We start from the raw sequence: 70,763 nt of genomic DNA on the forward strand, positions 1-70,763 counted from the left end.
ACTGAAATTATTGGAACTGTTGTGTTTAATTAAAGATTGTGTGGAAAGTATTAGTAGGGCAACCTGACCAGTGAGATAAAGAGAGCTGTGGCTGCCTGGGCCTACTTTCTTTCTGCAATGTAGGGTTGCCAGGTCACCCTTCTATGCCTTTTACAGGGCCATAGCCACAAAGGAGGATGTTAGGCTGCTTCTCTCCCAGTCCTATTGCCCACCTTCCGCCAGCTCCTGCTGTGGGAGAAAATGAGAGTCCTATAGGTCATGGGTATAATAGGAAAAGCTGGGTTATGTCGTTTGTAATTGTAGAACTGTGAAACAGGCAGTTTCTCTATGTAACAATCTCCCCACCCTTCCAGTACCTAGGGAATTTCACTGTGCACAGGGATCAGTTCTGCTGGTTTGTTTATGTCTGTAAGGCCTTTCCTTTTGATTGTTCAAACAAAAGTGGGGTAACTTCAGTGGTGTCTTCAAGCAATGTCTTCACTAAGTTGATTCAAGTTAAAACTTTTCTTCAGGGACAGCTGTGATTTATCTCTTATAAGTAGAAACCAAAATAATCTTGTATTCCACACCATCTCCAAATATTATAATATTGTAATGAAATGGTATGGGTGATGAGACCGTTTTGGTTTCTCCATATAAGAACTGCCCAAACCTGTCCACACTTTCCTGGGAGTAAGCCTCATTGACTCTAATGGGACTTACTTCTGAATTGACAGTGCATAGAATTGGGCTGTGAATCAGTCATCCTTGAAGAAGGGTTTTTAAAGACTGGCAACAATTTGTCAGTGTGCTTTGGAAATTTTCTTCCCTTTTGTTCCTGAATTGGGTGCCTTCTCTACTTTTCACCTTTTGGCTGTAAGCACCTCTGGGAGCAGGGACTTGTCTTTCTGCTTGTATGCAAAAACAGTTTCTGAATTACCTTTGTTGTGCCAGGAGTTTTGTCATCCTGAATGTCTGTAGCTGCTCGACATTCCATTGTGGAAATTCTTGTACACAGGCAGCTGATTTCTTCAACATATTCACAGGGTGGTTCTCAATTCTTCATGAATTGCATTCCAAACTTTATTCATTAAAAGTGTAAACTAGAAGATGATCAGTGATTGTTGAGGTGTATTTACATTTTAGTATTTGCTGATTCTTGGAGAACTAAAGGAGAGCACAAGAGAACTTCCCTTCTCCAACAGCAAAGCTATAATTGTGCATGTTACCGGTGTATCAAGACGAGTGTTTAGGTTCTTGTTCATGAGATAAACATTAATGGCTTTCCAGGAGCTAAATCTTTAAAATATTGTGAGACTCAAAAACTACAGCTAGGCTTTGTGAGAGTTTGCATGTCAGCCATGCAACTTGGGTTTTAAGAGGCAATTCTGCAATCAAAGAAGTAACCACTTGCCCCTCCTAGCCATATCAGCATAATTCCATGACCAGAGTGGGCCAGGTGAAGGAAAATCCTGAGCATCTGAGGTGACAGAGGCTGGAAATGCTGCAGAGGCCCTGGGAAACGGACTGCTTCTTTCCGTCTTCTCTCTTCTTCTTCTTCTTGTTTTCCTTTTTTCCTCTTCTGCTACTTCCCTTCCCCAGGTTGGTACCTAGAACAACATCTGAGGCAAATATCAGGCACCATCCTCATCATTCCCTAAGATTTGTCATTGTACATTAGACAAGATTGATACCAGCTTGGATTCTTTTGTCCAGCAAGCCCTTTTTAATTGTAGAATGAGAGACATAGAATTTGTCTTGCTCTCCACCTCAAAACGCACACATACCCCATACATAGGGGCATTAACACTAGTTCATTTTTGGAAGTTCTTTTAACAAATACAAAAAGCAAAGCAAGCCATTTGATCACTGGCCCTATGCCTTATTGAAAGTGCATGGGATTTACTTAGGAAGATGGCCTTGGTTGTCATCTTGAAAAACATTACTCTGCTGACTTTTCACATGAAAATCAGCCCTAAACCAACTGCCCTTGGACTTTCGTCTCTTTCTCTAAGCCCTGGTATCGTTGAAGGGCAAAAAGATACATTGTCGAGAGACACACTTCCTCATTCTCCTCCTCTCCATTTCATCCATAAAACCTTCATTCAGTCCCTTTCTGCATTATGACTCCACTTTATGGGAGGGTTGTTCTCATTCTCTGTTTCTTAGACCTTGTCCTGTAGACGGGAACGGGGGAAGCAGCCCAGACGTGGCAACACATTCCCAGGCCCCTGCAGGACCGCCATGGCTTATGATGACTCCAGGAAAAAAGAAGGTAGGATTGTTTCATCATCTGAGGGGTGTTGCAAAGAGAGTACCATCCCCAACCCTTGGAGTGAGAGACTAGGGAAGAAAGCCAGTGTCCTGCATGGATTGGGTTTCTGCAGCATTCCAGATCCCTCCCTTATCCTCAGAGATTGGAGAAAACCAGGATTGGAACATGAGTCTCACAATGGTAATTCAAAAGTGCTGATTAAATTCATGATTGGGCTTGGCCATAAGCAGTGCTTCCTCACCCTTTTGCCTCCAAGGAATAGGAATTCTGGATCCATATCTTCTACACAGAACAGTGTCGATCTTTAGACCCATGTGTGGTTGAGCACCCTTTTCAGTTCTTGCCATCCCTGGAAGAGATGCTAAAGCTGCAATCCTATTCACACTCAAGTTCAATGGGATTTACTTCTGAGTAGTCATGTATAGGATTGCACTGTAAGAGCTGAAATAAAACATCAGTATTCTACATGGCAGCATGAAGCACAGTGCTTTCCTCTAGATTCTTGGAGTGCTGTTGTACTGGGCTGTACTGTTTAGATTCCACTGTTCTGTTGTCTGTATACATCCGTGCTTGCTTCCTGTTGTGCCTCATCCTATACCTTTAACCACAGTGACTGTTGTGTTAGTGTGCCATGAGTTTACTCCTTTAACATAAATCTGTTTCCTCCCTCAGATTGTCTAGAGAGTGACCAAATTGATGGTGTGGGGTTGGTAGCAGGCAGAACTCAACGAGAGAAAAAACGGTCCTACAAAGATTTCCTTCGGGAAGAGGAGGAGATAGCTGCTCAGGTCAGGAAGACTTCCAAGAAGAGACTGAAAGTGAGAGCCTGTGAGATCAGAGTGGGGAAAGCTGACCACTCTTCTTTTGTAAAAGTGGTGATAGCTGAAACACGAATGCATTGGACGACATTTAGAAAACCTGTTTTATTATTCGATAAACTTCAGATGTTTGAGAGCTGCAAGACATGAACAAATATTACACACACATTTTTATTGTTGCATACACATTTAGTCCTGGTAAATAATTATAAGGTCATTAGATATATACTAGAGCTAATTCATGCCAACTAGCACTGAACTTCAGTGATGCATGCATTTATCAGACCCAAATCAACCCAGGGCTCTAAACTAAAATATCTACGAGGGTAACTCATTAACTTCCACAGCACAGTCCATGTAACTCCCCATGCAGCGGTGCCAATGTGGTTTCCATTGGATCCCATAGGGGAGTTTTGAGATATTGAGGTTTCCTCTGAGTAAGTGAACTTTTATTCCCTTGCCCCAGGTAAGCCCCAGCAGCTCTAAAGCAAGTCTGTGTTGACTGGTGAAGGTGGATCAGGCCTGGGAGCAGAGTTAGGATTTGGCAGGTGCAATTGTCGCTAAACCCATCCTCTTCCCAGGCCCGATACACCATCTCCCCACCCGTTGCATCTCCGTTCCACCCTCCCTTCTTCCCAACACTTACGCAAAGTTACTAGTGGCAGTGGGCATCCATTTCCTGCCGTTGTATGGAACAGGCTGCTTGCGGCAATGGCCAGGCCGCATTTGTGGTCACATTTGGTTCAGCCATAAAGATGTTTAAGCTGTTGGACACTTGTTCTGGCAGTGTAAATGGCCCTTAGGATTGGGTGGGAACTTAGTACTATTGCCTGACTTCCGTTTGGCAAATCCGTCCAGTAGCAGACACTCCAGCCACAGGCAGAGTATTTAATTGACTGGTCCAACTTTAATAGGAACATTCTTTTCTCACTTTCTTTGACTAATTCTTCCCAAGCACATTGATTGTGGGTTACCCTTGCTAGAAACAGGAAAGGAAACCAGTAGGTTGATAGGTAGTGTGGGCAGAAGTGCTAGATCTATGCTACTGCAGCAATAAGGGGTTGGATTTATCTACGGCTCAAAGAGATGAGGAGGATTTTATTGGAACAAGCAAATCTTTATTTTAAAAAAAAAATTGTGGCCATGCTATCTGTTAATAGACATTCTGAAATTTTAAACTGTTTACTGCATTCCAATGCAAGAACAACTATTTGCAAAAGCTCACAAAGTAAGTGCCATGTCCCTGAGTAACACCATTTAATTTCAGCCACAGCTGTTTGCAAATGCACAAAGTACAAGTTCTGGCCAATAAGTCAACAAAAAGGGGGAGTTATACAGCTCCTCAGTGATGCAACCTCCAGTGAGTTTTCTCCCTGCCCCCCCCACTCCCTCCCCTGTGGTGCCCTCCACCACCTATGGAGGTTATGCCTGTGTAGGTAAGCTTCCATCACAGCAGTCTGCCTCTCCATGAAAGCACTGCCTTAAATAGTCCCAACCAGCATCTTAATGTTCTGGGGCTTTTGTTCCACCAGTGCCTCAAGTCTGGTAGTTGTATTGTTCGAGGTTCACTCCTGGCTGGCCATTGTCCTCTCCTAGCTCCCTTCCCATATGGCAAAGTCTTCATCCTGGAAGCATCTGAGGATCTACTATGAGCTTGCTGCTCATTTCCTGCTTTACCTACAAGAGCTCCTGGGACAAATCGAGACATTACTGCTTCTGCCTGTTATATTGTCTCCGGTGCTTGATTTCTGCAAAGGAGAGTCTAATTTTAACTAGCATAGTACTTATCTGATCCTTATCTTAGTCAGTGCCAACGGTGGGAAGGACATCACCCTCAATATCTTCCTCAGCTCCCCCCAACTTCCAAGAGTATTGGCATCTGCATGGCACCATACTTGTCTTTCTCACCTCCTGCCGCAGCAAGGCTGGCTGCATGGCACCATACTTGTCTTTCTCACTGGCCACAGCAAGGATTCATTACCCCTCCCGCTCTTCCACCTCCTGCCAACTCCTCCTATCCAAGGATAAGTCATCCAGTGCTGAGTATCCTGGCTGCTGGGAGAGAGCAGCCTCTTTTAGATTGACATGATCTAGGCTCAAGACCACTTCTTCGCTCTGCATCCCACAGCATACCTCCTCTGCTGCACCACCCCTGAGCTACTGATGTGGGATGTGACCACCCCACAATCCACACAGAGAAACTGGTCAAGGATGTCGGAGAATAAAAAGTGGAAAGGATACGTGGATATCAAAATAATCGAGGATAAGGAAACCCATGTGGGTTTTGCATCCAAACATGCATGTATTCTCTGGCAAATGCCCACTTCCATGTAGGTTTTTGCATGTTTGTCCTGTGCCCAGAGTATGATTTGCATCACTTAACTCTTTGGGGATAGCTATTCATCAAAACATTCCTCTCTGAGCTGAAATTTCTCCTATCAAGTCAATAGATAGTATTTGTATTGTGTTTTCCCCTGCTGGGAAATTTATTTTCTGAGGTAAGATTATGCTGACTCTTGACAGGATAGTTTTCCAAAAGTCAGTTGGCTTAGCAGACCACATAAGTTTTCAAAGCACATAGAGATGTCATAAAGCAGTAAGTGTGCATGCAAGCGTGGCTTCCAGAATCATCATATAAAGCAAGTATGACCAAGCTTCAATTACTTCGTGCTTTTTTTTAAATGTTCTTATTGTAGGAGACTGACCTCTTCTTGCTGGGGACAGAGGCTCACAAAAAGAGAAAGCACTCCTCCAATGCATACTATTATAGAGGTAAGTGTAGAAGTAAAATGGGCAGTGCAACCCTAACTAGCATTGGAACAGGCAGGCCAGTGGGCCTGCATTGTACCCAGCACAAGTTTGGGGCTGACTGAGGCTTGGCCTGAGCCAAGGGGAAAAATTTCCCCTTACCCTGGGTAGAGCTGCAAAGGTCCCATTGTGTCTACTCAGATCTGCACCATAAATTGGTGGCAAAGATCCGAACAGAATGGAACAACCTGGAGCCGCTGCCTGGGAACGGGGCTAGGATCTGGCATAACTGTTGGGTCCTGGCCCTGCCCATGGTCCTGTTCACCACCCATCCTCCACCCACCCTGAAATGTCTCCTCCCCACACTCCTGAGACTCCTCTACCAGAATTGGACAGCCAGGTGAAACAAGCACGAAGTCTCTCCATGGCAAGGGTTTGAGTCCATGTGGGGGGCATTCACAAGGTGGTAGGGACCCTTAGCCCAGGGAAGAATTGACTTGTTCCAAGTAACAAGGGGAGACTCAACAAGGGGATTCTGTTACTTGCAGATCCGCACCCCCCCCCCCCATATCCATTCATGTTGTTTAGAGCCTTACTGGGCCAAAACTGTTCTTACTTTTACAGGTTACTATAAACATTCAAGCAGGAAGTTAACTGTTTCCTAGTTTTTCAAGTATTTAGGCTGCCAGCAGCGTACCTGCACATCACTATAGGCTTGAATGTTCATAGCAACCTGTAAAAGCAAGAATATTTTTGCCCTGGTAAGGCTCTAGACAATGTTAATGGGTGTGCGGGGCCACAGAGACAGGGTTCCCACAGTATCTGTGGGGTGTCCCTGTATCCACAGTATCTGTGGGGTGTCCCTGGAATGGATTTCCTGTGGATATGAGGCTACATCTGTACAACCCAAATATATTCCATGAATACCCAGTAGTGTCCTTATCTTTCAGCCTCTTCAATTAATCAACTAAAATTGACGTGGCAGGATAAGAATTAGAAACTAATAGCCATGAGATCAAGTCCCTCTCAAGGATCACTCTTTGAAGCCTCCCAGCGGGGTCCACTGGCATGGAACCCTGAAGTTATAAGTGAAAGTGTTATAGATGTTTTATAATTGTTTTAAAACTTATATAATCAGTGTGTTTAGTATTGTTTTATTTGTAAGCCACCTTGAGTGCCCTTTGCAGGATATAAATTCTGTCAGTAAATAAAAATTGAGTGTGCATGTCCCTCCTTTCTTCCTCTGAATTTTCCCAGATCTCTCTCCTCTTGAACTACCCCTATCTTTGGAGTCCTCTTCAAAGAAGAGGAAAAAAGTAGTGTCGAGTCCATCTTCCGTTGACACTGCCATGGATCTACTTAAAGCCATCACCTCACCTTTGGCCACAGGCTCCAAGCCTTCTAAAAGGACATCTGAAAAATCCCACGTGTCATTCACTGCCTCGGGCTATTCAGAGGCCAAGAAGGAGCACCACAAGAAGAAGCTGAGCGGGAGCATCAGCGACCTGTCTTTGGATGATGGCACTTTCCACAAGTCCAAAAAAATGAAGCCCCCCTATGGGAACACTGAAACACTGACCTTGCGGGAGCCTGATGGCTTAAAGATGAAACTGATTCTCTCACCCAAGGAGAAAGGGACAAGCACAGCAGATGAGCCCTTTCCACATTCGGCATCACCTGCAACAAAAAAGTCCTCGAAAAAGTCAACTCACGACGAACAAGGATCATCCCTCCCAGCTCATGATACACATGGCTTAAAATCATCCCGAAAGAAGCACAAGCCGCCTCCAGATCCACATCCCCCTCCAGCTGTTGAGAGCTTTAGCCCAGACACGTCCCTTTTCCCAGAAGGCCAAAACAGCGAGTTTGAGCTTTCAGGCCTAGAGCCACCTTTGGAATCTGGTTCATCCTCCGGTGGTGAGTTGGAAGCTGGAGAACTAGTGATTGACGACTCATATCGGGAAATAAAAAAGAAGAAGAAATCAAAGAAGAGCAAAAAGAAAAAGGACAAAGAGAAACACAAGGAGAAGAAGCATTCCAAGTCTAAAAAGAGTTTGGGGCTTTCTACTTCACTGGTGGCAGCAGAAGTAAGCACACCACTGCCAGTCTCTCCAACCAGCACACAGTTTACTGTCCCTGCCCCTCCTCTTCCTCCTCCTCCACCACCACCACCACTACCACCACCTCCAGTTTTCCACACAGATGGACAGAATGAGAAGGAGAAGAAGAAGAAGAAAGAAGAAAAAGAGCGAGCTGAGAAATCAGAAAAAGAAAAGGTAAACAAAATTTGCAGAACAAATGGGGGATAGAAATGTTAATGAGTAAGCGGGTGCATAACTAACAGCCCAATCCTATCCAGGATTAGACTGTCAGCCAGACAGTGTTGCAACAGTGAAACGCACTTCCACTGTTGCAGGAAGGCCACTCACAGTGAATGGAGCATTCTATTTGCAGCCATTTCTGGGAGCACTGCCACAAGAGATGGCAGCACTCACCAACCTTTGCTGGTTCCCACCGGAGCAGTGTCATGGTAGGGAGGGGTTGAAACTGGGATGGGTGAGGCAGTGGTGATGACATGTGCCAGATCTTATCCTTCATTTTGCAGCCTCCCCCCCCCCCCCCGCCTTTCTTCTTGGGCTTGTGCCAACCCATTGTGGAGTAGGAGGCTTACAGAGGGGTAAGGAGAAATGATACCCCTTCCCCCTCTGAAGCTTCCCAATCTGCTCCCCCCCCCCAATACAGCACACCTATTTTAGGCTGCATCAAGCTGGGATGGGGAGATGTGCCCTAAGTCTGAATCTTACCTGTGTATTTACCTGGAAGTAAGTTCTATTGAACACAGTGGGACTTACTTCTGAGTAAACATGTTTAGGATTGCACTGGTTCTAATAGGAGGTTAGTCTACCCTTTGCTGCCCCAGACCTAGAGGCCAAATTTACTTTTTATTCCAACCAATTTTCTCTGAAATTGTCATTTTAACTGAGATTTTAAAAAGTTCAGCACTTGAACCCAAAATAGCCTTTTTGAGTTTACAGGTGTCTAGAATGGCTGAATCTTAGAGAAATTTATCTTAAAAGGGGTCTGACACTGAAACAGACAGCTATTGCTATAGATGCTGTTGGTGAATATTTTGCAGAAGCTGCTAATTCACTATCATTCAGGGCCCAGAAGTGCCAGTCCATCCTTGTGCCCCTGCAAGTGATTTAAGGCCTTTGAATCAGGGGGTGTTGGGGGGAATTGAGTTGCCACTCATAGTCACCCTCCTCCATGTGCTCAGCTTTTCACCTCCTCAGCCAGACTGCAGATTATCTCTTCCTCAGCCCTCCCCTCTCCGCACCTAAACCAAATGCAATAAGCTCTCAACTCTCCCAAGGCAACTGGGCCTCTTGCAGGACAGTCAGCGAGAGCCACATTGTCCAGGTAACCAGGCTGCTTTTCTTTCTGTCTCTTCTGTCATGAGTGGTTGTTGGTGGGGCAACCAGAATCATGGCTTACACAGGCCCACAACTGTAGAATCTTTCCTTCCTATATGGAGGTGCTTTTTCTCCATGGTTTTGAATTGTCCGTAGCATGGAGGGCCCACCCATTCAATGTGATACAGAAAAGGGGGTTAAAAGCAACCCTTCGACAACCTGTAAAGGAGATATTTCTTTAGAGATTTACACAGGAGCTAGATTGTCTTATTCCAAGACTGATTGATTGATGTCTGCCTGTCTTTTAGCCAAAGAAGAAGAATATGTCTGCCTACCAAGTATTCTGTAAGGAATATCGTGTTAACATTGTGGCTGAGCATCCTGGAATAGGTAATAAGTGAACAACTTTGGAAGAGTGTGGTGTGTTTTTTTTTAACTGCCTTTAAACTTTCCTGGCACATTTTTATGGGTGTTAATCACTCAGTCCAAGCCCTTTCCACAATTTAACTGGTTGGCAAGGACCATTTCTCTGTAACTCCCATCACCAAAAATTTATGGCACTTAGGGCATCCCAACATAAAAACACATGTTATGAAGAGGTGCTTTAATGCTGAGGTAGTTCTGCTTGCCCCAGAGTAGGTTCTGGTTTTTCCTTGCAAATCTGGTCCTGAAAATTTTAAGAGGATTTTTGTGTAACCAACCTATCTAGCCAGTCTCTGTCATAAAGCTTTGACAATGCTGTTATAAAACATCTGTGCATGGGTTGCTGTTTGCTGGCTGGTGTTGTGAAGCAGACTTCACGGCTTAAGTCAATGATGGCAAACCTACGACATGCGTGTCAGAAGTAACACACCATGACATTTTGGGTGACATGCCAGCATTCATCAACACCCAGCAACCACTGAGTTTGTTTTACTTGTATTTCATTTTTACAATAATTTGATGTTTCTTCATATAATACATAGCACCCCATATGATTGAACTGTATTTAAAAATAAATAAATGACTATGTAAAGAATTTTCTCTTTTGTTTGGGGGAGGGGTGACATGCTAGCACAGTCAAGTTAGGCATTTTCCAAATTGTTGACATGCTGAGCCCAAAAAGTTCACCATCACTGTCCTAAATTCTGAGTGAGGTGGGAAGGAGAGTGGTAAAAATATCCTGTTGGAGTTACATGTATATAAAATTTCAGCTTTCTGTCTGTTGTAAAACTACTTAAGAATTTCAACATTCCTCTGTCAGAAACACCCGTCATAAAAATACATAGGCAGCTGGCAAGGGGTCACCAGTCAGTTGCCCAGCTGGTGGACCCTCTTAAACATACAGTTTGGGGTTAGTCCAGTGTTTCCCAAACTTTTTAGCACTGGTCCCCACTTTTTAAAATGACACTCCGTTGGGACCTGCCTAGCATTACAAGACTTTAAAAAAGTTTCACTTTACCAGCCACTCAAGCTTCTGTTTTTATCCTTTTTACTATGGTGGGTGGACCACCTTCTGGTTAATTTGTGGAACTCCACATTCATCAGATTAGGACCATTCTGTTGGCTCTCGATAAGAGCTGAGGCATGGCTGTCTACTCATGAGTAAACATGTATGTGTGGCTCACTTTCCATAGGGCTCAATACATTTACCTTGTCAACTATCAGCTTCTCAGTTTCATGACCCAACAGCAATCGGGTCTTGACCCACAGTTTGGGAAACACTAGGTCAGACAATTTCTTGGCTGCTAGCTCTGCCTATTTTTTGTCCACGCCCTGCCCATGTAGTGCTTTATCACATAGGAGTGACTGCAACAAAATCCACCTGTGCCTCACAGTGATAGTTTCGCATCTGTGTCATGGATAGGTTTTGCACTCAAGCAGATAGTCAGGTATTTGGGTGTCTTCTTTATCGTGAATTATGAATCTTAAGACCCACTCCTATAGAACATTCCACTACTGATGCAGCCCTGAGGTAAGCCAGCATTCCCTTAACTTGAAGAGGCCTCCATGTCTGCCCCCCCCCCACACTACAGGATGCAGCGAGCACACCCCATTGGCACAACTGCATCAGTGCTGGAAAGTTGGATAGGATTGGGCCCTTAGTAATGGTTCAGGCTATTACCTAAATATAAGTGGATAAACATGTAAGTTGGAAATCAGTTCTCTTCACTCTTGATCGTTTACCTTTTCTGATTTCCTGTTAGATTTTGGTGAGCTGAGTAAAAAGCTGGCAGAAGTTTGGAAACAGCTTCCAGAGAAGGATAAACTGGTAAATATCTGAGAAGACATTTTCATGAAAATATCTGTAATGTAATGAGGGGCCTTTATCTTGGCAGGTTGCCACTATGGTTCTTGCATTCGTATAACACTCTGCTCTTGATGGAGATTATGAAATACTCTGCACCCTCCCTCCAGATTATGAAATATTATAAAATCCACTCATGAAAAATTACTTGACCAGGTGTTCTCCCTGCAGCTGCCCCACCTCTTGAGTTTTTGGACAGCTGCTGCTCATAGTGTTTTTAACACTAATTTTATTTTCCTCTCTCTGCAGGTTTGGAAGCAGAAGGCCCAGTATTTGCAACATAAGCAGAATAAAGCAGAGGCTACAACCGTGAAAAGGAAAGCAACCTCATCAGAGGGAGCTCCAAAGTTGAAAGGTAGCATCCATACCCTACTGGCTTTTATGTCTCAACAGCCAGTATGCTGCCCGTGATCAGAGATGGGGGAGCACTGCTTTCTCCCAAGGTAATAAAGACGGGCTGTGTCAGAATGCCAGATGCAAGGGAGGGCACCAGGATGCAGGTCTCTTGTTATCTGGTGTGCTTCCTGGGGCATTTGGTGGGCCGCTGTGAGAGACCAGAAGCTGGACTAGATGGGCCTATGGCCTGATCGAGTGAGGCTGTGCTTAATAGCGTGTATATCTTATTGTGGCATCACATCAGAATATTGTGTGTCCCTTTTAATTGAACTGTTATAAATTGGGTTAAGTTGTTCATGGACCTTGGAGTTCAGATTCAAAGGTCTCAAAGCATTCTCCCTAAATTCTTAGCTGCTTCAGAACAAGAATGTCAAGTATTTTTAGGACAGTGCTTTTCAGTTTGTGGTACTGCAGAGTATGGCAGGTGGTACTTGATCCTACAGCCATGATGACCATGTGATGCCCCCCTTACCTGGAACAACCCCACTGAAAATAAAGATGGACTGGGGCAGTTGTGCACTAGTGGTCAAGATTTGGCTGTGCAGCTGCCTGGCCTTTCCAAAGAGGCACAGTTTGGAAAAGGAGGGGGTGCCAAGCAAAGACCCAACTGTGGAGCAAGCCTCTTGCTCCTGTACGGTCACTGGGGGCAGTGGTGGTACATGCCAGAGTTGTACTTGCAAAAGAAAACAGGTTGAAAACCTCTGCTTTGTGACTGCAGAGCTCATATCCTCATGGCAGCAACAGTGGCTGGAACAAAGCTATGTGGGCAGGCTACTGAAGCATCAGAGAATGTTAACCAGCAGGACAGAGTTCAGAGGTTGATGGCAAATGCTGTGATAATGATGTGGCCCATAGCTAGTTACTAATCCCTTTTTCAGATAGGGCAAACAGTATGGCCTGGGCAGACATTCTTCTGCAACCATAGCCATTGACTCTTCTGGCAAATGATTGGGATGGGGTCTACTGCAGTGGGAGAGCACATGCTTTGTATGAAGAAGGCCCCAGGGTCAATCCCTGGTATCTCCAGGTGGGGCTGGGAAGGATCCCTCCCCTCAAAGCCCAAATTGTTGCTGCCAGTCTGCATAGACAATATGTGACCTGGATGGACCAACGGTCTGACTTCTTGTAAGGCTGCTACTTATATTCACGGGAATGATTCAGCGCCTTTTTCGCTGTAGAATATTCACTCTAAAGGGAAGAGAGGGAATTGGTATAAAGTCATGTAAGTCTCTCCCCTAGTGCTTCAGATACATTGGGGAGGGGTTGGAATGTAAGCACTCTATCTGAGGTTTTTAAATCCAGCATGGCAAGCTGCAAGGCCTTATGATAGTTTTGCACTCTCTGGGGAACTAGATCAGGCATCCCTGTCACACTGGATACAGGTTTACATCCTGTATGGAAGTGAAAAATCTTGCATGAGATCCATATAACAGACAACTCCTACTGTGTTTCCCCCAAGACTCAACTTTCTGCTCCATTCTTGCACGGAGCATACAGTCAGGATGTTACCACTCGGCTGGAAATTCCTGACAGGTCTGATATTTCAGCTGGCAGAGAATGGCCATCACATCTTTTGTTAGAAGGTGGTATAACCTGGCTCTGTATGTCTCTGTGTGTATTTTGCTTATATGAGAAGATATGATTTCAGAATGTACATTCCCTTGTTGCAATGAAGTCTTTATTTTTTGTTTTTCAGCTTCTCTAACAGGTGTGCTGTCACCTCATAAGAAGTCTCCATCTAGTACTGTAGTATTGTCTTCGTCACCTGTCAAAGTTCCTGATACGGATCCCATTGATGTAGCCGCACATCTGCAGTTGCTGGGGGAATCCCTAAGTCTCATTGGCCACAGGCTACAGGAGACAGAGGTAGATATATTGACTAGGGCTGCAGTCCTATACACCCTTACATGGGTGTAAGTCCCATTGAGTTGAAATAGGACATCTGAGTCAACAGGTATAGGACTGTGCTGTAAGGCAGCCATTTCATTTATCAACTGAATAGCTGCTGCTGTGTACACAAAGTTCAGGTGACCAAGTGGCATGAGCTGAAATAGTCAGTGTTTGGGCCATTGTTCTGCATACTTGATTCATTAACCCAACAATGGGCAACGTCCAGCACTCAGCTGCACTTTCTCTTCCCAGAGCCTCTTGTTAACCTATAAAAGTTTCATTGTTTGAATTGGTTTTTAGCCTTCGTGGTTGCAGAATTGCCCTCTTTGTTAAAACATGTAAATGCACAAAAACACAGAAGCCAAGGAAAGGAGAGAAAAATCTCGTGATTTCTAATTCTATGTCAGGATTTCTGATAGATTGAACCAAGATTTCCATATAGGCATACAATGGAATAAACTTATTTTAAACCAACTGCAACACCAACTCTTGCTGAGCATCTGCCCTGTTTGAGAACATCAAATGAGAATTGTGTTTTTACTGTGAGCTTAAAATAACCTTGCTTGCTTTCCAGGGGATGGTGGCTGTATCAGGAAGCTTGTCAGTGCTCCTGGATTCGATTATTTGTGCCCTGGGCCCTTTAGCATGCCTGACTTCCCAGCTACCTGAACTAAACGGCTGCCCCAAAAGCGTGTTGGTGAGTTCTGTTATTATCTTTCAGTGTCACGTTCTGTCATTCAACTTGCTACAGCTTCTTTGTGTGCATTTTCCACATTGAAAACATGGGTTTTGTAATTATTGTAGGCATGCATCAGCGCCTCTTTGCTATCTCTCCACCTATTGAGAGTACACTGTTCCCGTTCATGTGATGCAATTCTGGAAAGGAAATTTGGATTGATTTTTGCTAGGAGGGAAAGAGCCTTTGCAGGGTTAACTGTGAAGATAAATTTACATTCTGCACCATCAGCAGTGTGTTGACTGGATGCTTCCATTTTTATCATTTATACCATATTTAGTTCTCTGTTCATCTTTCTTTCGTGTGCTTCTGTTCCACAGACATTTCCCCAAGATTCAGAGTGTTTTGTATTGCCCGTGCGAAAAGGCAATATTCTCTCCCTTGTAATATTGCATTCATTGCTATTGTTCAGTACAGAAAGAGCCACAGATAGATGCAGATTCCTGTTCATTATTTGTGATACAATTAAAAATGAGCAATTCTCCCCTAGCATGCCTAGTTTATTTTGCAAACTTTAAAAAAAACACAACAACACAGTACTTTAAAAACTACAAAGAAGCCCCAAACTACAAAGACTACACAAGTCTAATGCAGGGTAACTTTGTTCACCATGTTTGTTCTGCAGTCACAAACCGCTGTTCAGGTAATCCTCTGCAGCTCAGCCTTGCCATTTTGTGATCTGCTTATTTAGGTGCTCTTTTGAAACCCCCCCCCCCCCGCTACTGGAGTGCACATCAAACAAATTTTTTAAAAGAGGGGTAATAAGCAGCAGCACAGTTATTCCCCACAGCAAGTCTATCCTCCAGTCTACTATATATGTATGGACTGTTATATATATGCAAAATATGCAAGTATTTTGAATATATATATTCAAACAGTATGCAAAATACTGAGGGACTATATTGTGTGGAATGGTCATTTGCTAATCCCAAACTGTTTCTGTGTTTCTGTGATATTTTTTTTTCCCCAAGATGGAAGGAATTGTGACCCATTCACGACGCACTTCATATTTGCTAACAGCAGGTGGCCAGAAATAGGCTGCATCCCTCTAAATCCCCCCCCTTTTATCCACCCCCCAGTCCCTTTGAGACTCTGCTTCTTGGCCTGCCTCATCCCCTTTGTCCCTCTTGGAACCTCTCCCTGTTGCTTTGATCTCCTTTGCTTCCCCCCTGTTGTTTTCTTTTTCTCCAACTGCATTTTGGAACGGTGTTGTTGGGATAATTAAACTTATCATGGAGATGATGATGATGATGATGATGATGAACTCTTTCAAAGTCTATGATTTTAGAGATTTGATTTCCCTGGTTTCATTTATTCGATAATGTTGTAACACCAGAAGCATATTTGTTACATTAAATATATATATATCTTTTTTTCCCCTTCTAGTCAAACACATTAGACAACATTGCCTACATAATGCCTGGACTCTGATAGGCCAAGGTATCCTAGGAAATGACCTTCTACCATGTAACTGGGGTGTATACATGCGCGCAATACTGGCATTCTTCAAGGAGGTCAACATACAGAGTTTAGCTTTTTCTGTCTGAAATTGTACAATAGAATTGCAACCACTTTACATGATTTTATGAAAAGTTGGGAAGCTTGAGAGAAGCCATGTTTTCTGCAGTCTGAATTCTCCTGTATGACCAGAGTTGGGAAATCTTTTGATACATCAGCCTTAACATGGAAGTAAAAAAAAATGGAATGGATTTCACTTGGAAAAGTCAAACATGTTTGGACAGAACAAGTATCTTGGACACGTTACTGCTGTCTTTCAAACAATGTTTTAGGTACAAAATGCTATTTCTTTTAGAGAAGTCAATTAAGATGAAATGTTGGTCTGCATGTTAAAAGTGACGTTGGGTTGGTTTCTTTCCCAATAGCTTGTTCTAGCACCAGGAATCCAAATTGTTGTTAAATTTATAATCCTAGGTGTACAGTTAAATTCATGATTATATGTGGGAAATTAACAGTTCAGTCCTATGCATGTTCACTCAGAAGTACATCCCATTGTATTCAGTGGAGCTTACTCCCAAGAGTGTGCACATAGGATTGCAACCTAACAAAGGACTTCTTGATGTGAAATGGTAAATCCTGGTTGAAATATGCATTGCTTCTCCCCAGATTGTAATTATTCTGGGGACTGCAGTACTTAAATCACTTATCACCAGCAGTAAATGGACATGGTCCTCTTCTTGTGGTGCTGTTGTAGAGGCAGGGATTAAGGCAACATTTAAGGGCTTATTGCTGAGAGGGAGACACTGATTGGACAGATCTTGTATCCCAGGCACCGAGATTTTGAGTTCCTGATCCTCTTTGGGAAAGCACTTCATTCTCACTTAGGCTTGAGTGTGGCATCTTTATAATGTGTTATTTACTTTTTCATATATCTGTAGTAGATTAATTTATATTGTATATTTCTGTACATAGGCATACTTTTAAAAAATCCTTTCATCAACAGTGTGTGGAAAATGTGAGCTAGTAGATAGGTTCCGGAACTCAGTGCACTCTATATTGCCCTACATGGGTTCAGAAAGAGAGCAAATAGCAGCAACAGGTTTGGTCACCTACAGAAACAAAATGGAAAAACCTTTTCTCAAATCCCCTTGCCACTTGTAATTTGGATACTGTTGTCCTGAAATGATAGAATGCAGGGTAATTCTGCTACCTTTCTCCAGGAACATAGAGTTCAGCTGTTCCTTCTTGGCAGTTTTAGACTGACTGGGCTGAAAGCAACGTTCTAAACTGCTTCCACCAACTTTTTCCATACTATTTAACAGCATTTAGGGAATAGATGCACTATCTTTTCCTCCAACAAATCCAAGGCGGTTGGGCCTAGCCACTCTATAAATAATCCCATGTGCTGGTGGCTAATGTCTTGGGTTTTTATAGAACTTGTTTTATCTTATTTGTCTGAACAGTTTTTCAAGCAGCATTTGGGAGTGGGGCGATTCCTGGTCCATCTCTTTGAACTTGAACAAGAGTCAGAACCTTTGTTTCTCAAGGAGACATGTCATTCAAATTCAGATTTTAATTCAATTAAACAGTAGAAGGGGATCCACTTCAGTTTTGCCATCAGCACTGTAGCAAACTTGAAGTTTTTTAAATACACACACAAATCTATTCACAAGCTTATTTAAAATTTGTACACATTTGTATAATCTCTGTCTTGTAGATTTTGGTACTGGAAAGCTTTGGATTCGGGCCCTAGCAGCTTTTTTACATTTGTTATTCCCTGCTTCTTATTTCAAATGTCATTGTATAAATGTTTTGCAAATGTATATAAAAACCTTTTTTAAAGAACTAGAACTTGTCATAGTTTGTTTCGCACTGTATTTGCACCAGTATTTAATCTGCACCTAGTTCAGTATTAGCAAATTACTTCTCCTTTTGCATTCAGTCTGACAATATCCGTTTGCATTACCACTTTCTCTTGCTACAGTGTTTTGTTTAGTACTTTCCATATGCCTCAGTTGAAACACTGCTTTCATTAGTTCATAGCCACCCTTTGGTGTTCACTCATCACAGATTTCTTTAGATTGTAAGCATGGGATGTGATTCACCAGGAATGGTCATTATGTAAACCTATTAAATTGTAATTGGCTTTGTGAGGAATTAGTGCATAAATCTCATTGACTTGGAGGTTACTCAGTAGCCACTCCTAGGAGACTGAGCCCAATAGTGTCTCAGAAGCAGCCACACAATGCTTCCCAAGCATTTACATTCGAAGTCCTAAATTCTCTAGAAACTCAAGCTAATAAATACCACAAAACAGATGTTCAGTTTCTCAAGAGAACATGAGACTGCAAAACGCAATCCTTCAATGCCTTGGCTAGATACCTGCTTATAGTATTCTGACATAAGTCAGAGGAAGTGTTCTAAAACTCTGTTCCTGGGAAATTTCAGCTTACCAGGCAAATCGGCTATTTGGGTGAAATAGCTCTAGCAAAAGGAATTGTTCATTTTGGTAGAATGATTTAAATTCTGTAGACCGGGGTGCCCAAACCCCAGCCCGGGGGCCACTTGCGGCCTTTGGGGGCTCCCAATCAGGCACTCGGGGAGCCCCCAGTCTCCAATGAGCCTCTGGCCCTCCAGAGACTTGATGGAGCCCATGCTGGCCCAATGCAACTGCTCTCAGCGTGAGGACAACTGTTCGACTTCTTACCTGAGCTGAGGGACAAGGGCTCCCTCCACTATTTGCTGTTTCACATATGTGATGCAGCGGTGGCAGAGAAGGAAAGGCTAGCCTTACTTTGTGCAAGACCTTTTAGATGCCTTGAGCTACTGCAAGACCTTCATTCATTCAAATGAGTTCCATCTCTAATAAATTTTTATGTAAATTTAATCAAATTTTGAATGTAAATTAATTCTTTTTTTCTCTGGCCCCCGACATACTGTCAGAGAGATGATGTGGCCCTCCTGGCAAAATGTTTGGACACCCCTGCTGTAGACAATGAAATATTGAAAAAATACTGGTGCCTTGCCCTTGGAGTAAAATATTTCATTGAACAAAACAAAGCAACAATCTGATGTGGTGTTCTTGTGTCTATTAAATATGAAACCATTCTTACAGGTAAATTTCCTACTTCAGTTTCAGCTGCCTGTTATGCAAAAAGAAACTGCAGCAATACATTTCACTTTCATCTGATTAGAGACCAGAGCATGGATGCATGTCAAAGCTTAGCCTTATTTAGCTTGCAAATTTATTTGGGCTGGTGAAAAATATAATTATATAGAACATATGAATGTGTGCAAAACCTAAATTAAAAAATAAATAAATATAAGAACATTGATGAACGCCATGAAAGGTTGGATGGAATTGGACAAAAGAGGAAAGCATATAGACAGAATTTGAAATGTGGTTATAATTGAAAATGGCTAAAAGAGTAAAGCAATGAAAGTTGATATATTGCTGTATCTCCTTTATAGCCAAGGCATCCTGTGGTTCCTTTTGCTGTGCTAAGACCCACAGCCAAGATCTTTGGCTGAAGTATTTTCCAGCACTCAAGCTTTGAGCCTGGTAGTGAGAACAATAAAGTTATAGCAACAGAATGTCAAGAGTCCACCTGTGCCTTGTTAGAAGCAAGGGCCATATATCAGATGAACTAACATACCTGCTGTGCATTGCAGAATCTTTGGTTGGTGCTTCAAAAACCTGCAGAACAGTACTTGCAAAAAATACATTCAAACCATACTTATTTGATGGAAACTACTGAAGTATGTCGGCGAGAAATATAAGAACTAAACTCCCACTTGATCACACAAAATATAAACACACAAAAAACCCTATATATTTGCAATTTAACCTGCTTCCATATGGCTGCTTTCCAACCAATGTTAGTTCACAACAGCTCAGTAGCAATACTGCAGTTTTTGTTCTGTGCTTCTGTATTTTTATCTCTTGGGTCCAAGTAGCAGAGGCAAGAGAACAGTGCTGTTCCCCAGGTTGCTGGGGTCCCTGCATTGGATCCCCCAATACCTTTGATGGCATATTAGTGCTACCACTATAACCACTACTGAGGATTCAGGGTTCACTGTGATCAGGTGCATCCTTGGCTGGTGCCTTACCTCTGACAGAAGAAGCACCCCAGCAATGTTTGGCAGGCACCTCCAGCCTCCAAAACCCACTAGAGCTATAACTGTACAAGAACTGGAACTCGATGAGTAGTGGAGAACTCTTGAGAACAATGCTAGGCAGAGGGTCTCCTTAATGGTGAGTTTCAAGGTGGGAAATGTTTCTCAATTGAATATTCTCCAAAATTGTAGGTATCCATTAGAAAAAATATTAACTAAATAATTTTGTCTTGTGGGGTGTGTCAAAACATTCTAGGCCCCTGTGTCAACCTAGCTGTGCCACTGGATCCAAGTAGCAGAGGCACTGGGGAACAGTGCTGTGGGTCTTCAAATTGTGGGTCATGACCCCAGTGGGGTTGTGAAGCCTCACTTGGGGGGTCATGGCAACCTTTAAAGCCTAAAGAGAGGGCTTGGATCCAATCCAGTCATGGTAGTGCCTTATCAAAATGGAGTTCTTGTATATAATCCTGTACAGCCTCTTCTCACTGGCTTGCCCTGCAGTTCCCAAGGCCAGTCTTGCTCAGGCTGCTACAGGTTGTGAAGACCCAAGCAGAAGGGGGAAACGGGACAGATGGATCAGGTCCCAGGAGGGGGGCAGGATTGGCGGTGGTTCCCCAGTCTCATTATTTATTTAGGGCAGTGGTTCCCAAACTTGTTAGCAACAGGACCCACCTTAATTTAAAAAAAAAAATGCTTTACCAACCACTCAAGCCTCAGGCTATAAAGGTTACTTGGCCACAGCATGCCCCCAAGTAGCAGATTGTTTAACCTTGATGCACATAATGTAATGGTCCAGTCTGATCATAGTCTAGCCTAAGTGTCAGTTTTGTGACCCGCCAAAAAAGTGGGTCGGGACCTACAGTTTGGGAACCACTGATTTTGTGGGGGGGGGGGTGGTTTGTGGCACAAAAAAAGTTGAAGGCCACTAGAATTCAGAGATAAATCCCAAAGAGAGCAAGGCTTGTGTTGTGTTAGTTAACCTGCGGAACTCCCTGCCACAGGAAGTGGTGGTGGCGGCACCTGAAGGAGGTGGTGGACTAGGGTGTGCCAACTAGAGTGCCACATAGCAGTCCTCCATTCCCTGTTAAAGGCATCTAGGCCTTCAGGTGCCGCCACCACATCCTGTGGCAGGGAGTTCCACAGACCAATTAGTGGGTGGGTGTTCAAAGAAGGCCTTCCACTGAAGTGTAGATCAGCTCCCTCCCACCCCCCGCCCTTAGAGCCTTGCGGCTTAGCTCGCGCCCGGGGCCTACGTCACGGCTAAGAGCCCGTAGCCACGCCCCCTCCCGCCCACGTGACGCGCCCTCGCGGCCCTGTCAGCTGATCGCGGCTGAGCTGGTGGCAGTGGCGGCGATGGACTTTCTCCTGGGCAACCCCTTCAGCTCTCCCGTGGGACAGCGCATAGGTAAGCCGCTAGGCGCCCCCACCCCCCGCGCGCGGCCTTCCCCTCCCCCGGCCCGAGTTCCGTTAAACGGCTTCTTTACATTTAAATTTCTCACCCAGGTTGGGACTCCTGGGGTGGGCGGAGCCCTGCGCCCTGCCTAGGTGGGCTTCGCGGCGTTGCATCCAATCGGGATACGGGATGGCTTTGATCGGCGTGGCGCGTTAGCCAATGGGGAGTGGGAAAATAGGCAGGCCCTTGAGGCCGCTCTTCTGGCCAATCCCAGTGTGGCGAGGGGACCGGGGGGGGGTCTTGAGTAGAAGAGAAAGTTTGCTTATTTAAAGGGGCCGCACCCTCTTGGGCGAGAGTCACGCCCCCTTGGACGGACTGGTGGTAATCCTCCTCCCAGAGAGGTGTCATTTTAGCCACCCTTACCTGGGAGTAAGCCCCATTGACTATCGTGGGACTGACTTCTGAGTAGACAGGCACAGGGTGGGCTCTGAGGTTGCACGTCTGCTACACTTACCTGGGAGTAAGCCCCATTGACTATCATGGGACTGACTTCTGAGTAGACAGGCATATTTTAGAGTTGGGCTCTAAAATAGTTGGCAGCAGCTCAGAGGCCTGGAAGGAGCAGCCCTGTTCCTCCATCAGCTGCCAGCCTAGATGCCAAGAGAGAAGCAGCAAGTGTGGCAGAAGAAGCCCCTGGAGAGGAGGGGGCTGAAGAGGTGGCTGTTGCCTGTCTCCAACTTGCTTCTTGGTGTGGCTTTGCTGAGCCTTAAGAGTCCAGTCCTCAAGAGTCGCTGGAAAGTGGTTGTTCCTGGCAGGGAGAAACTCTTTTCCATTATTATTACAATAATAACAATAATAACAATAACAACTATTTGTATACTGCTCATATGAACAGGACAGAGCAGTGTTTCTCAACAAAAACAGTGATAGGAGGCTCCAAAGCATGTTTTACCGCAGTCGAGAGCCCTCTTGTCCACTCTGAGCCTCTTCCTGGTGTTTGTCACCTCACATCTGGCCTCCCAACCCAGAAGCAACCAGCAATGATGTCATCGCCAGTGACTTCTAGTGGTACTTCAAACAGGTGGACCATGTGAAGTGGTACAGTGGAGGACATCCATAGAGAAACAGTGGTATAGAGGGGAATCTCAGAATCTTTCCATGTAATGGACCGGGAGGAGGAGTTGATCCCAGAGGCAATCCAGTGATATCTGTAGAGGATAAACTACATGTGCCTTTTTAAGGCAAGGGCATGAGAAGGATTATAGTTCACTGATCTGGATGCTTTTTCAGTGCCAAGTGTTGCACAGGAGGTGGTGAGATTACACGGTGGGTCCGAGCCAGTTTTCTTCCAGGGAGAGTGCTGCCTTTTATGTGTCTTTATAAACCTGCATTTCTTTATGGTATTATAGATAAAAGCATATCCTGGATGATTCACCTACTCCTTCTAGATTTCATCATGCCCCGACCTACTTCACAGAAGCCCTGCTCCCTTTTAGCTTTATAACACAAAACTCATGTAAATCCAAGGCATTTACTGGACATTCTGGACATAAAAACAGTCTTAAAAGCAGTGGTCTACATTACCCTGTTTTTTTTTACTCCAAGTTTGGGTAGTTCTGGATGCCTAAAATATGGAGAATTTCTAGTCCCTGTTCATTTGCTTCATCTTCTGGTAATCAATGACTCAGTTGTTCCTTCCCATACATTAATGGCAATTTTTTCCAATCCATATGCAGGCTCTGTTGGTGAGTCAGGATCAACTACATGGGGGATCATGTGGTTAAAAGATGAGGGTTGAGAGGAGATTATAAGCCCTGTTTTGCTGAAGGAGTGCATTTTCTGTTCAGTGTGGATGTATTTCCTTTAATTGGAGACCAGCCTTGGGGATAATGACTGATTAATGAAGGATGATTCAGAATTTGAAATTAGCGCAAGAGCTAGCATACTTTGTGACTTCTCTTCTGTCTGTAGCTGCCCTCATTATTTCAGTCACCTGAATTTGCTTCTCTGAAAATGCTGCTCAGAAATCGTAAGTTCATACAGGTGAAAAATTAGTAAATGATTTACAGGGACCTTTCTTCCTCTTAAAGATGAATTCTTAGAGCAGCCTAACCAGTTAAGACCAGCAGCAGGTCATTTTGGATTATTCATAAGTTGAATAAAAATGAAGCAGATGAAATGAAATATTGCCTGTATTGAAACAAGATAGCGTTTTTGAGATAAACCTCTCTGTGGTTTGGAAAATCAACTCTACAGCATTGCTAATTCAAGGAAGGCACATAAATTACTTACATCAGTGTCGTCTGCACTAGGTGCTTTTTTGCAGGTGATATTTATCTATCACCTTTTTATGCCGCCCTTCCTCCAAGGAGCGCTGGTGTAGTTTTGTGCTCACAACAACCCTGCCGGGTAGGTTAGACTGACCTAGGGCCACCCAGGAAGCTTGGTGACTGAGTGGGGAGTTGAACCTGGATCTTCCAGGTCTATTTAGAGTTAAAGAACAATTTAAAATCTGTATTTTAAAATTACAAAATTTGAGCCAACAGCAGTAGGTATTAATAGAATACTCTGGTCCTTGCTGTTCATTCCCAGACTCGAGATGCATATGATGTTAGCAGTGCTAAATGTCTTCAGCGAAACCTTGGTCCTATCACTTCCCTTTGAAAACAACAGGTAAACATCGGGATTTTAGAGCATATAGTACCCCTTGAAATCTGCAATAACCTGACTGGCCTATAAAACATAGCACTTCAGAGTTATGTGACAAGTTGCCAGTATCATCACCACACCCTGGAGACACATGAACGCCCTTCCCAGCCAACTTTTGAAGTTTGCCAGAGACACTCCACACATGTTGTCAGCTGGGAACGTTCAAGTTCCCAAACAGATTTAGTCTCTGGTCTGATAACCCTTCAATTTGGGATGTTTGTTTTCAAGTGAGATTTGTGCCCTTGTGTCTACCCTCTGGGCCACCCTTCTGTGCAGGAGCCTTGTTGACTTGGGTTTCAGGAGGTGCATGAATGGTTCTAATTATAGCTCCCAAAGCGGAACCCAACATTCAGATCATTCATGTGACCAATGAATAGTCCTTGTGTTTTGGAAAACTTCATCAAAGGAGTAAAGTCCAAAATGTCCTTAAAAAAAAAAAATGAACAATGAATACTGTACATACTAAACATCGCTAACTCAAAATCCGTTCCATGGTCTTAGGGAACTCAAAATCCGTTTTGTGGGCTAAGAGCATTATTTGGGAGGCCAGGAGAAGTTAAATTCCTCGCCCTTTGAAGCATTTAAATCTAGATATACATGAAAGGGGGGGGGAAAAGATGCTCTTTTAAAATGTTCTGTCACAGTAACCCCAAGTTCCTTTAGAATGACCTAATATCTGTTGTCGCACAGAATGGGATGCACTTTCCCAGGGAAGATTGCTAAGGTAAATATTCTATGCTGCTTAGACGAGGAAGCAGAATTCATCGTACCCAATCCATGCACTGCCAGCATCTGTGTGCCTGCTTCTTTTGTGGGTTGTCAATGAGGAGGACAGGGGGGAGGTCACTTACATAATTCTCTGTTTTTAGGGTCTCCACCAGGGGTTTTGTGTGGCAGTATGCTCTCTCCTGTTGGTCCTCAACTGTTTACCCCACACCCAAAGGAAGAAAAAGAACTGTGAGGTGGCCCATCTCTTTTTTTGCTGTACTTCTGTGCTGTACTTGAATAGGTGGGTTTTCTGTTTAGGCCCCCTATTGAACATTAAAAAGGCTTGAGCGTGCATTCAGATTATATTCTCAGCACATGGGGGGGAAATTATGGCCTGAGTGAGGCAAAAGTGTGTGTGGCTATGCACTTCTCCCATGAGATAGGGGAAGGCCAGTTTGAAGTATTATTTGAACCAGCACTGAGGTAGGCTTAGGGCGCAATCCTAACCCCTTATGTCAGTGGTTTCCAGCACTGACATAAGGGCAGTGCAGCTCTGAGGTAAGGGAACAAACATCATCTTGCTTTGAGGAGGCCTCCATGAGTGACACTCAACTGCAGGATGCAGCACATGTCCCATTGGCACTGCTATTCCAGTGCTGGAAAGCACTGACATAAGGGGTTAGGCTTGTGCCCTTAAATGAGCGAGGCTGCTGCTGTGCTGGCAATAGGATTAATAACTTCTAAAATGAGATGCCACATTGAATTGGTAACACTAAGAAGATGTGCTCTGGTTGGATCTGGAAGAGTTGAGATGTAACTTTTTTTAAAAAAAATAGTGATTTTAAAAAACTCCTTTTCACATGTTAGCTATTGTTGCAAGATAGCTCAAACAATAACCTGTATTTTCACTGTATTCAGTAAATTTAATCCAGTGCTTCCCAAAGTGTGGGCTGCGATCCTCTGGTGGGTCATGAGCCCAAGCACAGTGAGCTGCAATCTGGGCCCTTCCCCTCACCCTTGCACTGGGTTGGCTCCAAATAGGAGCCATTCTGGAAGCCCCATTACTCACTAGAGCTTCCATAGGCCTCTCCTGGCCAAGCAACCCACTTTACTGGCTTCTGCAAGACTTGGAATGACCCTCAGTAGTCTCCGTAAGCCACTTCTGGTTTGCTTCTGAAAATCAGCAGTGGCTCATGGAGGTTTCTGAAGGCTTGGAGAGACCTCCAGCACCATCAGGAGTATTGCGACCCACCAGAGGACAAGGTGGGTCGCCGAACTACAAAGTTTGGGAATCCCTGGTTTAATCCATTACAGCATAAAGGTTTTGTGGGATGGCAGACCCATTTCGTCCCGTGGGATACACGGCACCCTGTCTTGTCTTGTAAGAACAGCACTATGAAAGCATTAATAGTTACCATGCAGGAGTAAAAAGATCATAAGACTGAGGGCCCACTCCTAACAAACTTACCAGTCCTAATGCAGCCATGAACAAATGTGCACCAGCAACAAATGCTCCTTTACCTTGAGAAGGCCTCCACATCTGCCTTTCCATCACAGGATGCAGCATGTGCTCCATTGGCATGGCTGCATCGGCGCTGGAAAGTTGGATGGGATTTGGCCCTAAGTGCTTCATACTTAGCGCATATACAGCACACTGAGCACTGAATTCAGTGTCTTTTACCTATATTATCTTAGCAATCCTTATAACAACCCTGTAAAATAGACAAGTATCTTTCTTCCCCATTGCAGATGGGGGACTGAGGGTGAGCTCCATCAACTTGCCTAAGGCCGCCTAATGAGTTTGTGGCTGAGATGTGATTTGGAGTGGGGGGGGTGAGTTGGGTCTTAGCCTGTGGTTGTAGTACAGCACCTATACGCAGAGTTGTGAATCTTGGTGTTCATTAAAATTAAGAAAGAAAGAAAGAAAGAAAGAAAGAAAGAAAGAAAGAAAGAAAGAAAAATCTGGCAACCAGTTTGTTCTGAGAGCAGAATTTGGATCCTGGATCTTTCCTTATTTTTAGCCCTGCTTATATCCTGTCAGACCAGTATTTGCTTTGTCATGGGCCTTCTTTCCTAATCACACCTTTCCTCTTACCATGTGCTCGATGGGGTTGCTCCCTCCCTACCCTGAAGTCTGGGCATACCTTATGTGCGTTAAAGGACTGGAACCTTTGTCACCGTCCAGAGCTGCTGTTGCTGGCCAGGATGTTATGAAACTGGATCCCCTCTTGGCACCTGCCTGGTGCTGTAGCCGTTTGTCCAGTTCTTGGGCTCCTTTGGAATTTTCTTTGTCTTAGAAGTGACAGTCTCTTTCCAGGGCAGCCGGAGGACTACACACAGCTTGTTTGCATTCCATTTTGCAATGTGAATATTTTGGGATCTTGACAGAAACTCTTTGCACTGAGGCAAATATTAGCAAAGTTCCTGGAAAAACCCTGGCAGAGGAAAATGGAGCATGGGAGTACAAGAGAGACCTTACTCACATTTTGTGGGTTTTAATTTGAGCCAACGCTTTGCCCTCAAACCTACTCTTGGTTCCCAGGTTCATTCCTGTAAAGTAGAAGAGGGCACTTCTGGCTTGACTATGAATATCTTTCTGTTGGTTTTCCCCAATGACATGAAAGTCAGTGTGATGTAGTAGATGGTGTTGGAAAGATTTGAGGGAAGCGGAGTTCAAATCCCCACTCATTCACCAGCAAAGCTTAGTGGATGGCCTTCCCAATCTGCCAGTTGTTATGAAGATAAAATACGTGTGTCACTCTGAACTCCTTGGAGGCAGGGAGGATTAAAACATAAGCAAGGCACAACATGTTCTGACTTTAAAATGAATCATAAGAAAAATAAATTCATGTTAAATTTTAAATTTAATGTTACATTTAATTTTTAAATTTATTTTAAAATAAATAGAAGGAAGGAGTGAGAAGATGTCACCCCTAAGCAGTTACCTAAGAGGGAGAAAAGGCAGGAGATGGCAGAGGCAGGTTAGCCATCATGCATGTGGGCCACTGCTGGCTGGCTAGCAGCAGCCACCATGGTCTGCTGTCTCTGCACTGGGTGCTCCTCCCAGCCAGCTGCTATTCGGTGGTGATGGCACTTCATGTGCTGATCGTGTTCCCAGAGGCCAACTTCTGCCAACTGCCATCCTTTCCTTTAGAATGTGGTAGGAAGTGACTGTGCATCGTGTCAGAAGCTGTTTTCTGGCTTTTTCTCGAGGGAAAAATGGCAACCAGCTGGAACTGGAGGCAAGGAACAGTAGTAGAACTTGAAGTACAGTTGAAACCTCTGCTGCCTACGGAGATATGGTGAAGAGAGTTCTTAAACAAACAAACCCCACTGCTGCCACTCACCCATCAAAAATTCCAGGCTGTTAATGGTGACCAGACAAGTAGATAAATGCCTAACTGGCATGCAGCCTAGTCTCTGATAGGCAGCTGGTAGAATCTAGAGGTGGTACAAAGAACTGCTGGTGGAGGAGGTGCTTCTTTTTAATGGTCCCTTATATATATGTTTTTTTTTAATCCTCCCTGCAGCTAAGGAACTAGCACATCAGGAACTCAGAATCCAACCTACTGTTGTGCTAGTTTTCTGCTTTCAGGGATTCGTTTAACACAAGGGTTCTTTCAAAAGTGGCACCTTCCACCTGTAGCCCAAAGTGATATAATAGATTCTACAATGTTCTGTTGCACAGCTAGGCTTGTGTTACAGAATGCTGGCGCCAGTACAGCTTCTTGTCTCAGTTTCTTTTTAAACGATTTCTAGCCCTTGTTGCTGTCGGGGGGGGGGGGGGAAATGGTTTCAAGATTGTTGTTGTCTGAAAGAGAAGGAGACATTCGTCAGAGCTTTGGTGTATCTAATCTAGCTGCTGGTCCCTTTCTGCCACTGTAGTTTTTGCAGCTTTCTCTTCCACATCTGACTACACATTGCATTGCCATTTTGCTGTGGCTTTCCTAGCCCAGGTACGCCTAGTTCTGTAATAAGTCAATTTTGTTTCTCATCAGAAGATCTTGGAAATGGGAAATGAACACTCTTTGCTTCACATGCAAAAGTAAAGTCCCCTTCCACTGGGAATCAGGAGAGCATCTAAGGACGCAATTCTAATCAACTTTCCAGTGCTGGCATAGCTGTGCCAGTGGGGCATGTGCTGCATCCTGCAGTTGGGGAGCAGTCATGGAGGCCTCCTCAAGGTAAGGCAATGTTTGTTCCCTTACCTCAGAGGTTGCATTGCTCTTATGTCAGTGCTGGAAAGTTAGTTAGGATACAATCAGCCATTCTCATCTCATTGGAATTGGCTTCCTTTGACTTCTTGTAAACATCTGCAGGAAAGGGGGGTTTTAAGGAAAAGCAGAGGCGGGTCTACCTCTCCTATCCTATTAAGGCTGCAGAAATGTTACAGAATTACCTCCTATTAAGGTTACAGAAATGTAACTAGGAAAGATTTTCCTTGTGATGCGGTGATGGGAAGGGCTTGAACCCATTAAAACATCGTTCATGATGATCTGTTAAAGGCTGCAAGAGTACTGACAGGGCAAAAAGGGGTCAAGCCTAACCTATAATCCTAGAAGAGACTTTGCCTATTCCACTTAATCTGTAGGCTACTACGAGTCTTGCAAATGCCACCGTGGACAATGGGTTGGATTAGTCTCTTCCCTCCTGTCTGTTGTTTGGAGATTCCCAGTTGGCCCCACTGATGGCTTGTTGCACATTTTTCCTTTGCAACCTGAACTTGGCTCTGCTTTCTTTGCCACAGGGAGTTGAGGCTGAGCAGATTACAGGTTGGAGACACTGGTAATGCTGGTAATAGCAGGTTGTTGTTCAGCGTACTGCCCTGAGTAACTGCATGGCAGATGCAGGAAACACTAACCGAATGGGGACACTGTCAACACCGGCCTGGATTGGCCTTCGCCTGGTTCTGCTGCCCATCCCATTTGCTTAGATGTCTCTCCTCATTATTCCCTCTGAAGAACCTTCTAAGAATGAATCAGCTGCCACCATTTTTGGTAGGACCAAAGGCAGCTCAAGGCTCTTTGTTCCTTGCCTCCCCTCACCCCACACAGTGGCACTAAAATATAGATGATAATTTGCTACTCCTTCATAGGACCCATTTGACATGAGCCACTTTACTCCTCCACATGATTAGGCCCTCCCAGGGCAGGACCTCTCTAGAGTCAAGGGTCTGAATTCTCCTCTTCTAAGAAGTTTCCTTATACTGATTAGGACCATTCATCCATGTAGTTCAGTACTGACTGTACATCCTGGCAGTGGCTCTCCTGGATTTCAGTCAGGGTTGTTTCCAGAGACGGAATCTGGAACCTTTTCTGCATGCAAAGCCTGTGCTCTGCAACTAAGTAATAGCTCCATCCCCTCTTACTTATTCAGGTGTGCACATCTTTTGCTCCTGATTTGATATTCCTGATGGCACCTCCATGAGAGCAGTGGTCCTTAAGAGCATAAAATAATCAGTTAGTTCAGCTTTCTGTCCCTGGGACCAGCCCTATGTCCCTGGACGGCCAGAAACATGGTGCTGTGGAGGTACTTCCTTTCCTGTGGTTTGTCCCTGGCATCTGGTCTCTGAACATGGAGAGTCTGTTCCTAGCTGTTGTATCTGCTAACCATCTGCTGCTTTCCTCCAGTCTTCCTTTCAGCTCTGGAAAGGAAAAAAAAAGTCACTGACTACTTCCTGTGTCCTTGGTGCTACAAGAGCTTACCTTGTAGGACAGGCAGTAGCATGGAGACTAATTTGGAATGGGGCTGTCTGGCTGTAGTACTTGTGGCAACCCAATGCTGCTGCAACTAGCTAGAGGTTTCTGACCAGTAGTGGTTAGCTGGAAGCAGCTAGTGTCCTTCCTCCTGCATGGGGGAGAGGAGACTGGTGCCCTTTCTGGAGGGCGTTGTGAGGCAGAGCAGTAGGGGTTGTCTGCCCCATGCAGGCACATGGCTACTAAGCGGTTAGCAGCACATGACTCATATACCACTGATGTCATGTCTCATGAGCTGTTGCTGGTTCTGACTACATAGTGCTCTTTCAATACCTACTGTGCAGAACAGGCCTCAGCTTCTTAAACAGGAGGGGTCTGTTTGGAAATCTGCCTTTTCTACGAGCCTCGCTCCGCAAGGACAGGAGGGTTCCTCTGCCACATTCTTTCATGTTTTGAAAACAGATCTAGGGATGTTATCAACTTTGTGCATATGTTTTTTGTTCTCCTTACCTCCCCAGAGAAAGCTACAGATGGCTCCCTGCAGAGCGAAAACTGGGCTCTCAACATGGAGATCTGTGACATCATTAATGAGACAGAAGAAGGGTAAGGGAGCAGGTGCCTCTAGGCAATATCTGTTGACGTTATCTATGTGCTTGGGAAATTCATTGGCACTTGCTTACCCTGCTGTGCACAAGTCTTCTGAAATGCAGGCACATCCTGCACGGGGAAAGAAACTTCAAAGACCCAGCTTGTATCCCATGACACAAAAGAGAATACTGCCAAAGCAACATGCCCCTGGAAGCCTGTGTTTCCACCACAGGCACCTTTACCCACAGTTCCTAGCATGGGGGTAAAATCAGGCCACCACACCTTCCCTGGCATTTTTTTTGTTTTTGCTTCTTTCTCATACAAGCCAGCTTCTTGTGGTATATTCCTTCTTTCGTGCCCTTTCTTTTTCTCCGAATCCATCTTGCTCTCTCTTTCCCTGGGAGTTTAATACTCTTCAGAGTGGCAACTGATGAGACTGGAATGTCTCCGCGGGCCTATTCAGTGCTCTGATTTTATTCAGTCCCAGCTGGAGGTTTTTGCTTTCAGGTATAATGATGATGATAGTAAAATCAGAGTGTTGCAATGAAGAGGTGTGAAGTTCCAACCACCCACTCTTCTTATCCCAGGATCTTCTTCCTCTCCTACCCAGTGACATCCAGAAATCTGTGGAATGCCAAACACAACCATGCTAAATCCTATAAATAACTTGCAGTGGGTTTGCTGGTGACCTCAGTATGGGTAAGAACAGCATGTGATAGAAGTGGTGTCCCATGGAATGGAAAGCAGCAGTTATGTGGCTGCAGCTATTCCCCCCCTCCCAAAACTACGCACATGCACACACCCTTATTCAGTTCTCAGCCACATGCAGTTCAGCAATTCATCAGTTCAATTCTGTTTTCCTTGGACATCAGAGATGTTGGTTCTCATTCTAACTTAACTGTGGACTCGGTGAATCATCTGAGGCAACTCCCTGTCTTCCAACTAAAATTTGTTGTGAAGATGAATTAACTTTGCATATTTGAAAAGGCCGGAGAAGTTGTTATGACTAGACTTTGTGCAAGGTCAGTATTTCATTTATTCCCTTTTGATACAAGGCATGCAGGAGACATGCATTCAGACACATGTACTTGGTGCTAGATGCTGGACGGCACAGTGCCAGTTCAGTAGTGTGCCTGTTTACAGGGCTGATGGCAAGATGCCACAGAGCCAGAGGCCAGGAAGGCCACATTTTTCATTGAACAATGTAAACATCCCTCCCTTCCTTAATTGATGTTCAGCACACCAAAGCAGAACAGAGATTTATTTACCCTTACATTCAAATGGAATTTTCATGCCTTCAGAATGGAGATGAAGCTTTCCAGCTCCAAATCACGTTGTAACAGCATGTTTGGTGTTTTATGGCCACAATCTCCTCCCTAGACTCCTTCGTTTGGGAGAACAAAACAGTAAGGTGTCGCACCTCCAAAAGTCCTCACTCACCCCATGATTAAGCTCCATCCAGGAGCCAAGTTAACAAGCCAATGAATCAGCTAAAGTAGTTGTTGCACCTCAACCAAGTGGGAAAACAAAGGCAGAAGCAGTAATGGAGTATCCTCTAAGAATCCCCACCCCACCCAAGAATCCCAGAGAATTTTACAGGGCACAAATCTGGTAAAACCCTCTGCTTGAGATCCTTGTGTTCTTCATTTTCAATTGGTTCTTCTGTTTCTCACCTGTTCCCATGCTCTGCTGTTGTGCTTATGGGAAACCCACTGGTACTGCTGCAAGTTACCCCCGTTCCAGTCTCCAACAGAAAACTACCAGGCCAGGCAGCTCCCAGGATTGGTCACACCCCACAACCCCCTTCCTTTCTAGCTTTCTATCCTTCTATCTCTCTGAGCACTACTAAGCTGCTGAGCCAGCACAGGCTGGTCAGTCAACCTTGTGGGCTGATTTTTCCCTCTCCCCAAGGGTCGGTCCTTCCTTCCTCCCAAGAAAGGCATCTCAGCTCCCTTGCCCTGTTCCCTTTCAGACTATTGCCTGGTTGCATGTTAGGGCTGCTTCACAGCTTCCTTTTCTGTCTTTGAGGCCCCTGTTTGCCCAGGCAGAATCACTTGGTTGGCTCTTTGGTGCCACTACTTCACATTCTTACTTTGCAGATAGGTAGCCTTGGTGCAGCTTTGCTAAAGACCCACCAACCCCTCTCTATTTTCCTTATCTTTGTCCCATGTGAAGTCAAATTGACTCACATGCCAGTTGTGATCTCCCTTTGAAGTCTTGGGCTATCAGTTACATATTTGGTGTGAGATACCTGCCCCTCCCCCCAACACAAGTGGGTGAAATGCATTCACAGCCTGTTTCTGTGCTCTCTCCTTGCCTGTAGTTCTTGGTTTGGGCTATAGAACGTCACCTCCAACTGTGGCCTGAACCACCAGAACCCTCTTCCTTCTCTTCCATTTATGTCTCCACCTTTTGTCCCTTCTCCCCTGCACCCCTAAATGCTATTTTTTTGCCCTTGGGTTCCTCTGGGAGGCCCAGCTAATCTCCTTACAACCATCTCCACCCATGATTTTCCCCCTCTTTGCCCTGCCCCTTCTCCTTCTACAAAGTTTCTCCTCCCCTTTTTTTTATTCTCTCCTCCTTCTAACTGCTTTCTCCAGCTGCATTGTGTATACCTCTAAGCCAGTGCCTCCCAAACTTTTTAGCAACGAGACCCACTTTTTAAAATGACAATTGTGACCCATTAGCCAAGAACAAAAAATAAAAGACTGGATTCATATGTGATCTATGGAATTCCAATTACTAAAAAAATTGGAAAATGTGACACTTTAATTTCAGAGTATGGATACCACAGGTTAGCATTCCAGTTAATAATTTTCTTCAGCAAACCAGGCAAGAGTATTTGCAAAGTGTTTTTTTTTTTTTATGTTTAAAAAACTTTTTGTGAGCCACCAAAAATCAACTCGCAACCCAATGATGGGCCCTGACCCACACTTTGGTAACCACTGCTCTAAGCTGTAAAATTTCCCATCTAGATTAGGTGCATGTGAGCTAGTTTAGAGCACAATCCTACCCAGGTCTACTCAGAAGTAAGTCCTATTTTGTTCAATAGGGCTTACTCTCAGGAAAGTGTGGTTAGGATTGCAGCCTAACCTAATTAGTCTGCAAAGAGAGTTTAATTACTAAAGACTAGAATAGTGTCATAACTGTTATGCATAACATAACAGACAGACCCAGCTGGAATCCCCTTTTTTAGTTTTGAGCACTTTAATAAATTTTTGTGCAATTCCACCACTGAATTATATAGCTACACCATTAGCCATTACACTGTGTCCCTGCCCACAATTGCTTCCCCCCACCATGTGTGCATGTTACAAGTGTGTTAAAAAGCACTGTCAGCCGCAAAAGCTAGCCCAAGGTATTTTGGTGCCTGAGGGAACAGAAGTCAATGAAATGTCTCGTCCACTTTCTTCTTGCTTTCTCTAATTCAAATGAGACAAATGCACCACAAAGATCTCATTCACTGTACAGTGTACTTTCTTAGTATTCAGTGTACTGCTTATTGAAATGAATAGGCAGTGTACAAGGGAACTGCAGCACTCTTGTTCATTTCAGCCCCTGCACAGGAGAATACTCTGGCAGGCTCTGCCCCCATGGTTCATAAGTGTTTGTTACTCTGCTGTGCTGTATAATACCCCAAATTCATTGCCTCCTAGCAAAACCAGATCTAACTCCAGCGATCCCACTTCTGCTTCTCTGCCCGGAGGCGCATTTCATTCATCCCACCTTCCCCCAACACCACACACACACACTAAACAGTAGTGTAGAGGTGACACCCTTCATTGTGACCACAAGCTTTACAGACTTCCCATGCAGGCTGAGAAGTGGTCAAGTATTACACAAGACATACAAACATCTTGTCTGGTTTGCACCTTCCATATCATGGCTATAGGCACCGTGTATGCTGTAACACCTGCAGAGCTAGCAGGAGCCTAGCTCAAGATTGCAGCATGTGCTTTCTCTTTGAAAAAGGATCTTCTTTGGACATCTTTATATTGTGCTCTTTCTTTGTCCAGCTGCTGTCCCCTTCTGGCATGCTGAAGCTGTAACTCTGGTGTCCCTTTCCAAACCAGCCAACACCATTGTGCTCTGCCCAGTCATAATGTGGATTCTCAAGTAGCACTTTTTCTTCCATGACTGTGTGTATTTGTCTTGGTCTTTGTGCTCCTTCCTGTCAAGGTCTCCACTTTGTTGCTGAGTTGGTCTCTTGCTGAGTTGATTGAAGTTGGTGACTTCAACATTTGCCACCACCGAGGGAAGGGCGAGCTTCGCTTATTTGGTTGGTTCTGCAGCTCCAGAATGGCAGCTGCATATTTGATCTCTGTTCCCCTGTAAGCTTTTTTTGTAATCTTGCTTCCCCTTTCCCCAGGCCCAAAGATGCCTTCCGAGCCATAAAGAAAAGGATTGTTGGGAATAAGAACTTCCGTGAGGTGATGCTGGCCTTGACAGTGAGTATTCTAATACAATGTGGATCCTTTTGTTGCTGAAAGACTCCACAGTGCCCTGAAATGTGACTTTTTGAAGGCCCAATATGTTTTGAGTGGACCTTCTTTGGGGACACTGATGAACCAATGCTGCCTTCTGTCAAAGGAAGGGTCAGGCTTTGCTTTGAGGCACTTTACTGTAGGCTCATGTTTGGGGATGGTGTTTTTTGTTCAGTAAATGGCAGCTGGATTGGGGCACCCTGCAGATTCGGACTAAGGTATGGGAAGCAGGGGTTTAACCCCCTACACTCGCTATGATCTTGATCTGAATCGGAGCCCCTGTGGCCACTGTTTACCTTGGAAACAATGTTCCCATTGGTGGCAGTAGGAGCATTTTTCCCAGAACAAGCAGCAGCTGCTGGGGGGAGGGGGATAGACTCTAAATCAGGACTAGGGCAGAGTAGTGTTCCCTCTTCTGTTGGTGCTGCATTGGTGGCTTCCCTCATTCCCTTTGTTTTTGTCCCTTTCTCAATAGCATAAACGCATCACTTTTTTCACTCTGCCATCCTTCTTTGTTTCTTGCCATATTTTGACCGAGGAGAGAGGGCGTAATTGCAACAAAACTCTGACTTTAGTAGCTGAGTGAAAGTTCTAGAAACTGGCTACATCTGACCAAGTTGCATAAGTTTCCACCTACGTATTAAGATTATCAACTGAGGCCTTGCTCCATGTCCTGCCATTGCTAGGAGAGCAGGTGACAACATGCAGCAGGGGTCTTCTTGATGGCTGCACCAAGGCTGTGGAACTCCATTCCACTGGAGTCCCATGCTGCCAGTTTTCTGTTACATTGTTAATACCTTATTGTACAGAGTTCTCACCTATCAAACGTTTATGCCTAATAAAGGTTTTGTTGACTGTTAATACCTTATTCTGCCAGGTGTTACCTAGCCAGTTGTGTGTTGTCATACACAGCTGCTGTACTATGGTCCTGCTGTTTTATCTTCTTTTATTGCCCTTGTTGTGTTATATATTTTTAACTGTAAGCCACTTTGAGGACCTTTTGTAAGTGGCAACGTGGCCCATAAATATTAAAATGAATAAACCTGAGTATTTGAAGGTTAAGTTTTGAATGAAGTAGTGGGAAAGTACCAAAAGATAGCAATGGATATGTCATGAATATTTAGTTGAGAGTAAAATAAATATAAATGCAGTGACAGCAAAATAGCTGTTAAACTGCCCAAACTCGACAATTGAGTGTCCTTGTGCCTGCCATGTGAACCTTATGTCTCCAGTTGTGAACATTTTGAAGTGGTAGCCTGCTAACTCTAGGTGGGTGAATAATGTGTGTAGGTTCAAAAATTGCTAATTTTCCTAAAATCAGGGAAGAAGCTAAGGACCCCCAATGACCTCTTGTTTGGCTCTCTAGGTCCTGGAAACATGTGTCAAAAACTGTGGACATCGCTTCCACGTGCTGGTAGCTAGCCAGGACTTCGTAGAAGGTGTGCTGGTGCGAACCATTCTCCCCAAAAACAATCCCCCCACCATTGTGCATGACAAGGTGCTGACCCTCATCCAGGTGAGTGTGGATGAAGTGAGTTGCATGAGCAAACCTAGTTCCAGGAAATCTGTTTTCCTTCACTGGCAGAGAACAGAAGATACACAAGTTCATTTATGGCCCGGTTGTATCCAGGCCTTCCACTGATAGGACTTGTGCTGTGTCAGCACAAGGCCCAGGCTGCTAGTGCAGCAGCCACTATGTTGGTACATGGGCTAGGGCCATCAGTGCAATTGGATGATGGCCCTAGTTATGCACCAACAACCTCTGAAGTCCATGCCAGAGCAGGCATTCTAGGGGAGCAGAGCAGACTCCTCACAGAAGAGGCATTCCAGAGGAGGATCGGGGCAGAGATCAGGATCAGCCTGGGGCGTGTTGAAGGCAGGCTGGGGTGGATATAAGCCGCAGTAGTTACACCAATATGCCCGCAGCCTTGGATCCCCTTGGACTTATGCCAGCCAAAGAGCTGGCGCAGATCCATTTTGGCCAGTGTTTCTCAACCAGTGATATGGGTACCAGTGGTGCTTGAGGTGGTGCCTGGTGGTATTCGTGGGACCCCTGGCCACTCAGCAGCGAGACCAGGAATGCAACACAACAAATAGTTCCAGGACCATATGTGGACCTGGAATTCACAGGATCAAATAGGTGGACCATATGAAGTGATACAGTGGAGGACAAACATTGAGGCACACTGGTGTAGGCAATGGTGTTGGGGTCAAGGTAGTGGCAGAGTAGGTAAGTATCTTTTACTTACTCTCTGTCGCTGCTTGGTCCCTGTCTAGGCCGTAGCAATCAGCTAAGGCTATGCCAGCAGCACTGCTCACAGTGGGTCAGCCCAGCCTAGGATTGGACTGCTAAACACACTTATCCCAAGTTCGCCATTTTGTGTCTGTCCCTCAGAGTACCCTTTCCTTTACTGTGCACCAGGAGTAAACCAGTGACAACAAAGAATGAAACTTTGACCCCTCAAGTAATTGTTCTGAACCTGGGCTTTGGCACGCCATATTACACTGTACTTTAAGAAAAGTTAAAATTTTGCACAGTCCAAATCCTTTGCCAAGAAAATTCTGCCAGTTGTATGTATTATATGTATTTATTAACTGTGCATTATATTGCTTTTATCTCAATTTTCATAGTTTATGTTGGTGTGGCTAATAGAGAGGGGTGCAGGGAATAGAGAGGGGTGCAGGGCACTGAATATATCTTCTGAAAATCTTATCCATCCATCCTTTCCACTCTTGAGATTTGAGCTAGCAAGGCTTACAGATTTTTAAGCATTCCCATGAGGACTAGAAACCTGCTTTAAAAAAAAAAAGCTGCGATTTTTGGAATGCCAAATACTGTATTTGACAACGTATTCTGCACTCACATGGAATTGTGGCATTCACATGGCTCTGGTAATTTTGTTCATGTGCATTAGAAAAAATGGTAATATGCATCATAATACTCTGACATGGTATCCTTTCCTGCCTTTCCAGTCTTGGGCAGATGCATTCCGCAGTACACCAGACCTGACTGGAGTGGTAACTGTTTATGAGGACTTGAGGAGGAAAGGCCTGGAGTTTCCCATGACTGATCTGGATATGCTGTCACCCATCCATACGCCACAGAGGGTAAGATCAACATTTCTTCTGCCCAGGAATCTTTCTCAGATCTGGGATTGTTAAAAGGGTGTAACGAGGAGGATGAAACAACAGAGATAATATTTCCACACACAGAAAATATCAGATTGGGACTTTGGATTCTGTGATCAAGATAAAGTATACCAATGATGCATGATTTCAACAATAGTGCATAAACTGATGTTCTGAGAGATAATCTATATTCTTTTCCTGTACTGTGTCTGAACACGTGCCTTAGTTTCTTGGAAAGGTTTAAACTTACCTTGACTAGATCTATAGTACAACTTAAAGTTAAAAATATGACCTGGAACCTTTTTAAAAAAAAAATTCATTCCAGACTGATATTTCTTTCTAAACAAAACCTAAGGGGAAACTTTATGAGGCGGTAATCCTGTGCTCACATAAATGGGAGTGCATCCCATTTAACTCAGTGGGGCTTCCTTTTTAGTAAGCATGCATAGGATGACACTGATGGGCTCCAAATAGAAAGGGAAGAGGCTTGAGTAAGTTGGTCAATATTGGCAAACCCTCTTTTTAAAGGGGACTTCAGTTTTTCAGAGGAAGCTGCAAAGTCTCACTTCATAGCCTCTGTAAGTTTAGGGTTTCAGTTTTTTCTTCACAGGACTAAAAAAAATGCCATTTGGTTTTTAAGTTGATAAGCAGTTCTTGCACCACTGGATCCCTTGCCACATATGCAAGGATGTAGACTATGTATCTGGCATGTTGAGCTAGACAGCCCTGTGTGTCATCTTTCTGCAAGCCACAGGAAAGCATTCAAGATGTGCTAATAGAAAGCAGGAAGAATTATAGCTCGTAACCGGCAGAAACAGAAAGCAGTATGTAAGGACCACAGTGGGTAAGAAAAAGAACCTACGTATAAGATGCTGCATGGATTCTTGGAATAGAAATAAATGATTTCCTGTGCTTAGCTTGCCTGTCACAGAATCACTCTTTTCTCTCTCTCTCACCTAGACTGTATACAGTTTGGACTCTTCGTTGGGACAGAACTCCCCAGCAGCAGATTCCCCTCAGACCATAGAGTCTATCCTGCACCCTGTGTCCTTGCCAGGGGTTCCAGGATCCACTGCCGATGCCCCCATTGCCCCTGCACCAGAGCAGGTAAGAGCAAATGTGAACCTCGTGCTGATAGATAAACACACACACACATACACACACACACACACATACACACACACACACACACATATTTATTCAAGTTCAATATCTATATCTCATAAGCCAGGGCAGTTAATAGCATTTTGTTTGTTTTTAAAGAAATAAAAAAAATTAGGATGCTATAACCATATAATTATAAAAGAGCCCTTATATAAGAGGAAGGAAGCTAAGAATCACCATCCCCATCTCTACCTCCACCTCACCATCCCCATCTCTACTTTTCCCTCTCACACAACACCAGAACCGGGGGCCATCCACTAAAATTGAGTATTAGGACACTGTCCTAAAACTGTCCTATAGTTACTAAAATTGAGTGTTAGGACAGAAGAGTTGGGACAGATAAAAGAAAATATTTCTTTACCCAGAGTGTAATTAGTCTTTGGAACTCCTTGCCACAGGATGTGGTGATGACATCTGGACTGAATGCCTTTGAAGGGGATTGGAGGAAAAGTCCATTGCAGGTTATAAGTCGTGATGGGTATGTGCAACCTCCTGATTTTAGAAGTAGGCTACCTCAGAATGCCAGCTACAAGGGAGGGCATGAGGATGCAGGTCTCTTGTTGTCTTGTGTGCTCCCTGAGGCATCTGGTGGGCCACACTGAGATACAGGAAGCTGGACTAGAAGGACCTATGGCCTGATCCAGCAGGGCTCTTCTTACCTGCTAGTGCCTTTTTAGGTTTGGACTGTGTCCCTCAATCCTTCAGATAGCTACAGAACCATCAAGTGCCCTGTGAACATAAGAACAGCCCCATTGGATCAGGCCATAGCCCATTAGTCCAGCTTCCTGTATCTCACAGCGGCCCACCAAATGCCCCAGGGAGCACACCAGATAACAAGAGACCTGCCTCCTGGTCCCCTCCCTTGCACTGGCATTCTGACATAGCCCTTTTCTAAAATCAGGAGGTTGCACATACGCATCATGGCTTGTAACCCGTAATGGATTTTTCCTCCAGAAACTTGTCCAAGCCCCTTTTAAAGGTGTCCAGGCCAGATACCATCACCACATCCTGTGGCAAGGAGTTCCAAATACCAATCACATGCTGAGTAAAGAAATATTTTCTTTTGTCTGTCCTAACTCTCCCAACACTTAATTTTAGTGGATGTCCCCTGGTTCTCTTATGTGAGAGTGTAAAGAGCATCTCTATCCACTCTATCCTTCCCATGAATAATTTTGTATGTCTCAATCATGTTCCCCCTCAGGCGTCTCTTTTCTAGGCTGAAGAGGCCCAAACGCCATAGCCTTTCCTCATAAGGAAGGTGCCCCAGCCCAGTAATCATCTTAGTCACTCTCTTTTGCACCTTTTCCATTTCCACTATGTCTTTTTTGAGATGTGGTGACCAGAACTGGACACAATACTCCAGGTGTGGCCTTACCAGCAATTTGTACAGCGGCATTATAATATTAACCGTTTTGTTCTCAATACCTTTCCTAATGATCCCAAGCATAGAATTGGCCTTCTTTACTGCCGCCACACATTGGGTCGACACTTTCATCGAGCTGTCCACCACCACCTCAAGATCTCTCTCCTGATCTGTCACAGACAGCTCAGAACACATCGGCCTATATGTGAAGTTTTGATTTTTTGCCCCAATGTGCATGAAACACAGGAAAAAGAAAAGCTAGCAAGACTTATTCCCCCCCCCCACTCCATCCTGCCCCGACACACACCTTTTTCAGTTGTCATGAGATTCCATTATTTGATCTTATCTAAGCTGCTTTAGGAGCCTTGTTGTCTGAAGGGTAGGACAAAAATGCTCTCAATAAATAAATGTGGATGGAGGAAGCAGAATCCTTCACCTGTTTTGTTGTGGAACCTTCATGTTACTCCAGCTCTAACCTTGGGGAGAGGAGGGGGAAGAAGGAGAAACTACAAGGTTTATTGTTGATTCAGAAAGCGCAGGTGGACAAACTTAGATAGTAAAGGGGAGCTTGCTGGCAAAGAACTGAACAGCCCCCCCCCCCCATATCTGTAGAACCCATATCTATGGTTTCATTTAACCATGACATGTACCCGCAGCTTCAGCAGGCCTCAGAATGGCCATTGTCGGCCATCACTTCTGGTTTTCAGCAGATGAATATAGGGTCCAGGCCACGGAGATGGGCATTTGCCTGTATCTGCAGTTTTAAGCTATCCACATGGGGTTCTGAAACGGAACCCCTGTGGATAAGGGGGGACCCCTGTAATTCAGGTGCAGGTATTTAGTGAGGACTTGCTTTGCGTAGGTAAAGCCTCCAGTTCAATCCCTAGCGTCTTGGCTTAACAGATGGTGGGTAGTTGGGTACAGAAAGCCTCTGATCTTGGATTCCTGAGAGCCACTGCCAGCCAAAGTAGGTCGTAGTGAGCTAGAGGACCCAATCGTCTGACTTTGTTCATAAAGGCATGTTATTTTTGTTCATCTGTATCTGCTTATATGTCCATCTGTGTGTTCTCACCTTCTCTGGGAGTGGAAAGCTCAATTGTGGGCTTAATGCACATTTGTGATTTCAGATTGGAAAACTGCGCAGTGAGCTGGAAGTGGTGAACGGCAATGTGAAAGTGATGTCTGAGATGCTGACAGAGCTGGTGCCAGGACAGGCCGAAGCCTCCGACCTTGAACTGCTCCAGGTAGGAACAGAAATCGGCCACTGTTGCTGTGAGCAGGAGCTTGATTTGCTTCACCAAATCAGCCACTGAGGTGGGCTTAGCTGACCCCAACAAAAGCAACCCCTTCATGTCAGTGACCTGAGTGGTAGGACTGAATTTTTAGCTGCAGCTCGTTATTGGCTATCAGTCTCTGGTTTAGTGCTCATGATTTACATTCTCTTGCCATGGGTAGGAACTGAACCGAACATGTAAAGCGATGCAACAGCGTGTACTGGAGCTGATCCCCCGTATCCTCAATGAACAGCTAACGGAGGAGCTGCTCATTGTCAATGACAACCTCAACAACATTTTCCTGCGCTACGAACGGTATTCCTAAGTCCTTCCCTCTTCCCCTGCTCTTTCCCTTTCCCTCCCACAAGCAGAGCAACTCACCGCCTTTTCATTGATGCTTGTCTCCCTCTCTTATAGGTTTGAACGGCTCCAGTCTGGTCAGCCAACAAAGGTGATTCAGTGCTCCTTTCCTTTAAGGCTCACTTACTGCTTTGTGACATTAATAGAGACTGAGATGAGTAGTAGAATGGACGACTGCTGTCATGATGACTTAGACCAGTGGTTCTCAAACTCTCTGGGAGAGTCCAAGAGCCACTAAGTCTTTGCTGCAGGCAGTGGGGGCAGGGGGAAGGCAGAGACGCGATGCTTAGCATTGCGCCTCTGATCTGGGTGCAAGAGCGCACTGCCACTCACCCCTGCCTGCAGCAGCTTCCCGCAGGTTTGGGGGAGCCCGGCACTAGCCTCAGCAGAGCTCCCCCCACAGCACAAAACCCTCCAGAAGATGCTCCACTTCCGGTTTCACGATCGCAAAACTGGAGGTGGTCGCAATCATCTTCTGGAGGGCTCCGTGCTGCGTGGGGAGCCCTGCTGAGGCTGGCGCCCCAACCCCCTGAGGCTGCTGCATCGCATCTCTGCCTTCGCCCCGCCACTCCCCTTAAGGAAGAACTACCCAGGCTGGGGTGTCACGACACCCCAGTCTGAAAACCACAGACCCTCAGAGTACAGCCTTCCATGTGTGGAATTGCAGTATTTGGTGTTGCGCTCAGAGAGGCTACTTCCATTACCCGAAATAGCTGATAAGGATTATGTCTGTCAATGAGGATTCTGGTCATATCACTCCCATATGAACATACAATAGCCCCATGCTCCCTGAATATCTAACCTGGGATGCCCTTTCGCTTCTGATAGATATTGCTTTGCATTCCACCCAACCTGTTGTTGTCTTGACATGGGTTAGTGGAAATGTTTTTTACAAAATACTGATTCGGCCTACACCAGGAGCCACTAGGACCACATTTCCTTCATTTGCATTGCATGTTAGTCCATGGATATATCTGTCGTTAACATTGGCCCAATTTTTATGACATTCCACTGTAGCCCAGTGCGATATACAGGTCTCTAAGGAACAAAGACAGTGGCTTCAAAGGAGCTTCACAGTCTTTCATTGCTTGAGGTCTCAGAATATGGCTTGGAGACCCTTTTTGATCATCCCATGCCGCTGTACTGAAGAGGTTCACATGTGTCTTCTGGTTCATCATTCTCTACATTTTGCAGCAATAATGTTTGGAAAGGCAAACAGAGAGGGATTGCAACAGGTGTGAGGTTTGTAGCCACTGTTCATGCTGCTGTGTGGGCAGGGGTTGCTGAGGTTTAGTCTGGATCAGTATCCACATGGCAAGTATTCCTAGGTAGAGGAGGAATTGCATCCAGGATAATTTTCATTGAGATCAGGGACAGAGAGCTGTCAGGAGAAAAGATGGAATCGGGGAATGGATGTGCTAAATGTCCAACCCTTCTTGCAGAGTGACGCTGAAGCCATAAGGTGCGATTCAGATGAAGTTGCAGTGTCTTGAGTTTCACTGGAACTTGAGTTCACAGTTAAGCATTCAAGTCTCATTGATTGCAGTGGAAGCAAGCCTAGCTTTCTCTGGCCATACCACTCTTGGCCTTCCAGTTAATAGTGAAGGCCGCAAAAAATCAAGGGAGTCACCCTTGTCTAAATGCTCACATTCCAAGTTTGTGTTTTTTCCATGGCATCCTAAAGTCAGTAGCACATGCTTCTCAGAGGATTTTATGTAATAGGTGACATTTTAGCTTTCCCCGTCCATGGAAAACACATGATTTCTCAAACAGAACCACCTGCACCTGGGCGGAAATTATATGATGCTTAGGAATAGTGCAGGAATGGCAAGTAAATGTTTTGTGTCTTCAAAGCAGACAAGCGGAGTGGAAAATACAAGCAATTTGATTGACGTGGGGCCTCGTGCTACCCCTGTGGGGAAAGAGCCTGAAGCCACCAACACCCTCTCATCACAGCTTGCAAGCATGAGTGAGTAACTAGCCCCATCCCTTGTGCTATGCCATTTCTCCCAACCCCCCAGCTCGGTTTTCTGGCCACCATTCCCCAGCCCAGAGGTCTCCAATACTTGCACCACATGGTATATTGTACACATTTTCACAGACGCCCCCAAAAATCCATTTTATAAATGAATGAATCAAATTTAAATGAATGAATATGTTTTACTTGGACCTTTTCTGTAATCAGCATGATATGATTCAGGACAAAAGACAAATGTGACCGCACCGTGTCACATTACAAGGAAACTTACAAAGAAACCATGCCATTCTTCCACTGAAAAATGATATATAACGAGTAAAAATGTCAAGCATTAGTAAATGCTCTAAAAAAAGATAAGTTGCTGCTTACCAGATGTGGCCCCCAGGCCGTAGTTTGGAGATCCCTGCCCCAACCCACCTTTTTCCAGTCTCTGGACCTTTCTGTCCTTGTATTTCTTCTATACTTGTTTAAAAAAAGAAAAGAAAAAAGAAAACCCTCTGAAGATTTGGGGTAGCAGAATCAATAATGGAAAATCAGCAAATGCCTGAAATTTTGTTTTCTTTTCAGAACATTCTGATGGCTTAATTTGGGGGGGGGGGGCTGGGATATGGTCTATCCAACCTCTTCATATAATTGCCCTGCCCTAATATTATGCAAAAAGAGCTTCCAAATGGACCTGGCATCAGACTTCCAAACCAATCAGTGTATCCCATGACAATTAGTTGCATTGTATGGAACCCTGCTCCCGTCTTTTGCTCCTTGCAGGTCTGGATTCTGGCAGCGTCAGTGCAGGGCTCCAATCCCTGGACCAAGCTGGCAAACTGGAAGAAGAGTTTGACATGTTTGCACTGACTCGTGGCAGCTCCTTGGCAGAGCAGCGCAAAGAGTGAGTAGGCAACCACTCCAACACTCCTACCGGGGCCAGGTGACAGCAGCAGGCCTGAGCTTTCACTGGTGCTGACGGCTGTAAAGCCGTCAGCAGCAGTCGTAAAAGGCGATCTGGCAGTGCACTATTATGAAGCTGGAGTTTAGTGCGAGATACCAAGTTGACTTAAGAAACAAGCTGTCTTGCACAATGCAGGGGAAGCTGCAAATCCATAGAGACGTGAACTCTAGTCTAGTCTAATCTAGCCTAGACCCTTTAAGGTTTCCATTTCCAGTGCATTGCTGTTGAGTTATTTTTGAAATTTTGTTTGTTGAGCTTGCTTGTCCCTTGTTTGTTTGAACAGGAAAAAGAATGTCATTCACACCTGTATTTTCACTTTTGCATTTGCCTTTTGCATAGTAGGCTGTAAGGTAGCCACAGCTCTTCACCTTCATGGGTCCTCTTTGATTTCACATTGTGAATCAGCTTTTGTGATAGAGGTCCAAATTCTTCTTCATGGTCTCTGTTCTTGTTGTTGGCATCCTTCAGTCTCGGAAGACTATGGTATCGCGCTCTGAATAGTGTTCTGGAACAGAGTGTCCTCTCCAGTGTGCGAAGCCTGGGTAAAGTAGGTATGGAGGATAGACTGTTACCCATGCAGCAAATCCCCCCTCTCCATGTCGCTGAAATGGTCCAATGGAAAGGCAGAAGCCAATACAGTTGGTTCCAGCGGCGTCGCAGGAGTTGCCAGAACGTGACTGTGTTCAGCCATGAACTGCCTCAGGGACTCCGGCTCCGGATTTTGCCTCGAGGTTGATTCCTGAAGCCTTTTCCATAACTGGATGTAGCCACAAGGCAGTGAAGGTTTGGGATCAGAGTTTTCCTTCTCTCAGATGAGCTGCCTTCCCAGGCTGATGAGTCCCATCTACCCGGTGGCTGTTCTGTCGCCTCTTACAACAAGTACAGCCAAACTGAGGGCCTATTCTTATCCCCAGCCCTCAGGGGAATGGTCTCTGTACAGTCTCACAAATTTGAGTTCTCTGTTTGTGTGGAGTTGACCTTGGGAACTTCTACAGTTTTGTACAGCATTCTATTCATATTCAGAGCTGTCAAGGTGGTTTGATCTGCTGAGGCAAGCTTGTAGCATTGGAGAGATAATGGGAGGAGGGTGCCAAGACACAGTGATCAACTAGTGGGAAGCAGAAACAGACTTGAAAGCAGACCCGGGTTGGTTCCAAGGAGAGAAGCAAGGCAAGGGAACTGAGATTGTTTTTGTGGAGAGAGGTTCATGGTGGCTCAGCAGTGCTGGAGCTTCGGCTTGGGTTAGCACCAGGGGGAAGGGTATGGAAAAGAAGGTTGGTAAGGGGAACCATTTAATACCTGTTTTAATTGCTGGCTGACACAGCACTTCTTGGGTACCAGAGGGAAAGGGGATGCTTGACTCAGCATCAGCAGGACTTGGAGCAGTTCACAAATTTGTTCTTGCAACAGCAGCAAGTATGAGGAAAAGACCTGAAAGCAGACACACAGGGACTGTGAACCAGCTTCCTGTACCCAAAATTCCCATATGGATGCTTGGAGGCTATCCTGGGGTGAAGTTACTGAGAACCTTTCTTTTGTGCTTGGTTGGCCCTTGATGGTTCATCCCCAGCTCAGAATGGATGTCTATATGCTTCTACACCCTGCGGAAGGTGCAGCTCAGGGTTTCTTGATTGCCCAGGAGGCCTGGACGTCAATTACTGTTCAGCTCCTAATTAAGGTTACAGTGAGGTTGGTGATGGAAGACAAGGTTGAAAGCACCTCTTCTGTGTCACTAATGACTTTGTTTACTCTGAAGTGAGGAAGCTCTCCATATGTGGTATGTTTACAGTTCAAATCTGCTGACCAAAGCAAAGTGTGGTCATGAAATTCTTTTCAAAATGTAAAGACAAGGCTTCTCCTGAGCCAGCCAGCTAGGGTGGGGGGGGGGGAATGCTCTGAATCAAAGTTTCCCTTTTCCATAAGGCCTGAGGGGCCTGAACCTTCTCTGCCATCGAACCAATTCAAAGTGCCTCAAGACTGGTGTGGGTCACGCTTGCCTGGCTTGCATTGCACAACATTCATGGGCATAAAAAGCAACCTATTGGGCAATACACAGTCACCTTTAAAAAGCTTCACCCTTGTGGGACAAAACTCCCTCCACCACTGAACGTGACACTTGCCTCCTTTTGGACAGAACCACATTATAGAACAGGAAGATTCACCCCAAGTCTGTGGTCTGGGAACTGGCCTTCACTTCCATTGCTGTGATGTCATTGCCTCCTGCCAACTCACCTCCTTCCCCACCACTGATCCAGTGGGGCTGTTCTTATGTTCTTATGGAGAGTCCCATGGCATACAAACGGTCTTCATATAGCCATTGAGATCAATGCAGTGTTCTCAGCAGGATGGCCCATATTGAGGCTCCATCCCCAGAAAGCAGAACATTATTCAGAAACCTACTCTGCTGAAGAGCAAAAATGCAATACGGTGGGACATCTGCAGGGGATCCATTCCCAGACACCCCATGGATAACTAAATCTGTGGAGGGGCCACACCGGCAGCCAGAAGTGCCTCCAAAGCGTCCAGGGCACCTTATGAGGTGCAGGAAGGCTGCGCACCATCTCCCCATGTCTCAGAACACTTCCTGGATGCAACCATAATATACTTCCAGGAAGTTGTTGAGGTCTTCTAGATCAGGTGCCAAACCTGCAGATAAGGAGAGCCCACTGTATAAAGTACAATTCCCACAAAACATGATGCCCTGGTCATGAGGTTGACAGCTGATGCCTCATTTGGGCATGCTGTTCCGCAGAACATCAGCCTGCGTCTACCTTATCTAGCCTGCTGAGATAAGGAGGAAGCTAGCTAGTCTCACTGCATATGCCAGCACACAAAAGTGGAGGACCAGTTTGCTTTCCTGTAGCTGTAATTCTCCAAGTGGTCACCTGTGTCGATACAAAACCCATCTGACTATTCCTTCTGAATGGCACGGCTTCAGCTGTTGGATCGCTTTTGAAGTGCTTCAGTTTGATCTTAGGGGGCAGTCCTGAAAGGTACCAAGGGTTTGGGCATTCCTCCCATCCTGTCAGCACATAGTGTGCACAAGATTTCTCCCACTTGAGAGTAGGAGCAAAATGCTTGAAAAAGCAATGCAAGCTCCCAAGTTTGGCCCTGTGCATGTGCAGAGCTTCGCTATGTATGCCTGCACAGAAGATCACTCAACTAGTTACAAGTAAGACACTTGTCCTTTCAAGAAGAGGCTTTTAAAAGGCCCTTAGGTTTGGTTTTGTTTTTAGCCCGTAGAACCAATGAAGGCAGAATTTTAACTTCATTGGCACATACTCTTTTCCTCACTCCTCTTTCTTCCTTGGCTCAGTCTTATTCTGTAAGAGCTTCCAGGAATTGCAGCAGCAGTGAAATGATTAATTTATTTTTAATAGCATGAGTCAAATGGAGAGCAAAGTGATATGTCAGTGCTTTGCGGACTACTGAGAATCAAAGAGAGTGGACCCAGTTCCGCCCAAGACTTCAGACTACTTTTGTGTTCCGTTTTCTTTTGGTGGCCGTGCTGGTCGGCCTGGAGAAGGAAGCCACCCTTCCATAAATGCACTTTGCTTGCCTTTAATCAATTCTCTGAGGCAGACTGGAGGTGCATGTTTTAGAAATGTCTCCTTTCTCTCACACATCTAAAAAAACCACCATGCACATGTGGGTTTAACTATATGTTTGGTTGGAAAATAATGTTCCTGAAGGGTGGAGGATATTTGCAGTCTCCTACACCAGGCACTACTGCTTACACCTCAAACCTTGCAACTTGTTTGCTCCTACTGTCCCTTTTATGTCACATAGTCATCTCTAGGATATGTAAAAGCAGGTGTAGTGACACAGTATGAGCCAAAAAAATCCCCAGGATCCACTCTCGCCTCTGCCTAAGTCACCCAGTGGCCTTAGGGAAGACATAGGGTGCAGTCCTAACCAACTTTCCAGCACCCCCATAGCAGTGCCAATGGGACATGTGCTGCATCCTGCAGTTGGGGGAGGGGCAGTCATGGAGGCCTCCTCAAGGTAAGGCAATGTTTGTTCCCTTACCTCAGAGTTGCATTGCCCTTATGTCAGTGCTGGAAAGCTGGTTAGGATTGCAGCCATATTCTCTCAGGCCTTCCTCCTCTCCCCCTACCCCACCCCCTAGTTTGCAATATGGGCGCAACAATATTGACCTGCCTTACAGGGATGCTTCTTGGAAGTACTCCAGAGAGGGTTATATGAAGCACTTTGAATGCTCAAAAAGTGCTACACTCATTCTAAGCATTGCTATTCTGCAACAGATTAATGTGTGAAAGAGCTTGCAGTTCTATTTGGCTAAGCTCATGGTCCCTTCCAGCCCATGGTTCCCCAAAACACAGCTGTGCCTCTGGAGAAGTCCCAGACTTGCTACAGGCCTATGCTACCAAGCTTTTGGTGTGGGCATGGATGGTTATGCTTGAGTGCAAAATGCACCCACCCAACTTTTAGCAAAACTAGGCTCGATGCCAGTTGACTTCTAAATGCAGCTGGCACTGTTTGTGTGACTCCTGAAGGGCTTCTAATGTTTGATTCTGAGTGCTCCCTCTCCAGAGAGCCTTGCTGGTTCACCAGTTGATGGGAAGATGCAGGGCCAAGAGTACAGATGCTGTCTACGTGTACCAGGCTGTACGAACGGTGCTCTTGCAAAGCTGTTTGCAGGGAGCAGGGTGTGCAACGGCATAGATCTGTGTGGAAAAGAGGCAGAGCAAAAGCCAGAAGCAGCTGGTCTAGTACTGAAACCCAACCTCTTGGCGCTCACTCTGGGCACTCCCACCCTGGAAAGCTGCAGAGGAGCTGGGCAGTGTATCGTCTCCAGCACAACCTGATCCTCCTGTGACCGAGGCGGGCATGATCTTTCTGAGGCACCTTCTATTTATTCCTCATTCTCCCAACAGGACTAGCTGCATCCTACTTTAGCTCTTCTGCCAGCAACTTGGGACTGTCTGTCCTACAACCCAACCATGCATCCCTGTGCCTTTCTTTCTCAGTGACTTGGCTACCTGATTGAGACACCGTTTGTGAGCACCCACAGGAACTGTTCTTGGGTGTCCTCCTAAGGCCCTAATGAGTGCCTCCCTGCAGGATTTCTGGCACCACCTCAAGCCCTTCCTGCCTTTCTGTTTGGTGTGCGGCATGATAGCAGCACTTTACTTCATTATAGACGCCATCGTGCACAGTGGGCCCTTCGCTGACGAGCACTTCTTTGCAAAGTTTGAGCAAAGGTGGCCCAACCCCCTGGCCCCAAGAGGGAACAGCTCCCGGTGACCATGGAAGAAATGGAGACATGGCTCAGGGCAGCTCACTGCTAAGACGTCTTCATTCGAGGGGGCTTTGCCCATCCTGTATAAGAACTAATCTGCATAGATTGGAGGTTGAGAATAAAGAGTGGGGCTTCGCCATTTGCAGACCAACCGCAAAGCAAGAGATATTGACTCCTGTTTGTACAAGTTTGTAAAAGTTGGTTTCTCCAAGATGATGTTCGGATGCAGGGGGGTTGCTATAGTTGTGCATGCACAGATTCTTGGGAACAATTGACTCTATTCAAGGTCGACAGCAACTCATAATAATCTACCTATCCTGTGGTGTGTATCTTAATAGAAATGTTATTGGAGTTATGTGCTTAGGTAGCTATCAGAGTTGAGCCTTTTAAAATTTGGATTTTGTTTTCGTTCAGGTTCATCGGTATTTTCTAACTCTCTGGTTCACTTCTAGTTCAGATGCTAACTTCAAACCAGTTTTGAACCTGTTTAGACACATTTCACATTTTCTTAAGTTAAATAGCTATCACTGTGTTCACTGTATCGAGTAACTTCGTTACATACATATCCAACTTGCTATTTTTAACTATTTTTGTAATTTTAAAGGCTTTTGCTAACAAATATATAAGAAGATGTTTTTAAGAAAGGAAAGTACTAATTATGCAATGTAAGCAGAACCCCAGATTATTGAATCATTTATTTTTAATCAGTTGCCACTTTTTTGTGTTTATGGACTGGTGCTACTTCCAGTTCAAAGCGATCAAGTGATTTTAATTTTGGGTTATGTTTGAGTTTACTGTTTTTAAAAAATACTGCCTGATCCAGTTCTTGGGGTGGTTCAATTTCAGTTTGACTTTCTGATCGGTAAATGCAGAACTTTGTACCTGCTGTTGTTCTGTAGAAGCTTAGGAAGAAAGGGTATAGAATGTGATCATCAGTGCCAAATTCAGCTTTCTGAATAAGATTTTTCCAGTAATTCTTTGCCCTTCCCTGCAAGTAACAGCACCAGAATAAATTATACAAATGGCTAAACACTACAGAATACAGTATGCAAACTAAGAGAAATTATTATCTACATGCACAGATGATGCTAAATTTATATTTTTGGTGCTAAATTTGGAATGCCTGAGTGCTGATTTTTAAAACTAAAAAATCCTGGTCTGGAGGACACATAGCTCTGGGTAAAGGATGCATTTTAGCAATGAATGATTTCTGTAAAAGGGCAGAGTCTACTCATGCACTTGTCATAATGTAGATTATGAATCAGATTCATAGAGTCTGCGATTGAGTCTCTAAGACTCAAGAATAGATAAATGGATTTCTAATGTTGTATTACACTGACCCTCTGAAGACAATCCGTCTTTATGATGCTACAGATGAAGAATTGAAACTGAAGGGAAAGTAATTGGCTGTGATCACTCAGTCAGTTCATGGCTGAGCTTGGGTATGAACCTAGGAAAAAGGTTGGCACTTGCACGACTGGACCACTTTAGCAAAATCCACAATGAATTCTGCGGAATGGTCATTGGATATTACTGCAGTTTTAGAGTGAACCTTATTGCAATAGGCATTCCCTCCAGAGTGACAGCATGATGCAATTGGAAAAATATCTTGAGCACAGACTCAAGACTTTTAAGAACCATACTTAAATCCTGCTCAGTCATAAGGCTTACTGGGTGTTTTGCAGGAAATTTGAATTGGATTTTGATTGGATGAACAATCCAAATTTTACAGGATTCCTCGTTATGTAAGTTCCATTGTGTTATATAGGATTTATTCCCAGGAAAGTGTGTATAGGATTGTAGCCTAAGCCACCCCAGAGAAGTTCATTTTGTTAATTTATAAAATGAATAACTCTCCTTTCTACTCAGGAGTGCTTAAAATGATTTACAGTAATTCATAGCCCAATTCTATGGTCATAGAGATACAATGTTGCCCTCAAACTATCCAAACTCTCTCCTCTGAACTGAAGTCAGTTCTGTTTGCACAAGAGGAGTGATGGAGTGTGTGATTCTTATGGCTTTCCCCTTAACCCTGCAGTCATCTCTGCACTATACAGTCCTGTTGAAGGTTGTACTGAGGACAGGATGGGGAACTTAATGTGAGCTTCCTTCCACTTGCACTGCTTAGAATACAACCCAGTAAAAACAGCAAATGGACAGTAATAAAAAGATATCAGTAACATTATCAGTGATTTTTAATCAGCCTGTTCTCCTGGTTACAAAAAGGAGGGGAGAATCAAGCTGAAACCCAGCCAGCAAAAGCACTGTCAGAGCCTTGACAGAGTGATAAACTGTGTGGCTTGTTCTTCACAATAAATAAACGTTTCCTTGAATCTCCCTGGAGTGGAGTGAATGTAACACATGATGCATGTCCTTCTAACTTGTCTTTCAGAGTGAAGTATGAAGACCCACTGGCCACCAAAGGGCTCGCTGGAGCCTTAGATGCCCGGCAGCAGAATACAGGAGCGGTGAGTAGCTTCCTATAAAGGTGTGCTCTGAGTGCCACATGCAACAAGATCTCAATTGTAGTTCATTGATCACCCAGCAGATTCAAAGAGCTTGGGGCATTAATATGCAAAAGAAACTAACATACAGGGTGAGTGAATATTGCTTCCTGTATTTCTCCACACATCATTAACATTTGTAGTGGAGCTCTCACATCTCTTCTGTGTTGTTCCTGCAGTGGGCACATCTCTCCATGGGTGGATGTACAAATCCTCACTGGAGATGTTAGTGACATGCCTGAGACGCAGAAATTTTAGTATGCTCGTACTTCCTGGGTTTGCAAATATCAAGCTGTTCTAACATGGGCTGCTATTGACTAACGCAATCAATGACCAAAGTGGCTTAGGTTGAAACACACCCAGTGTTTAGGCTTAGGTTGAAACACACCAGTTACAGGTTGTTTAATTTGCAGATTATAGTCTTTTCATTATTTGTCTCTACAACAGCCTTGTGAATGTCTTGAGGTTAAATTGACTTTATGATGACCTAGGCTTCAACATTCAGCCCCATTTATGTTGCCTTTCAGGGTCTGGGCTGGAAGGCTAGCAGGTCTTCTTCTGCCCAGATCTTCCCTTCTACAGGAAAGGAATGGGTTGCCCTTCTGACACTAGAGGCAGTGCAACCCCCTCTTCTGTGCCTTAGAGTCTTCAATTCAATGTGGAGTTTGAGATTCCCCAAGAAATGTTAAGAATGGGATTTTTTTCAAATCCCTTAGCTCTGTTTTATTTGTGGAAGAGGGGGACTGGTCTCCCTCAGCTGTTCTAGTGAATATTACATCCTGGAAGGTTTCTCTCCCTCCCCCTTCTCCCACCTTTTTGAGCAACTTTCAAAGCCAATTCTTTCTTAACTAGCCGGAGCCAGGTGCTTCCACTGATGGAGCCCCAATCACAAAGTGGATGCTACAGCAAGGAATGGTGAGCATGTATTGCTGCCAGGAGAGAGCAAAATAGATTTCAGAAACTGCTAAGCAAAGAGGTGGTGCTGACTGAACAGCTTGTGAGGACGCCAAACAGGCAAAGTGACAGAGCTGGGCTGAAAGCCAATGAACCCCTCCCAGTTGCGAAATCCACATTCTGGAAGGATCTGTGGACCAGAGAAGCACTTCTGTGATGGATGAAATCCAAGCAGAATGCTTGATGGTGTTATTCCCTACCCTTCTAGTGGGATAAAAACTGTCATCTCTGAATCAAATTGCACATGCCGCTGCTGCTTCCACCAGCACCTGGGTTACACCACCACCCAGAGATCTATACCAGCACAGCATCAGTGATCCCTTCTTGATTTTTTTCCTCTCCACTGGAGGCATTTCTCCCACCAGCAAAGGTCACCATAGGGGTGAGGAGTGACCAGCTTTCAGATCCTAGAAAGGATTTGCTGCAAAACAGCCAGCTCAGAGAGTGCGTCCACTCGCAGTTTGATCAACATCATACTGCCTGTCATTTTGATTCTGTACTTGGTACATAGAAGCTAGATCAGATAGGGAAGTTGCCACAAAATTGTAGACCCCTGCCAGGGTGTCTTGCCCTAAGTGTCCCCACACGCTGTTCCAGCTGGCTTGTGTCCGTCTCTTCCCTCTGTTGCAGAAAACTCTTTTGAGGAAAAAGGGACCTTTGCTTGTGTTTTCTGTAGTTTTGTGTCTCCCTCCCAGTCCCGGTCATAAGTCTGGGCAGAACAAGGGCAGAAGATTGGCCTCTGCAAAGGAAAGAGAGTGCAAGCAGAGTTGCTGGGTACTGGATTGAAGGATCTTTGCTTTCTTGGGTGCAGTGGGTTTTCTTGGTTCAGCTTCTCTGTGATCTCTTCCATGGATTTCAAAGCGAATGCTCAGCAAACTTCTCCTGCTCCTTTTTGCTTCTAGCCTTAAAGTATCTTATGCAATGTCTCGTTGTCCCTCCTTTGCTTTTACCAGCTTATTTGGGTATCATCCTTTGAAAGCAAAGGGTGTTGATTGGTGTCATCTTTTTAAAAAAATATGCACTGTGGGTGGGAAAGAACTCAGTGTCTTTGAGCATGCTCTTAGTACAGAGATAAAGATCCATCTGAAGCACATTTCTTTTAACTCAGCTTGGTACAGGGACTAATTTTTGGTAAAGATCCATATGGGAACCTGGGCCCTATCATATCTACCTGGACCTTATCACACCTACTTCTTCCTCATTTTCTGGAATGATTATGTCCGTCCCGACTCTTCATTGCAGCTCACAAACTCTTATCTTCATGACACAGAGGCACACTTCTTTACCCCAGGAATGTTTGTTCAATATGTGCACATTTTAATCCTCTTTGGAGGAAAGCTTGAAGATAATGATAGTGTGCCCTGAAATGGCCAGAAAGGCAGAAAATGGCAGTGTTTTGAAAATCTTGTGATTTTTAAAAAAAAGTCAATATTGTTTTTTAATATTTTAATATTTTTTAAAGTCAATTCCAAGATCTGGAAGAAGCCTGCTGCACAAAGCGTAAATACTATATTTCAGCTTCATTGGCTAACATGGAAGCTTGCAAGAGACATCTTGATGCAGTTCTCTATCATGTAATGCTGCATAAAAATACCCTCCAGCCCTCTAATGGTGTCTCCTTTGGGATGGAAGGCAGGATAAACATTTAAAAAATGATGCTGAATGTTGCACTTTTTAGTATATGTTAATAAAATAAACAGAGACCTTCCCATTCATGGTCTGTCAGCATAAAGGCCTGGGCTGAAGACTTTCACCACCTTCAAGGGTTGCTTCTGAAGTTGCTAATTCATTGAGACAGATCTTAAGACCCTGTTTATGTGACTCTGAAAAGGTTTAGTTGCGTGTCAGTGTCATTCAAGGTCTCTCCCTCAGGAGGTGGGTCCAAGTCCGCTGAGAAGTGAAACTGACAAGCACCCGACCTTTTCTCAAGTCATGTTGGCAGGCTCCTTAAGAGAGAGGGCTTCAGAATGGTGCAGATTACAGGCAGCTCTGGAAATGGCTCTCAGTTCAAGGGGGTGTTGCAGGGTAAAGAGGATATTTCTGCAACAGGAGCAATTCATGGTTTTATCTTTCTCTGCCTTGTTCTCTTTTTTTTTTTTAATTTCCCTTCCCAGATTCCTGCCCCCCAGGCCTCCCTCATGGAGGATATTGAGCAGTGGCTCTCTGCTGATGTGGTAAGCAACAAAGATAAAACACTTGTTACTCAGGATTAGCTATGGCCATCCCATCAAACCCCTAGGGGGTCCCTGAAGGAAATGTGATAGAACCATCCATCAGAGTTCTCTGTACTGGCATAAATCAACCTTTTGGTATTCCTGCCTCCCAGTTGAGAGGATACATTCCCATTCCTTGCAATGTATTAAACTGCTATATGCCGAGCCAAGGGCTGATTCAGCCACATTAGAAGTGTTTCCATTTTTTCAGCCAGGATGCCATCATCACGAACACCAGCTGTGGTCCCAGCCTTGTGTCCTCCCACAGGGGCAAAATATAGACAAAGACCACCCACCACAGGCAATGGGGTTGTACAAATCATCCTTCTCACCTGTTGGTTAAAATGTTAGTCATTGAATCTGCCTTCCTCCCTTCAGTTATTGCCCTTTGATGTGGGTACAGAAGGCATGTTTTGTCTTGAGAGCTCTGGTGATCCTTCATACCCCTGGTCCATTTTCTTATGACAGTTTCATCTGCTTCTACTGGTCTGGAAGATTCAATCCAAAGCAGGAAAGGGGGGAAATAAATAAAATAAAATTTTATTTTATTAAAATAAAAATAAATAAATAAGCGTCCATTGATTTTTGGATGCTGGCATCCTTGTTTCAATAAGAATTGAGTCTTCTATCTGCATCATAAACTTTTATTTGAGCCGTACCGATTTCCACATGGCCTTTTATTCTCTCTTTTCAGGGCAACGAGGCAGAGGATCCAAAGGGTGTCACCAGTGAAGGTAAGTTGCTTCCTCCTCCTCCTCAAGAGCTGCTTTTCTTGCTCATTCTTGCAGGCTTAGAAGCTTCCCAAATACGGCTTCCATATCTGCATACATCGTGAATGAGTAATACATGCACATGACTCTCTTTGGTTGGTGATTGGGTCACTTCTGTGGCAGCATAACTAAATGGAAATGTCACTAGGCTGGAAGTGACGTGGAGTTGCCAGGAACAGAGTTGTGGCATCCTAACCCCACCTCGGGAAGTGCTTAGGTGATGGTAGCAGGAGGGGGGGCAAGGAGACTGGGATTCATTTGGGCAGCTGTTTGCAAACTCCTTAGAAGTTTGGGAACTGTGGCAAGTTGTTGCAGGGGAGGGGCAAAGTCAATGAAGCGATCCCCAGGATCAAGCTGCTGCCTGGGATAATTAGGGGGCTTAACTTGCTTTCTTCAGTGCCAGCCTTTGGGGGGTGCAGCGAACTCCCCAAGCCTCTGTAGGAGTAAAAAAAGAGCTATCATAACCAGTTTCATAATTGAAAACCAGTGCTGCGGAAGGTAAGCCCTCCCCCATCAGCCCCAGCTGTCGCATGATCCTGAGGATTTTGTCGCTGCCTTCCCCCTTCCTCCACCCCTTAAGGGGCCAGAGGCAAGGCTTCTCAGGTTGGGATGTCACCATGTCCCGATTTGAGAACCTCAGCATTTGGGGATAGTTGGAGAAGGGGAGAGAGGAACTAAGGAAAATTGAAGAGGCAGCAGAGCAAGGCAGAACATCAGATTGGAGTCAGGAGCAGGAGCAAAGATTGGAGCAAAGATTGAAGCATCCCTGCAGGTCTGAGGCTTGGCGCCCAGGGGTCCTTCTCCCCTTTGACAGCCCACTCTGAAGGGAGGCAGCAGAAGCACCTGGAATACCAGCTGGACACATTAAACAAAGCTGCAAGATAGAGGATGCCTGCTAGGACCAAGCGAGTCCTTTGCACCTAGACACCATTTCGAGGGGCAGCAAGTGCTCTTGTACTCCCAGCATGTCAGAAGTATGGCCAGGAGAGCACCCTTGGGGGGGCCCTGGATCTGCTGCATGTTTATATACAGGTATTTATATACTGCCTTCCTTTGGTCGTCAGATTTCTCCTCAGACTTTAATCCAAGGCGGTTTACATAGGCAGGCTGTTCTAAACCCCTGTAGGGATTTTTACAATTGAATAGTTCTAGTCTTTCATAGAACTCCTCGTTCCAGCTGGATTCCTTCCTGGTCTGGCCTCTCTCTGGCCCTTCGCCTCCCACGCTCCACTTGACGGCAACTCCTCTCTGCCACTGAGGGTCAGCTCATCAGTATATCAGCGTGTCGTCAGTTCTGGGGTACTTCCAGTTGTTTCAAACTGGCAGCCTCAGATCTTCAGGCATACAAGACAGCAGCTCTACCAAGTGAACCAGACCTCCTGCATGTTGACACTCAACACACCTTTGAATGTCAAAGTTAAATAGCTGACATGTTGCTCCCATCTCCATGTATGCAGAAATGTCCCATATGAAGGAATTGTGCGTGTCACTAACTCCCAGGCAGACACAAGATGTCTCCAGATTATCTGGCATGGATGCATCCCATCTGTGGAAGCCAGAAGATGGGGTGAACAAAAAAGCACCCCATGGTCTCTTCCAGCTCTGGCTGGATTCCTTATTTTCTTTCCCTCCTCTGAAATGGTTTTTTATTCTTTCTTGCCAGAATTTGACAAGTTTCTGGAAGAGCGAGCAAAAGTGGCTGATCGGTTGCCCGCAGTTCCTAGTCCCTCAACTGGGGTTCCTTCACCCGTCGCCAGCTCCGGCCCTCACCGGAAGAAGGATAAGGAAGAGGATGTGATGTTTGCTCTATGAACTCTCCTGTGGACTTGGTGTGCTGTGGTTGCAAGAGGACCTGTGTGCTGCACTGCTCTCCCCCTCCTCCTTGTTGGGGGAGAGACAAGAAGCAAGAGGGGAGCGAGTAGGGAAAGAGAACCTTCCTCTCCCCTCTCCCCTCTCCTGCTTCCTTTTTTAGGCTGCTTTGGAGATAAGTTAATCATTGCTGCATTTGGGGATTTGAGAGAGAAGTGAGTGGTAAGAAGTGGTTGTAAAGCTGCCAAAGTTGTCAGATGAGAGTTTGGGGGTTCTGCTGTGTGGTCTTGGCAAACTGAAATGTCTTCTCCATTGGTTCCCCTCCCCCTTTATTCTTCTGCGGTGAAGTGACTGTAAAAGCAGTGCTGAAATTTGCTTTTCAGCAAATAGGGGTTTGTAATTTCCTGATAGTCCCACAAGCGGCTGTATTTCATGGTAAAGCTGAGCAGGTCCCCCGCACTTCATCTCCACTCTTCCGCACTTCTCTTTCCCCAGCTGAAGAGGAATCATGGGTCTGGTTGGTGGTGGACAAGAGAGCCATGGGAAGTCAGGCAATGGCACTAGCAGGCCTCTGAGACACCCCTCCTTCCCTATTATGTAAGGACTTCTTGCTTGAGCCTTTTTTCTTTGAAAAGCCTACCTGCAGGCCACTCCATTTCTCTGTAACCAATCCAGGTAACAATGTCATGGAGCATACAGGGAAGGGATATGTGCCTGTTATTATCAATGAATTAAATCCTTGATAATAGGGGGAGATGGGGAGAAACCAGGCTTCAAAGCCAGGACATCCAGGAGGAGCCTCTCCCGAAATAAATTTCTTTCTCCACCATATTTCTTCCCATAAATCTCTTCCCTACAACCTCTCCATCTTTACTATGGAGGCTGAATTCTTTTTATGCATTACTAGAGAACACTCAAAGGAGGAAGCAACATGCCTTGTATTGAAAGGTTAGTGGAGGAGGAGCTTATTGGGGTGACACGTTGAATTATTCCACATAACTGGGAGACTTACCTTTTATATTCCATAGTTTTAAAAAAACAAAACTCTTTGATTTCCTTAGAGACTCTGTGCTTTCTTTGACTCTTGGTCTTTCTTATTGGGATTCCATTGTCAGAGGAAGAAAAAGAGCAGGAGAACTGCAAGGCTGCTGAGTGAGAGATGGTGACTCCTAAGACAAGGGGATGCTCCTTAAGGGGTTTCCATCTGGTACATGTGGACTCTGCTGTTGAAGTTGGGTATCATCTGTATGTTAAATCAGATAGCTGTCCCTGGCCCATCCAATCCAAGCTGCACACCAAGAAAACAGGGGATGCAGACTTGGAATAAAAGCTATGCAGTACAACAAGACATTTGTAAATCACTTTATCTGAATTAAAGTATTCTGTTTTCAAAATTGTAGGGCTGGAGAATTTAGATTTTTTCCCCCTCCCCCCCCTTTTGGTTATTTTTTTTTTTAACCTGTTCCAAGTGGGTAAGTATGAGCCACCATGAATGCAAGTCTTGACACCACTGGGTTTTACTTTGGTAGTTAACATTAAGTGAGGTTGTTCCTTTGAGTTTTGGGGTGGTGAGATGAAGAGCTCTTTGGTCATCACAAGCCTCTGTACTCTTCTCCCCCCCCCCCCACAAAGATAATGTGAGAAGGTCTCTGAGAGGTACTTGTGGTTGGCTCCTTCTTGCCTTGCTCGAGTAATAAGTGTAACAGATTGAGCACGTGGGTAGAGGAGCATGTGACAAACATTCCCAAACCACTGCCACCCCATTGAGAGCAATGCTGACCATGAAAGTAATGATGTCATAGACCTATCCCACGAGTTCGCATATACAGCTTAATTTAAAAAAAAAAATTCAAGTGTTGAAAAGAGCCACAGGGAAGTAACTACTAGTTAGGACTTCCTGGCTCCCAGTTCACATGCTTAATGGAATATTCTATTTAATACATTTTTACCTTCTTTTTTTTCCACTGCCATGGGCTCGAAGGCAGCTTACATAAAATCAAACAATATTGTTCTTATGGAACTATATAATGCAGCCATAGAAACAGAGACATCAGGACCAAAGTCATAAAAGCATCCACAGTGGATAAAACGATAAAATATAAGAACACAAAAATGTAGCCTCACAGAATAAAAGCCATAAATGAAATAATTAAATAAAAATTAATAAAATAATTAAAGACATCTATCAAAGGTGGTAATAAAAGCAGACCTAAGACACAAAAAAACCCCAAACATTTCAAAAAATCCCCACTGCAATCCAGCGCAACAGAAATGCTAGCCTAAATAAAAATATATTTAGCCCCACCGGAATGCTTTAAGGGAGGGGGCAGTTTATAACTCATAAGGGAGTGAGTTCAATAACTGCAGTGCCACAACTGGAAAGGTCCTACTCGTAGCTGCCAAACCCTCACTTCACTTAGGGGGTGTCACATATAAGAGGACCCCTTCTGATAATTTCAGGGAGTGGGTTGCAATGAATGGGAGAAGGTGGTCCATCAAGTACCCTGGTTCTAAGCCTTAAAGATATTTAGGGCCGAATTCTATCCAATTTTCTACACATGATGCAGCTTAGTAATGATTCCTGTAATAAGGGAACAAATGTTCCATTACCTTAAAGAGGCCTCTGTGATTGCCCCCACCCCCAGGATGCAGCGCATGCCCTGTTGATATGGCTGCATCAGCACTAGAAAGTTGGATCATATGGGGCCCTTAAAGGTGAAAACCAGCTCCTTGAATTGGGGCTGAATACAAACCAGCAACTGGTGGTGTTGCCCAAGCAGCAGTTGACCAGCATCAAACTGGCAAGTCCCATGAATATTCCATAACATACTACATAAGCTTCTTGCTTCAGTGACTAGAGGGTGCAAGCTAATAGTTGACTTGCGAGCCTTTTTCTCAATGACAAGAGCCTTCATCTCAGTATGTAGCAGCTATATATCCACACTGCTAGATCTAGTTGGAGGGGGGGGGCGAAGGGCATCCTTGCACTGAACACAGTCTTGGGTCAAGGGGGAAGGATGCGCAGTCATAAAAAGGTAAGAATGTCCTTGTTGCACCAGACCAGGATTCATAGAGTCCAGCCTTCTGACTCCTTCCCTCATTGCTCGCTCCCAGCAGCTGATATTCAGAGGTCTACTGCCTCCGTATATAGCACTCCCATTTAGCTACTGTGAATAATAATGTGAGGTGAAGTGCAAAGAGCAAGACCTTTTTAAAATGCACATGTTCACAGGGAATGGGCATGCGCTGCTACAACTAAAGGGGAGAACGTGCGTGAAATAGTGGGGGGTGCTGATATTTGCCGCTTTGCTTTGTTTGTCAGAGAATTGCTCAGTCTTGAAAGATTCGAACAAAGAAATTAATTATATGGCTTTCCAAAGCCATATAACAGAGCATGCATGAGTGAGGATGAAAAATCCTACTAATCATCACCACTGATGTGATCTAGCAAGTGCCTGTGACGCTCATGCAATCGTATTTCACAGAACAGCTGCAAAAGCAATGGTACAATTAACTGGGGAGAAAGTTAAATTTTCCAGCAGCAAAATATTGCTATTTTGAGTGCTGGGAAAATGCTACTTTCCTATAAAAGAAACAAATGCATTGAAAAAAGATGTCTGAAAAAGCATGCAACAAACGAGTAACTTTGGCTTAGAGAGGCTCACAGGAACTCAGTTTTCAATTCTACACCCACTTTCCAGGAAAAAAGCCCCACAGGGGTTTTGAGCAAGCTCATGATGATGATGAAGAGGCTGCTTTTCAAGAAAAAGTAGTTCACAAAGTGGTTTCCATAGCTCAGCCATTTTCAGCCACTGGGCTGTGGCACACTGGTGTGCCTCGAATGGTCTGTACGTGTGCCGTGGGGGTTTGGGGGAGGTCATTTGTTAGTAGGGCCATTGGGGGGGTGTATGTGAACCCCTCACCAGCAGCAAGGTATGGCTTGTTAATTGTAAAAAAAAAACCTGATAGTGTGCCTTGATCATTTTAGTACCTTGTCAGTGTGCTGTGAGACAGGTAGCCCAATCCTGTGCATGTCTACTCTGAAGTAAATTCCATTATAAGCAATGGGGCTTACTCCCAGGTAAGTGTGGTTAGAATTGCAGCATTAAAAGGTTGAAAATCACTGCCAATAGCTAAACAAATCAGTAAATGGTTCCCTGTCCACAAAGGGCTCACTATCTTTTTTTTATTGTGAGCCCTTTGGTAGCAGGGAACCATTTATTGATCTCTTTTGTGTCTTTTAAAACAAAAAAACAACACAGCAACAGCCACTGGGAAACATGTTATGCTGGGGTGCACTCACCCTGCAAAATATAAGAGGGCACCACTTTAAAAAGCACCTCCTTGCCCAGTTAACAGAGTTATCATTAGGCTCCATTTCAAGTTTGGAGAACCCTGACTTGATTGGCTGCTTTTTGCTGCCCAGTGGCAGGCAGATTGCCACTGGGAAGTTGAGAGAGGTGCTATCTGACCATGGTCCTTTGATACTAAACATCACTACAGACTTGTCCTTGCTAGGGTGGGAACAACCCTGGTAGCTGCTGGAGAAATTTTATATTCCCACTACCTGACAGACACACTAAGAAAGCTGGAGAAATCTGCCCGAGCTTGCCCGAACTTGCAATCCTCTCCCTCCTGGCAGGATTCATTAGTCTTGCCGTTAAAGGTTGCAGCTTTGCAAGCAATGAAACTTCTGAGTAAAGGAGTTGTCTTTTTGCGGTACCCAGGCCAGTGGCTGTCAACCAAGTCACTTCCGGAGAAAGTTGGAACCTGAGTGGAAAGAGATTTAGGACAGAGAAAAAGAAAACACTGCACAGCTATTATCACGTTCGTTACCATAGGGTGTGTGGGAGAGTGTAGATGGCTTTAAAGGGGATTAGACACATTCATGGACAAGCCTGATCATAGGCTACTAGTTATTATGGCTCTATGCTACCCCCAGCTTCAGAGTCAGTGAACATCAGTTATTGGGAAGATAGGAGCTTCTGAACACCAGTTGTTGGGGAGATAGGACTGTTGCCTTCATCTCCTGATTGTGAACTTTACTGGGGCATGCAATTGGAAGGTTTGGATTATCAGGCGTTCTGATCCAGCAGGGCTTGTGTTCTTAAGAAAGAAGCTGCAAATTTGTATTATTTCTTGGTCTGTTACAAACAATGAAAATCTTTCACTGGGAAAAGAAATGGACTGCATCAATGATGAGAGTTCATTTGGAAGCCATTTGATGCTGAGCAGAAGCATCTCCAGCTGTATCTCTCCATGTGGAGGTAGGATGACTGCAAAAGTACACCAAGCCATAAGGATGCAGTCTTCATTCCCACACTATTTAAGTTCTCTACCAGTGCCTCTGTGAGTGCTGAAGAAGAAAGATACCATCAGACTAGTGAATAGGATTCCATGTGAACTGCACAACAGGTGGGGATAGGACCAGTGGTGGTCCTAGCCACTGTAGGGTCTGGGGGCACACCTGAAGGTGCCACCCTCTTCTAAGGTCTTTAAACTGACGATTAAAGACCCTCTGGAGGCCTTAAAGGCCTTCTGAGGGCCTGGAAGGCTGTGCGTGGCCTCTCCAGTCCTCAGAATGCCTCCAGGGGAAGGTGTGGGTGGCCCTTGAGGCAGAATAGATGGGGTGCAGAAGCACCTCCAGCCATGTCACCCGGGGTCACTTGTACCCATGGGCCTCCCCCAGCTATGCCATAGGCAGGAGAAACTGTGACTGTCTTGTCTCCCAGATTAGCAGAAAATGTAATGGGAGGGGTAATCTCTTGAGTTGTGATATGGCAACATTTACCAGTGGACAAGAGAGACAGTAGATGCATATCCCTCCCCCCAGCTGCCTCAAGGCATTTGAACAACCAGAGGTAACAGCAGATATTTTCTCTCTTCTGTCTCTTGGTCACAATAAATTTCTGGGGCACATGTGTGGTGGTGTTCATGCTGGGAATAGGAAAAATCCCTCCACTGGCTCTTAGCTGTTGTGTCCCAGACATTCAATCAAGCAGTGGTAGCACCAGTGCTTTAGGATGTAAAATTTTTGCATTGGCCCTTGCAGAGCATAAGTGGCTTCATACCTTACACTTTTCCTAAGCAGAAAGCACTTCCATGCACAATCTATGCACAATAAGTTGCGTATAGATCGCGACAGACATCTCGTGCATTTTGGCATGTGCATGTGTGCTAGGAAGCCTTGTCCAGTCAGTATCCCAACACTAGCCATGAATACTTGTAGAAGACTACAAATCTGCAGTTCCCTTACAAGATACTTAAGTTTCACACTTCATCCTATGCAGAAATGCTTATTTAAAACAGCATGCTTTCAAAACATGCCAGCAGGGGGCAGTAGAACCCCACTGTGCAGAGGTGTGGTGGCAATACCATTCTTCTTTCAAAGCCAAGGAAACATTTTTGTCCTTGTCTTGTGGGTGAACTTGTGCAATACAAACATATGGACTTTTTCTGTCGCATTCTTATTCCTGCAAAACTGGTGTTATTAAGATACATTTCTTAAAAATGTATCCATTTTGTAGCACCTCTAAGTGCCGCATGCATGTAGTGGGTGACCTCAGAATGACAGATACAAGGGATGGCACCAGGACACAGGTCTCTTGTTGTCTTGTGTGCTCCCTGAGGCATTTAGTGGGCCACTGTGTGATACAGGACTAGATGGGCCTATGCTCTGATCCAGCGGGGCTGTTCTTATGTTCTTGTCCCATAGGCTTCTACGCAGTAGTGCTTATGGCATCACTCATGAGGCAACAGAATGTTCTCCACCAACCCATGTGGTTCTGGATCTGTCTGTAAATAGAGAGGTACCGTAGCATCCACAGTATCCTTGCTCTGGCAGAAACATCCTTGTTCTGGAGGAAGGGAAACTTTGGACATATAATCAGTGATGTTCAAATGATCTGAACTCATCAGATCGTTGTACAAGCACAATTTTATGATAAGCAGGGTTATGTTTTTGTGGTTCTTGCAGTTTGCAGCAGATGTGGGGTGTTGGCCTAAATTAGTAATGTAGAGTGCAACAAGAAAAAAATTACCATGTGAGGTGAGGTTCCTCCCATATCAATGCTTCTTTGTGCTGAGGAAAGCGGAACCTGTAGAATCTGGCCTGGCAAACAGCTGTTGAAGGCACAAGACTTCTACTGGGGGTGGGGGAACATTGTCTTTCTAGCCTGCTGAAAAACACTTGTAGTCTTGCAACACCATTGGTGTTTCAGAAAGCAGAAGAAAAACCCCACATGTATTTTTTAATATTACTAAATTAAGCAATTTCACAATATGGAAGAGCCAACTCATGATTTGCAGATAATTGGTAGTGTATTTGTTTTTGCCAATATATATTTGTTTCATATTCATTAAAAAATAAAAGCAAACAGGGCTTCAGGAGCTTTGATATTTTAATAATGCCATTATTTACAAAGGATTTCCTGAGATGATTTTATATATCTCTATTTATTTATTTAGGACCAATATGACTACATTCTTGACAGTAAAAGAATTAGCTACATTTTTAAGAATTATGTACATTAACCCTGTACGTTCTTTCATTTAACTTTGAATTTGAGTGCCTGAATACTTGGTCTAGAACAGGGGTCTCCAAACCCCGGCCCGGGAGCCAGATGCAGCCCGTGGCGAGCCTCTCTCTGGCCCACAGCCAGCCTCTGATCCCCTGAGAACCTCTGGCCTAGTTGACCAAACACAACCAGAGCCCATTCATTCATTCAATTTTCATCTCTTATGTATTTATTTAAATTTTATATTTAATTTTTTTCCGGCCCTCAACACTGTGCCAGATATTTGATGCAGCCCTTCAGTCGAAATGTTTAGAGACCCCTGGTCTAGAAAAGCAGCTCAAATTGTCATTAATATGTACATTTTAACACAGCATTTCCCATAATCCTTGTTGCCTCCATAACAGTATTGCTTCCTTAGCTCCCTGCCCTATTTATGCTGTATTCTCTGCACCAAAGTTCCCAGTCCACACTCTCCACGATAATGTGTTCAGTGATCGGACAGCTCAGGATCAGGACTAAAACTGCCAACAGCACCAAGAGGGGAACATCTTTCATTTCCCTGAATAAACTATTGTCTATACCAGGAGTGCCCAAACCCCAGCCCAGGGGCCACTTGCGGCCCTTGGGGGCTCCCAATCTGGCCCGCGTGGAGCCCCCAGTCTCCAATGAGCCTCTGGCCCTCCAGAGATTTGCTGGAACCTGTGCTGGCCTGACACAACTGCTCTCAGCGTGATGATGACTGTTTGATCTCTTACCTGAGCTGTGGGATGGGGGCTCCCTCCACTACTTGCTGTTTCATGTCTGTGATGCAGCAGTGGCAGTGAAGGAAAGGCTGGCCTTGCTTTGTGCAAGGCCTTTTATAGGCCTTGAGCTATTGCAAGACCTTAATTCATTCATATAAGTTCCATTCTCTAATAAATTCATTTATGTAAATTTATTCAAATTTGAAATGTAAATTAATTCTTTTTTTCCCCGGCCCCTGACACAGTGTAGATAGATGATGTGGCCCTCCTGCCAAAATTTTTGGACACCCCTGGTCTATACAAACCCTTAAGCCACAGTGTATCTCTGTAGTTGATATTAACTCCTATCATTTGGAGCTACTGATCATGATACTTTGTGATGTCTAGTGAAAACGGAACATTTTCATATGGGTAAGTTCTCACGTGCCAAATGCTGGCTTCAGTCCCCCTCCCCCCATGGGAGAGCAAGGCTGGCTGCACTATTTGGCAAGGTGAGTCAGCGTACCTCAGATGAAAAATTATGTAGTAAAGAGCAGCCAATTGCCATTCACTATCCTATTTTATGTGATCAGCATGGGCCTGAAGTTCATTTGGACTTTCTCCCATATACTCAGGCGTCACAATGTCTCGGGTCATTTCAGTGAGGGCCTGGTTTCAACCTCATGTCTGCCTCGGCCCAGATGCCAGTACCTTCTGCTCCTCCATTTCCACCCCTTGCAACCACGAGAAGCTCACCTGCTCCTTCCAATGATTCTGCCCTTTTCTCACTTGCTGGCCCTTTAAGTTGGAATCTCCTCCTTGAACACCTGTGTGGTGTATCCTCCTTTTTTTTCTTCCTTCAAACTCTTCCTCAGAAGTCACCTTTTCCATGAAGTCTTTGGCACAATACCTGAGTCTCCATGCCCAACTATTGCCAAGCCAAAGTGTGTACGGAAGTAATTCATATTCCTACCCAGGTTTACACATGTCTCTGTGCCCCCTCTCTTCCGCTGTTATAAGACATGGAAAAAATTCAGCTTGTGAGAACTTCCAATAGAGTTAGCTCATTCATTGTGAGATGGTCACATGCATCCCAAGGTCATGTGAAGGAGTCATATTGCATTAGTTGTTTTTCTCCACCACTGATGACCTGCCTCCTTTAGCATCCATAGTGGTATCCCAAAAAGCTGAGCTGAATCCTCTGTGTGTGTGTGTGTGTGTGTGTTGGTAGGATGCCCAAAGCTATTTTCCTATGGACTGATGTGCCTGGAAGACAACATGGCTGGGATGCTACAGAGACAATAAGCATGAAACGAGGACTTGACTCATTATCATCCTCCAGCATGATTCACACATGGGAGTACATTTGCCTGAGGAAGGTATGAGACAATAACCTGTGGTGTCTTTTTCCACAGAGTCTAGGTTAAGGCTATTAAGTCTGGGTCATCTCACTGTTCCTAGGATATGGTAAGGCATGTTGTCAGTCCATGTGAAGCTTTAGAATTGTCTCCATTGCTTAGTAGTTTGTTTCTGCTCTAGTGTGTAGTAGTAGTAGTTTGTTTCTTAGTAGTTTGCCCAATCACACTAGAGCAGAAACAAAGAGATGAGATAAGGGTAGAGAGACTTGTTTGGGAGCACTGCATGATGGAGGAAGCTGGCTTAGGGCCTGATCATGAGCCCTGTGTGCCAGCTTACCACCAATGCACATTGTCGCAAACATGCCATAACACACATTTGTGAGCCCTTACCACAAGCCCAGCGCTGGCCTACATTGGGTCATCTCCAGCACTGGGTTCACGTTCTGCCACCCGATAGTTGCCTGGACTTCTGGATGGTGGAGAGGTGAATGGAGGTGTGGGGGAGGCATTCCGGGGCGGGGGACGTAGGGGGAGGGCAGGCAGAGGGCAGGGAGGAGGTGTGGCAAGGTGAGGGAATGGAATGGGGGGGGCGGGATCAGCAGAGCTCAGCTCCACCAGGTTCTGAGCCCTGTGTCAGGCTGAGTGATCAGACACGGGACACTTCAATTCTGTGCTGGCTGATGTTGGCACTAAATTGCTGGGGACCCTGAGGCAAAACACTTTCTGAGCAATCCCTGCGCACTCCATAGTCATGCATTGGGTGCTATCGCTACCCCAGGTACTGAGACTTCAGGGCCCGGCCCAGCTAATGGCTATCCCCGACACCACCCCTAAAAATATCCCTAATGAGAACTTTGGCTTTCAGGCAGGGGCAGCCGCCTCTGCTATTACAGTGCTCCTTGAGCGGTTTCTGAAAATGTGAGGCTTCTGGTTTTATTTAAAGGAACTTGATGAACAAAAGAACTACCTCGTTTGCACCAACCCTGTAAATATAACTGGACGTCCCACACTTCTGGGTTTGCAGAAAACATGCAAGGAAAGAGGTAAATTATCTGCTTTCTGCTCAAGCTAGTGGGAAATGGATCAATGCAACTCATGTCCAAGGAAGGCTTAAGGAACATGGCAGCAGACTTGGGGTGAAGGGCAACCCAAATCCACTGCCTCCTTGCTATTTGCTGCAGTCACAAGCCATCTCAGGTAGTCTTATGGCTGGGTTGCGCCTGTGTTCAGGTTTTCAGAGTCCAACACATAAGAACATTTGTGGTGCTTCATGATGCCTGCTCCCTGGGCAAGACTAGCAGGCAGTGATGTCACTAGAGAGTCTAGACCACACCAGGTAACACCTCCAGGGGGAGGGAGGTGACACCACTATTGCCAAAATTGTAAAAAATTGGTATTTTTAAATAATACCATCATGTTATGTATCAATCAATGGGTAACGTAATGCAGAATGCAATGAAACAAACCACACTGAAATAGCTGTATTCTATCAAAAGCTATAGCCAAATAACCAGAAATGGAAAACACAACTTCCTCATGTAACAAAAAGTGGATTTCTTTAACTCAAAACTGACCAATGAGACTGAGTGTTCTGAGAGTCAATGAGGTGTTGTTATGACACAGCAGGGAACCAATGAGCACGAGTCATCTCTCATTTTCATGGCTCAGAGCAAATACTATAACTCTTATTCAGTTGTGCAAGCACCATCAAGTTGGCCACTGGTTTTTTTGAGTGGTTACTGATT

At 44.9% G+C, this 70,763-nt stretch overlaps 2 protein-coding genes across 5 annotated transcripts; both read left to right on the forward strand.

The window, feature by feature from the left end:
* The first annotated feature begins 2,170 nt into the window (after nt 1-2,170).
* On the forward strand, nt 2,171-17,845 carry HMGXB4 (HMG-box containing 4). Of its 2 annotated transcripts, none has more exons than XM_066634037.1 (10): nt 2,171-2,254; nt 2,927-3,072; nt 5,769-5,844; nt 7,078-8,096; nt 9,542-9,623; nt 11,420-11,484; nt 11,770-11,875; nt 13,613-13,782; nt 14,381-14,503; nt 15,929-17,845. In XM_066634037.1, the coding sequence occupies exons 1-10, from the start codon at nt 2,224-2,226 to the stop codon at nt 15,971-15,973; spliced, it is 1,863 nt and encodes a 620-aa protein (XP_066490134.1). In that variant the 5' UTR covers nt 2,171-2,223; the 3' UTR covers nt 15,974-17,845. The 2 variants fall into 2 exon arrangements, with proteins under 2 accessions (XP_066490134.1, XP_066490136.1); XM_066634039.1 differs by having other exon boundaries at nt 2,172-2,254; nt 2,927-3,042.
* Nucleotides 17,846-21,400: 3,555 nt separating this feature from the next.
* On the forward strand, nt 21,401-60,477 carry TOM1 (target of myb1 membrane trafficking protein). Of its 3 annotated transcripts, none has more exons than XM_066633341.1 (15): nt 21,401-21,521; nt 31,141-31,225; nt 35,580-35,658; nt 37,061-37,210; nt 38,668-38,802; nt 39,784-39,930; nt 42,478-42,594; nt 42,806-42,939; nt 43,042-43,075; nt 44,839-44,953; nt 45,728-45,848; nt 53,564-53,639; nt 56,744-56,803; nt 57,537-57,576; nt 59,276-60,477. In XM_066633341.1, exons 1-15 carry the CDS (start codon nt 21,470-21,472, stop codon nt 59,422-59,424), a joined length of 1,494 nt encoding a protein of 497 aa, XP_066489438.1. In that variant the 5' UTR covers nt 21,401-21,469; the 3' UTR covers nt 59,425-60,477. The 3 variants fall into 3 exon arrangements, with proteins under 3 accessions (XP_066489438.1, XP_066489439.1, XP_066489440.1); XM_066633342.1 differs by having other exon boundaries at nt 44,842-44,953; XM_066633343.1 differs by lacking the exons at nt 21,401-21,521; nt 31,141-31,225 and adding an exon at nt 32,084-32,232.
* The last annotated feature ends 10,286 nt before the right edge of the window (nt 60,478-70,763 follow it).

This window comes from Tiliqua scincoides, chromosome 7, assembly GCF_035046505.1.
Source record: "Tiliqua scincoides isolate rTilSci1 chromosome 7, rTilSci1.hap2, whole genome shotgun sequence".
Taxonomy (NCBI): domain Eukaryota; kingdom Metazoa; phylum Chordata; class Lepidosauria; order Squamata; family Scincidae; genus Tiliqua; species Tiliqua scincoides.

What these genes read in the sequence shown, in the direction of transcription:
- HMGXB4 (XM_066634037.1), top strand. Translation starts at nt 2,224, where the DNA reads ATGGCTTATGATGACTCCAGGAAAAAAGAAG. An exon ending in GGGAGCTCCAAAGTTGAAAG is followed by an intron (nt 11,876 to 13,612) that starts GTAGCATCCATA and finishes TTTGTTTTTCAG; the next exon opens with CTTCTCTAACAGGTGTGCTG. An exon ending in ACAGGCTACAGGAGACAGAG is followed by an intron (nt 13,783 to 14,380) that starts GTAGATATATTG and finishes CTTGCTTTCCAG; the next exon opens with GGGATGGTGGCTGTATCAGG.
- TOM1 (XM_066633341.1), top strand. Translation starts at nt 21,470, where the DNA reads ATGGACTTTCTCCTGGGCAACCCCTTCAGCTCTCCCGTGGGACAGCGC. An exon ending in AGTGGCTCTCTGCTGATGTG is followed by an intron (nt 56,804 to 57,536) that starts GTAAGCAACAAA and finishes CTCTCTTTTCAG; the next exon opens with GGCAACGAGGCAGAGGATCC. An exon ending in AAAGGGTGTCACCAGTGAAG is followed by an intron (nt 57,577 to 59,275) that starts GTAAGTTGCTTC and finishes CTTTCTTGCCAG; the next exon opens with AATTTGACAAGTTTCTGGAA.